The following is a 72,089-nucleotide window of genomic DNA, read 5'->3' as shown; positions in this document are numbered from 1 at the left end:
AGGGAAAAAACATATCTTGTGGGGATCTCAAGGGCTCAGTACTCCAAGGCTCCAGACCCCAAGGGGGCCTTTGGTAACTGGTCCAGATGGTTCAATCAAGTGTTATCATTATGGGGAACTGGGACACATGTGGTGAGAATGCCCCATGATGGGGTGTGATTATCTCAGGTGTTACTTCATCCAACAGGGTAAGACCTCAAACCCACTATAGAATGGAGCCATAAGACCCTTAATGATTCCCATCATGATAGGGAACCAGAAAGAAGGTCTAATTGATTCTGGCTGTGGCCAAATGCTCCTGAGCTGATACTTGCTCCCACCCAAGGCCCTTGAACCTGATCAAACAGTTCAGATTTCCTGCATACCTGGGGAAAGGCATACTTACCCAAATATCTTTTACAAGTAGCTGACCAGGTAGGGTGTCTCAGGGTAGGGGTAGTGGAGCATCTTCCTTGGCCTGTAATCCATGGTCAAGATTAGAAGCACCTCTTTGTGCTCCTGAATAGAAACTTGGTGCCTTTTACCCGAGATAGCTCGCAAGAACCAAATCAGTCTTGGGCCTGTGCTGACGGTGCCCTGACATAGTCTTAGTCTTGAGGAAGTCTGCCCCAAGAAGATGATCTCCCAAAGGACCCCCTCTCAACCTCCAACCATGAGATCCTACTTGCTCTGTACTATCATCCTCTAAATCAGTGGTTCTCAAAGCCGGTCCGCCGCTTGTTCCGAGAAAGTCCCTGGCGGTCCGGGCCGGTTTGTTTACCTGCTGCATTCGCAGGTTTGGCTGATCACAGCTCCCACTGGCCGCAGTCCACCACTCCAGGTCAATAGGCGCTGCAGGAAGCGGCGGCCAGCACATCCCTCAGCCCGTGCTGCTTCCCGCAGCCCCCATTGGCCTGGAGCAGCGAACTGCTGATCTAGATGACACCTTTGATTGCATCGCTGCCAGAATGAGGATCAGACCCTCTGAGAATGTTAAAGCTAGGTCACGGCAATCAATGGGAAGGCCACTCTGGGACTTGAGATTAGTCCCCTCCATCCCAATGGTCAGACATCTGAGTAATGCAAAGATGCTTGAAAGACTACTGGCTTGGTTCTTTTGGCCAGGTATATTTTGGGAAGTTGCAGATTTGACCAGAGCAGATCTACCATGTAATTCTGCTAATGCTAGAAGAAGAAGAAGAGGACTTAGGACCCCAGGTCCTGAAACTGACAGATATAGGAGTTAAGGGGTCCCATTTGAGGATGGGCTGTTCACTGGCTAGAGAAAGCAATTAGAGACCACGATGTACTTGTACCTAGATGTATTTTCACCATTTCCAGGACAAATCTCCCTTGTGACCCACCAGATTCATATGAAATCGGGTATCTGGCCTAATTGAAAGTTCTATCCCATCCTGGAGGGGTTGAAGTTCCAGTACATACAAGAGGTCCAGATGTTAAAAGTCGTTATGATTGAGGAGTCAAGAAGTCCCTAGTGTAGTCCAGCGGCCCTTGTCCCAAAATTGGATGGGACCATTCAATTCTGCAAAGACTCCCATCAAATCAAAGGAAACTCTGACTTTGATGCTACCCAAAGTCTGAAGTTAATGACCTGCTTGACCAGTTTGGCCACACCTGGTGCATCTCAAAGTTAGACTTAAGTGAGGGCTATTGGCAGATCCTACTCTCCCCAATTCCTGTGCCAAGACAGACTTTTCAACCCTCTGTCATAAACAGATAGTTAAGGGTTAATGTCTCTTTTACCTGTAAAGGGTTAAGAAGCTCAGTAAACCTAGCTGACACATGACCAGAGGACCAATAAGGGGACAAGATACTTTCAAATCTTGATGGGGAGAAGTCTTTTGTTTGTGCTCTTTGTTTTGGGGGTTGTTCGTTCTTGGGACTAAGAGGGACCAGAAGTCAATCCAGGCTCTCCAGATCTTTCTGAATCAGTCTCTCATGTTTCAAACTTGTAAGTAACAGCCAGGCAAGGCGTGTTAGTCTTATTTTTGTTTTCTCAACTTGTAAATGTTCCTCTTTGCTGAGAGGATTTTACCTCTGTTTGCTGTAACTTTGAACCTCAGGCTAGAGGGGGTTCCTCTGGGCTATATGAATCTGATTACCCTGTAAGGTATTTTCCATCCTGATTTTACAGAGATGAATTTTGCCTTTCTTTCTTTAATTAAAAGCTTTCTTTTTAAGAACCTGATTGATTTTTCCTTGTTTTAAGATCCAAAGGGATTGGATCCGGACTCACTAGGAATTGGTGGGGGAAAGGAGAGGGGGATGGTTAAATTCTCCTTGTGTTAAGATCCAAGAGGTTGGATTGGTGTTCACCAGGAACTTGGTGAAAAAGCCTCTCAAGGCTGCCCAGGGAAAGGAAGGTTTTGGGGGGACAGGAAGTGTTCCAGACAATGAAATTTCTGGATGGTGGCAATGTTACCAGATCTAAGCTAGTAATTAAGCTTAGAAGTGTCCATGCAGGTCCCCACATCTGTACCCTAAAGTTCAGAGTGGGGGAGGAACCTTGACACCTCCATAGGCCTTTTTCAGTTTATTAATATGCCCTGTGGTTTACACATCGCCCCAGCCACCTTACAAAACTAATGTACCAGGTGTTGTCAGGCCACACCAACCCTAAGCAGCAATCTACCTGGATGACATGATAATCTATAGTCAGGATTGGCCAAGCCACCTCAGGATATAGCCACAATCCTTCAGGCCCTATGGAATGTCAATTTAACCATAAACCCATTAGGGAAGCAGAAGCCCACCTATTTAGGGTATTTTAAAGTGGAGAATGGTAAAGTACAACATTTGATCAGCAAAGTGGAAGCCCTAGACAACACACCCATTCCAAGAACAAAAAAGGAAGTTTGGGCATTTCTTGGGCTAGCAGGGTATTTATAGCTGATTTGTGCCCCAGTCTGCCTCCCCAAGGGCTCCCCTTACTGATCTCATAAAAAATAAACCCACACACCACACCACACAGCCCCTCATCAGGTCACTTGGGATCCCCGCTGTGACTAGGCATTCCAAGAAATTAAACTGATTCTCTGTAACGAACCCATACTGTGCGCCCTGATTTTTCACAAGAATTAATTTTACACATGGACACCTCACAGGGAGTCCTGGGAGCAGTACTGTCCCACATGTTCCAAGGTTAGGAACATCCTATTCTATATATGAGAAGGAAACTCCTGCACCATGAAACCTGCTATTTGGTCCAAGGAGCATCTAGCAATACACTGGGCCAGGAAAGCCTTTGTGCTATTATTTGTTGTGGCCCCTGTAACAGAGTGCTGGGCAACAACACCAGAGCCAGCACTCTGGTCACCGAAGCACCAATTAAACACTGCTTAACAGACCTGGTGAAGAAAAGCAGTGCCTAACTGGTGGGTGGGGGAGAGCTGGAAGGCTAATAAAGCCATTAGGCAAAGGATACAAAAAGTCATAGGAAGGGAGTGAGGAGGAGCAGACAGAGAGAGATTGCTCTTCCCTGCTTGCATCAGGAGCTGTGGGCTCCTTACAACTGTAGAAGCACAGCTGTATAGTGTACAATCGTGGTTGAAACCAACATTGTAAATAAGCTGCAATCGGCTGTTTTACCAGCATAAAGGTCTCTGAGCTGTTTGTGGACTTGAGCAGAGGCAGGAATAAGTGGGCCTTGCCACAGACCTTCTTTCTTCTCATCAGTGATCATAGAGTACTCCAGTGGCTCCAGATAAAAGATTCAAATATCTGAGTTAGTCACTGGTACCTCACCTTATGGCCTTTTGTTTTTGTATAGAGCATCTTCCCAGCAAGAACTAGGGACTCTGTTAGGGACAGATGAAGGTGACAAGCCATGCAGTGACTGATGCGCCCATTCCAGGCAGGGGGTGGTATGTTAGATAGCAAAGGGAGTGAGGGAGCTGCCGGCAGAAGACTTGAAATGTGGAGCAGTCTTGCTAAATGAGCTAACCAGAGACACCTGACATGGGGAAGGAACTGCAAGCAGATGGTTCCTTAAAAGAGATCCAAAGCAGTTGTTTGGAGGAGCTGACTCTGGGAAGTCTACAGGGGAGTCAGCTCTGAGCAGGACAGTTGCAAGTCAAATCCAGCTGGGTCATCCCCTAAGAATTCATAAAACTGACTAGATGAAGGAACCCTTTCACTCACTCAGGCTCTGAGGAGAGCCATGCTTTTGGGACAGATTTTTGTGACTCAGAATTTTACTTTTCAGTTATTGTCTGAATAAACCCAGACCATATAAGGGTGATGACTGGACAAGCAAGTGTGTGGAATCTCTGCCAAAAATGGGCCTGGAAGAGGAAGAATAAAGGGCAGGACACAGCAGACACACCCTGGCCACAAGAGGGCATACAGGGCCACCTACTCTTCTACAAGACCTAATTTTCAGAAAATGGATGCTCAGCACTTTCTGAAGATCAGGTCCCTTTAGGTGATTTTTAGGGGGCCCACCTTGAGACACTAATTACTTTTGGAAATCTTGCCCATATGTTCTTGAATTTAAAGCACATAGTGGTTAATTTAGTTAAGCATTCTAGCTCCTCTGCTAAGGATTATCATATGTGATGCCAGTGCTTACTTTGTGCACGGACTTGTCAGGGCTGAGTCCTGGCACCTCTAGGCTTAGCAGTTCATAGCCCCAGCATCTAAGGGCTTGTTGCATCAGTCATTAATGTAAAAACATTGCTTGAGCCCCAGCACCTTTTTCATTACAAATTAAACATTGCATGGGGCACATGTCTACCACTAAATAAGAATAAGGCCTTGGGTTAAGCAGGTGCTCTATTCTGGTTACAAAGATTTTTTTTTAGACACATCTGACATAATTGAGATCAGAGTCTCACTTTTATTTCTCTAAATATTGGAGCTGGTCAAACCACTGAAGAATTCTTTTCATGAAAAAGATTCATTAAAGTTTTGAAAATTCTAAAGATTTCAACCATCAAACTTCTTTTAAAAAGCATATTGAAACACCCAACACGAGCAACTCTGGGTATAAAACAAATATGTTGACTCTCTTCTGTGGAAGAAGTGTGGCATTGTAAAACCTTGCTAGCATTTAATAAAATGTTTATTAAAATATAAATACAGAATTAAGACAGCATATCTCCAGGACCTGGCAATTGGATACAGTGAATCATCTGTTTGAGTAGAAGAAGGACGTTTACCAAAAGTTGTTCCATAGCTCTCTCATGCCCTTTGTGAAATGCGTTGATATTTCAACAAGAACTAGATGGAAACAAGTGCCCAAATCACAAAGCCACCATACGCAATCATGAAAGAGCACATTAATTGCGTTGCTTGTGGAAAGCAAATTATTGCTTTTCTAGAGTATAACTCTGAGCTTTTCCTGGGCTGGCTTCAAGCCCTTTCAGGGCAAGCGCAGGTAATCACCCCACTACAGTATTATATAACATAGCTGCTTCTCTAACCATCGTTGTCCTGTTTAACAATATACAGTGGGTGGGGTAGTCCCTATTCCAACAACTGACCCCATCCTGTCTCCACTTCAAGTTGCTGAGATAGTGTCACAGAATTGGAAAAAGTTAATCACATTGAATGACTTGTGCAGTCTAACTTGGCTGTTGAAGCATTAACCGTGTGTATCAGCAAACAAGCCCACACTCCATCAAAAAACTCCAGCGTCTAAACATTTAAATTCTAATCTCTAGTCTACTTTAGTGAAGAATGACGATTCATCAGCAGTGTCACTTATGGGTAGTGACAAGATAGGCCTGAAAATCAGGGTCATGTTTAGAGTATGCAGCCCTCCCCCATATGTGACTTTTTTTCCTGAGAGGGAGAGGGTAAAATATCTGCTTTAGATTTTATAAAAGAATTTGCCAAAATGCATTTGTCTTAAGGCTTCTGCCCTTAGGAAGCTATGCAGGAAGTAAGAGCAAATTCAAGATGAGTTCTGTTACAAAAAATGACTTTCACAACACACAGGATCCCGTTGTGTCCCGCAATCCATGTGTGGATTGAGCCTTCCTCTCCCTCTTAACACACAAAAGAGCAGTCCAGCTCCCTCTGGCACAATTCACCCTATCGCTAGGATCCCACAGAAGACTTTTCACAGAACTGGGATCGGCACAAAGGGAAGGACTAGAACTAGGCCAGTGAATGGGCAGCCCCAGATGGGGTGGAACTGGGGCCACCTACTGATCCTTCCCCTGAGCACTGTGGAGATTTCTGGAACAGTATTATCTGGTCCTCAGTGCCCCCTCAGCTGGTACCTTCCATGGGGAGACCAGAGTAATGCAGCTCATGGGAACTACACTGCCAGGGAACAAGAGGAATAGCTCCTCATTGGTGACATGAAGCCTGTGCAGAAGTATGGACCTCTGTGTGGATGGCCCTGCCTTCCTGTGAGTCTTCAATCATCATAGTTCCTCAGGTTCCTCCAGATTACCTGGAGGTAATGTCTGAAGCAAAGTGTAAGGAAAAATTACTATCATTCATTTTCTTCCCTGTGTTTTTCCAGGGTAAGTTGGTTGGGATTTGCAATAGGCCTTCCACTTCCTGCACCCCTTGGGATGCTCCACGGGTGTGGGATGTGCCTGTCCTGTGAAGTTCATTTCCATAGAAGGAGTTCAGGTCCAGCAGAACTTAGAATGGTGGTGGGCAACCTGAGGCCTGTCAAGGTAATCCTCTGGCAGGCAGCCACATAGTTTGTTTACATTTGCACAGCCACCCACAGCTCCCGGTGTCTGCGGTTCGACATTCCTGGCCAATGAGTGCTGCAGGAAACAGCGTGGGCCTCAGAGACATGCTGGCCACCATTTCCCACAGCTCCCATTGGCTGGGAACAGCGAACCGCAGCCACTGGGAGCTGCGGGTGGCCATGCAAATGTAAACAAACTGTCTCATGGCCCATCAGTGGATTACCCAGATGGGCCGCATGATTGACTTAGTAGCTGTATCGGGCTGTGGTTGAGAATGATGATATCTAAACAGGGCAAGCTGGATAAGAAGAGAGGACAGAATTGTAAGCAATCATGCTGGTGAGAGAAGTTAGACATATCAGGGAGGAAAGGAGTATTAAGAAGATTTTTCTTTTTGGGTACTTAGGCAAGGCAATATTTTAGAAGCCTCAGTAGGAGATTTATGGACACAGTGAAATACAGGCAGAGAAATGTTAAATGCAGTTGGAAAAGGTCACCAATTGTGCAATCATAGAATTATCACCTAAGGGTTTTAGCTCCCATCAACACAGTATCCAAGCGCTTCACAATTCAGTTACATTTTATGGTGAAGTGCCCAATAGACTTAATGGAGTCTTCTAGCTTACCTGGTAATAAGAGGTTTCTGTCCAGTTATGGTGAGCGAGCTTTCTCAAAGAGAGCGCTGTAGTATGTTTTAAAAGTAGAGTAAACTCTAGGTTGTCTACGTTCTCTGGAAGCTCATTCCATCCCCAGATCAAGAATGCTTTATTCCTACATCTTGTGAGCTTTGCTCTGGGTTTTGAGAGTTTCATTGTCCCAGAAGAGCATCTGTGTCTTGGTAGGTCATAGATGAACTTGCAGTTGCAGATATAAGTGAGTCCTTATCCATTAATGGCTTTGAAGATCACAACCAAGGCCTTGAAATGACATCAGAAGTAGACTAGGAGTTAGTGCAGAGAACAGAGGATTGGGTGATATGTTCACAGCACCCCATTGCATTGAAGTGGCAGATGGCTGCGTTTTGCTGAAATCTCTGCAGTGCTTACCCATTCAGTGCACTACAGTAATCCAGTCTGTCCAATCTGGGGTAGATAAAGATGTTGATTATTGTGGCCAAGATTTCATGGGAGAGATGACATTTGCATGCAATCTGAAGATGGAAGGATGCTCTTTCTGCCACTGGTGGTATCTAATCATTTAAAGTTAATGAAGAGTCCTCAAAACTTCATACCACCATGGTAAGCAGAGTGGGTTTGTGGGTAGATTCCTATTATGAAAGCAGTGTTCCAGTTAACTCCCTGAAGCATATTCCCCTTCCAAGCAACATCAGTTGGGTTGTGTTTGAGACACCTCTCCTTCATTCAGAAGTTGATCTCCTTCTAGCCAGTGTGACATTGTGGCACTTGTTGCTTCTGTGGAAGATGAAATATAGAGGTGGTTGGTGATGCTATGTTGGCAGCACAGCCCCTGTCATCTCACCATTTATCTAAGTCATCTCAGATAGGTATTAAAGAGAAGTGGGTACAGGATGGATCCCTGGGAGATTTCATGGGCGGCAGAGGGCTTGGTGGAAGAGAAGCCTATCCCCACTCTCTAGGTGAGGAAGATTGGAGCCATTGTGCAGCATAGTGCTGTGCTGTTTAACTCCTACTGTATCAATAAGTGGCTCAGTATTGGTTGATTGTTCCAAAAGCTATGGAGAGAGACAGTAGTATCCTCACAGAGATGTGGCCTCCATCCTTTGCCATGAGGCAGTCATCTTTTAGTGCTGCTAGGGCTGTGTCTGTGCTGTGACATGGTCTGAAGCATCTATAAGAGGGTTGTCAAACACATATTCAGTTATATGCTCCCCCAGGACCCTTTCCTGTGTCCCGCAGCTCCACAGCTGCTGCACTTCAAAGGAGCCAGCCTGAGTGGGAGGAGGGAGTTCATGCCTAATCAGTCACAAGGAGCTGAAGCATTTTTTCCTTCCCCACACTCCCACTGCTCCTGACCAGTAACTACTGCCACCAGAACTCCAGCAGCCCTGGTTTAAAGGACTCCTTCCTAATTTCTGTTTTTCCCCTTCCTGCTGCCACCTCCATGGGCCATTTAGCAAAAGCATCTGTAAGGCAAAGGCCAATGTTGGATTAAAACAATCATATGATTTCATAGTTGTACTTTAAAAAAATTCAGATCAGCTAATTGCTAAATTTAAAATACCATACAAGTAAGTGTTTTTGTAAGTAGAATTTTGATTTCTCATTTGTTATCTTGTCTATAATCCTGGAAGTCTTTTAGATCTCTTTCAGTGGATCTTTTAAATCCACTTTATTGAGAAAAGAAAGTTATATGCAGTTCTTGGCTAGTGCCTCAAATATTCTAAAATACCCTTCTAAGGGAGATAGAATATGAAAGGCAAAGGGGATTCTTTGACAATTAGACTGGGAAGTTGATGGGGGAAACCAAAGTAATACTTCTTTTTTTGACTTCATTACTTTAATCAATATATATATGATGGTCACAAGCTATATGATATTAATAGTAGTTGTACAGTAGCATTTATAAATCCCATTTGAGATCAGGGTCCCACTGTACATTTTCACTAAGAGATATTGCTGCCACAAAGAGATATCCCCAGCTATAGAACGAGACACAAATTAAGTGGCTTGCCCATGGTCACACAGGAAGTTTGTGGTAGAGCCAAGATCCTGGTTGTCCTGAGTTCCACTCCAGTTTCTTAACCACAAGACTACACTTCATTTCTTCTACAACTTCAAACACTGGAAAACTAAATACTTATTTAAGTCCATATTCTGATATTCTTGCACATTCTGAGTAGCACCTTACTGCTTGAGTGGTCCATTGATTTCAACAGGATTACCAGTGGAGTAAGGCACTATTCAATGAGAGTAAATGAATCAGAAACTGTCTTTTCAGTATTTAAAAGGACTCAAAATGGTATTAGTTATTGCCACAAACCAGAACACTAAAGAGAAGCCCACTTCAGCCTAGGGATAGTACAGATCTGACTACTTTCTGAACATGATGAGTTGGGGTCCAACTTCAGTTTGTTTAAACTTTGTCATATAAAATGATGCATTTCCATATAGCATAGATGAGCTCTACATTATAGCAGGCCTTCAGACTATCCTATCCTCCACTAAAAATCTATCTTTCTTTATTGTTTTCCATACAGTCCCTCAACTTGTAGCAACATTATTCCTGCTGGTTTTCTGGACACTTTGAACTCTGGCATCGGGTTTTTTACTAGCATCGAAGCTACAGAAAAGGGATTCTAGCAAATCAAAATAATATTTAATTCATATGTTAGTGAATTTCTTGAAAGCAGTAAAGGAGAAAAATCATAGCCACTAAAGATAACAAAAAGCAAAAACGTAGCACACATTCTGCTAGCGAGTAGAATTACTCCATGTGTGGGAATAGGAATGGTCAGTTCTCACCTCACATTATATTAAAGAAGATATTCGGAAACTACTGGAGCAGCTACCAGGATCTGGGCCATCATAATGGGAAATATTTTTAGTGTCCAAATCCAAAAGATTTTAAAAAATGTTTGGATGCAATGCAACAGGTTGAAAACTATGTCCAAAAGTAAATAAAAAATATTGTCTGAGTGTTTTTCAGTCATGCCAGCCCAGATCTAGCTAAGCTATAACAATAAACTAAGACCCTATGTTTTGGTGATAGATACTTGCTCCATTGCGGAACTGGGATTTTAACTCAGTTGCATTTATTTTTGAGACACTCCGTTTAAATTAAAAACTGTGAGACAGTTACAGCAGTGGCTTACCTCTCCATTGTCAGATGTGGCCACTGCCTCAGCTTCATTCGTCTTGGTAGGATAGTTTAATTTAGTCCTCCAGCTACACTAACAACTGCAATATCCACCCCTTTCAGAGTAAGGAAAGATTTTGTTTGATTTTTGAGTATACAAAGTATCAGGCCACAAGGAATTATTGTATGAAAGGCACGGGCATACTATTTTGGTACTATACAATATTTGTTTAGGTGGAGAAAATCTGTAGGCATCAGCTACACCTAAGTACTAAATTGATTAGGGCAAAATTCAGACAAAAGAAATTTTGCTGGTGATATTCTCAGCCCTAAAAAAAATGGCATTATAGCTGAAAATAAGCATTTCCCTTTACATAATCCCTGTATGTTCAGATCAACAGAACTATCAAAATCATCTGAAGTAGCGCCATCTGATGACATCCAGTAATGTCACAAATGGGAAGGACAGAGTAAGGAACCTTACAACCTAAACAATGGAGTCAATACCAAAGTTACACAATCCACTATTTTATTGTCTCACTCCAGTCTGGTTATAACCTTTCCCAGCTGGTGCTGCTAGGTCTCTCGGTGCAGGTTTGCTGAGGACTGGAGGAATTTTATCCATCTCAGTGAGTTGCCTCCTTTTTCCCACTGGATCCATGGGGTTTAATTCTAATAAGACAAATCCCTGAAGCCCAGTTCTGGCTAATAAAGTAATATAAAGAAGAGTAAGAAGCAGTTCCCAGCAATGTACTCCCTCTCCAGACAGTCATGTTACAGACTTCTTCAGATGTATGCGTGTGTGATGTGTTTCTCTCTCTCTCCCCTTCTTGCAATTTACCTCTTACTTGTTTAACGTGTTACCATCGCTACTAAGCAATCATTTGCATGTATTATTATTACTAGATTCAAAGGTGGAAGCCAAACAGTCTCTGTCCAAGCAAGGAAAGTACATGATGTTAAAAGAAAAATTCTCATGTCAGTTGGAGTTTTCTGTTTTCCCTTTTTTTAAAAAAAAACTCTTCTGAGAAAAAAAAAAGTCAGGGGATTTACTGAAAGCTAAGTTGGTTGGTTATGAGTCACCTTCATGACTTATAAAGGGTCTCAAGTTGTTTGGAGCAGGCTTTCTTTGCCCAACTTGTGCTGCAAGGATATCAAGGTGACCAGCCAGACCAACAGACCTGCCATGCAACTGCTGCTGCCTCAGTTGCTTCCCTCCCCCCGTTTGTTTCATTTTCTCTCTCTCTCTCTCTCTCTTTAGAAGAAGAAAAAAAACCAACAAGCCCAGTGCTCTTGGTTAACAAGTGAGACAGAACAAAGGAAGTCTGTGGCCTTCTCGCTGCATTGGTTTTACTTGCATCTTTCTGTAAAGAAATTGCCTCATAGCAGGTAGGTTTTGTTGGTTGTTGTTTTTTTTATAATGAAAATATCATGTGTTACAGGAGACGTGGAGCTGTCCAAGGGAGGGGACACATAGACAGGGTTCAACGGAGCTCAGGAGCTTAAATAATCAGTGCAGGCTCAGCTTCAGAAGTGTGTGCACACACACATCCACACACAGAGATGCACCTTCAGAAAGCCAATCTCACACGCAGATATGCACACTCACAGGAGCACAGACATCGTTCCATCACTGCCTTTGTATCCGATTCACTTCTATAGATTCATACACTTACATATGACTTAAGTCACATTGCACCTAGGGAAGACAAACACATGGTGGATTCTGTTGCTGCTTTTTAATTCCTTTCTGCCTCCCACACCTATTTTTTAACTTGTTTTGAGATGCAGGTTAGAAGATTATGTTATATAAAATGTCAGTTTTAAACCCCTATATTAAGAGGTTTATGACTCAAACATAAGTATTTCTTCTGGTCTTCAACTTGCCATAGAGACTGTCAGCTGGGAAAATAACCCAGTTTACAGATTTATTTTGGCTTTTTAAGTTTTAGGGATGCAAATTAAAATGGAGAGGTGGCCAGTTCTGGACCTCATTTTACCAATACAAAAATGAAAAATACCTCCTTTAAAAGATTCAGATGCACTTCTGTAATTTGGGTAAAGACTTTTTCATTATTTTTCTTAAAATGTTAATGTTTGGAAAAGCATACTCATACAAACTTTTTATAACTTCTTTGATATGCATATCCATATTAACAAAACTGCAGTGGTATGCTGAGCATTGATACCTTGCTTTGTAAAAATTCTGATGTTTACAACTCTGCACTAAAAATTGACTGTGGACTAAAATTTGGCATTCAGTCTCAAAGCCTCGCCATGCTTTTATTTTATTTTTAATGTGGCCATTTTTAAGTACAAAAGTACAAAACCACATTTTATAAAAATATATGCTAAAGGATTTTACAGATATTCATTCAATAATGTGAAGTAAATCTTTGGGGGGCAGTTTAATATTAAGTGAACAACCTTTGAAAAATTTGCTGTTTTAAAAAAAATGTTAAACACATCCTTCTTTGAAGTTCTTCCAGTGTCTTGAGTAAATATTGATTCTCTTATTGAAGAGAATGGGACAGAGCTGTCAGATTAAATACCTTTCAAATAATTTTAAAGAGTACTGTACTCTAACTCAAATTCCAGATGTCCATATAAATATAGACAGAGGACATATTCTATGCATACCTAAAAATGAGAATTCAGTGGAGTTACTGTACATGTCTTATGCCCACTTTTCAAAGTTTAATATCACTAGAATTTTTAAGTTCTTCTAAATATTTAGGACAATTAGAATATGATAATCAAATTATTTGATCCTATCTGAAACTCATACATTATGCACAACTGATGCCAAATAGGTTTTTTTGGAAATGCAGTGGAAAACATTCCCCAAAGAGACTTTTATACTATACCAAGTTTTAGCCTTTGTAAAGTGCATAAAATGTGGTACCTTGGTTTATTTTCTTTTATGGAAGACAGAGTCTACCAGCTTTACTGACACTGACTAGCATGGTACTATGCAGTGTAAGTAAGAATGGGAGAATTTTGCAGTGGATTTTTTTAAAAACTGTTAATGAAAGTGAATGATTGGCAGCACCTGTTAGAGTAAGATATGGGTCCTCTGCAAGTTTTTTCAGCCAGTCCATCTGCAAAAATACCTCAGTCCAGACTGCCAAACACACCTGGTTTTTCTCCCCCAAGTGTTGAGCCTCTGGTCACTGAGTAGGGAGTAGATTGAGATTGTGGATGTGATCTGTGTCTCATTTGAACTCAGGTATGCAGAGGCAAAAGGCCAGTATACTAAGAACCCGTGCCAAAGCCCCCTGAGGTCAATAGGAGTCTCTGCATCAACTTAATGGGCTTTGTTTTGTCAGGATTAAGCCCTGACACAGCCTGAGCATTCAAACATGTTTGTAACTAAAGCTAGTTGTGAGTATTTCCAGAATTTGAGCTTTGGTGAGCTGTTTCTTCTCTCTTGCATTCCTCCACAAGGAGGAGGATTTGTAATGGAAGTGTTGGCACAACCTTCCCTTCAACATCACAAAGCACAATGTTGTAATGATTTTTTGCAGCACACATTTCCTTTATCCTCCTTGAAATGATTCAGTGCTTTAGCAAGCTGGAAAATGAATTATGTGAGAAGTAAAATACAAATGTGTTTATAGTTTCTCCAAGAAGTCTTAATTATCATATATTAAAGGGGATTTTTTAATTATCAGCTTTCCCTCTTCTTCTGAATCTAGGGTGACGGATCTGATAAAATCATGCCCCCTTGAAGTCAATGGCAAAACTGTTGACTTGAGTCCAGAATTTCACCATGGTATTTAGGATTTCTTAATTTCAGCAGAAAGTGTGATCTAACCTAACTGGGATGACTGTATTAATATGTTTTTAGTTTGTTCTAAAGTACTGAAACATTTTGCACCAATCACAGCAGTGATCACAGCAGCATTCTAATAATCTCTGTTTTTACCTCATGCTACAGACGTGAGTCACAACCTGTAGCCAATGGGATTTTTACTATTTACTTCAATAGGGTTAGAATATCATCCTAAATTGGCAGATTAGGGTTTCTCCTCATATCATAAAAGAGCCTTGGGGAAAGAAATATTGAAAATTACATTTGCTTTCAAATGAACAAATTATTGTCTCTGTTTCAGTGTTTATTAGTAATCAGCTGCAACTCACAGTACTTGGTATCATCTAACCAACTTGAAACACAATAATTCGACAAAGCAAAGGGTAAGGCAGCCCTTATACAATGTAGAAAAGGAAATGTGGTATCTTTAAAAAGTGCTAAATGATACCAAAGACCAATTAATTGTTTGCCTTTAGGGCAAAACAGGACAGGCAAACTGTCTTTTCAGAAAACAACATGATATGGGACATGGTTAATATAGCTGCCAATATAAAATAATAGTGAAGAACAAAAATAGAGTTGATCTATGCTGCTTACAAAATGTTCAGGCTGGAAGCATTGTGCAGTTCTGCTCTTAAAGTGGGTTGAGGTAGTTAACTCCAAGTTTGTGGTCCTATTGATGTCTAAGGAGTTGACTAAATGCAATGGCATGCAGTCTGTAAAGGGATGCAAAGCTATGACCTGACTTGCAAAAATATCGCAGAAATCAGACTTAACGCTGAGGGCCAAATTCATTCCTGGCATTCATCCCTCCATTGACTTCACCGATGATCACAGACTTCAGTGAAGTTATGCTGGGGATGAATTTAGTTGCTTGCAATACATGCACAGTTAAAACAGACTAGTTTTAAATACTCAGGTTCATACATTTTAATAAAAAAAAGCAGGCATATGAGATTAGGAAATAAAATCAAAAGGAAGGAATTAAGTATTTCAAAAGTACATAAAATGCTTCATATTGTGCTAGTAGGAAAATGTAAATTGAATGGGGGAAACATCAGACTAGTCAGAGCAATACATTGTGTATGTACATGTATTGTACATTGTGTATGTACGTGTTATTGTACAATAACATGAACCCTAGAATTGGCTTTCCAAGTCAGTGACAGAAAAAAATACAGTATAGAGTAAGGACTAGATCAGAACTCACTTGCATTAGTTTCACTCCATTGAATTCAGTGCCATGAGTCATACTTTACAACCCTGCATGTGAGATCAGAATCAGTCCTAGGGCTTCCATGGGGTGCCGCTGTTAGATTTAGTTCAGCACAGAGAGCCCTCTCCTGCAGCATTTACTCAGGCAAAGCTCCCATTAAAGTTGAAGGGAATTTCAGTATGTATGACTAAGGTGTAAATAAAGAGCCTTTCATTCCAAATTGTCATAGAGATAATGTGAACCTCTCAGATTACACTACAATTAAAGAGTTAAAGGATCCAATCCTCTTCCCACTGAAGTCATTGGAAAAATTCCAGTTAAATTCAGAGGGACTAGGAGCTGGTCTAAAACTGACTGAAGCTATATTAGAAAAGTTAGTGTTGGGACAAGTCATTGGGACTTGTGCTCTTAAATCACTTTACGGGTTTCTGAAAATCCCACCCATTGTGTATATGGAAAGCGCTGGACAAAATATTTAGATTACGGAGCAGTAGATTCATGAAGGTTTAAAGCCACTAGATTAATCTTCCCTTTTGGAATACATATCAGTTTATCTGTATTCTCCCTTAATTCAGTTGGATTTGAGACAGATTCTGCCACCCTCACTAATTCTGAGTAGTGCCTTATTCCTTGAGAAATGCCCCCTAAATCAAAGTAGGTCGAAATCAGCACATTAAAGTGTACTGAACAATTTATTTTTATACCACCTTAAAGTGGCTAAGATAGTTGCACAGTCTGCAATGCACGTGTTCATGTTCTGAACAGCAGCAAACCTAAAAGGCAGGTTGTGCTGGTCGTAGTGCTTTATGCTACTTGGTCCGCAGAAACACGCAACCAATTCATAATTACATTACAATAGTGAGACATGTATTGGTATTGCATATTCCAAGGAGTTTAAAGATAAATGATTCTATCTTTATTATTATTAGCTTTCCACTAATAATTTGGGCTTAGAAAAGCAGGGCTTTTTACTGAAATATAGAGTAATAAGAAAGTTATGAATGTGATGAATTGTCATATTCTGGAAGAAGCCTTCAATGCAAAGTCAGTCATATGTATTATACTTGTATTATTATTAAATATATTTATCATAGTAGTTTTCCAGAGACCTCAATGAGGATCAGGAGCCTGTTGCATTAGGCACTGTACAGAAATAGAGGTGTACAGGACCCCTGCCCTGAAGAGTTTATATTGGAGACAAATTCTATATTTTTATACTTATATGAAAGGTGGGATGAGAAGGAAACAGTCTCATATGTAAGTTTGCTATCTTTTATAATTAAACATTAGTGTATCCTAGCCGCCTCTCACCCTAGTCAGCAGATTTCTTGTAGGTGTCATGATAGAAGTGGATCTGGAGGCAGGATTTGAAGTAAGAGAGGAAAGTCATTTTTCAGATCTGCTCAGGGAATGAGTTCCATGCATAAAGGATGGAGTAGGAGAAGGATGGAGAGGAAGATTGTGCAAGGAGTGGATAAGTACAGTAAGCGAGCAGTTGAGGCATACATCACTGGTGTGCAGGGATGACACAATATGAAACAATACCAGATAAGTCAGGAGGGCAGAGTTGTGACTGACAATAACAGTTACAGTAAAAATCTTGAAATTGATACCGTAAAAGCAGGGGCATCATTGAAGTGACTCAAAGGGAGGGGAGACCAGAGCAATGGACAAAGAAAATGATCTTAGCAGCTGCATATATGAGGGACTATGAAGATGTCAGGGAAACCAGAGAGCAGGAGGTTGATGTAATCAAGGCAGAAGATAATGAGGGCATGGATAAGGGAGAGCAGAGAGGGTTTTAGAAGCAAGATAAGAAGTTCCAGTCTGGTCAAATTAAGTCTACATTGATAGTGAGATATCCAGAAGGAGATATCAGAGAGGCAAACTGAGATTCAGAATTAGATGGAGGGCTACAAATCAGAAGGGGCGAGGTAGATCTGTGAATCATTAGCAGATAGATACAATGGTGATCGCCCCGAGAACAGATGTAAGATACACCCAGGATGGAGCCCTATAGACTCCCACAAAGAATGAGAGAGGGAAAGACCTGCTGAAAGAGACACCAAAGAAAGGATCAGTGAGGCAGGAGGAGAGAGTCACAGTAGCTAAAGGAAAACAAGATTTTAAGAAGGAGGGTGTGGCTGACAGGGTCAAAAGCATCAGATGGATCAAGGTGGCGGAGGAGTTAGCCTAAAAGAAATAGACAGACCTTGGTGGGAGCCATTTCAGTGGAAACCATATTGGAGGGGATCCAGGTTGGAGCTGGAGGTTAGGAAGTAAAGGCAAGGGTTGTAAACGGCATTTGAGTTGGAGAACGAGCAAGATACTTTGGTGTCACTAGTAGGAGGAGAAGAGGGTGCTGGAAAGAAAAGGAAGGAGGTCACACAAGATTTTGTCAATCTTTTCTATGAAAATGTGCCTGGGGAGGTAAGAGGGGATTTTATTTTATTAAGCATGGGTGGAAGGATAGAACATCATTTCCATTACCTAAAAAGCCAGTTTCTACAACCTGGCAAGAGGGCACCATCATATCCACAAACTTGCTCATGTAATGGAAAGCAGACAGCTGTGCAAAAAGCTGTTACAGAGGTTCAGCAAGAGGAAATGTCATTTCTCACCACTTCCTGACACAGTAAGACTCAGTTGTTGTTTTGGAACGTAGAAATAAAACATGTCACAGGATTGTGGAATTTACACAATGACTGAAGCATAATGGGATGCCCAATTCACCCACATACACAGGGCCCACACTACTACCTAAGCCCCACACTGATATTCCATGGGGCAGTGGGGACAGCAAAGCACCACAAACAGGGTCTTTGTGCTCACCAGAGCTGCCTCCCCTCCAGATTTTGGCTGGAGGAGCTGATTGCACTAATCTCAAGCTCCAACCTGCTGCTTCGAGCTTTTCTTGTAGCCAAACAATAATGTGGGAAGTGTGTGTATGAAGCTTTTCCTCTCAACCACCATTCTCTAATGGTGGCTGGTGGCTTTTCTGACTGCTGGAGGGAACCAGCTCAGCCATGCCCCTTTGTACTCCATCTGCCTCAGTCTTTCTGCAGGGAGAGTGTGCGCTAGGGAGTAGGTTGAAAAAGAAGAGTGCCTCCCACAACAAGTTGCTGATACATGCCAAAGACACAACATTGTTTTGGTTAGTAAAACCTATGGGAATCTGTGGGAAAACTCTAAATGGATTTAAATACATTGGGGATGTATGATGCAAATGCTGCTTACCTGGGATACATTTCAGATAATGCAGCCTGATGAAAATGAAGGGCACTGCTCATATATGCTGTTGGGATCTTCTGATGAAATCATTGGCAGTGTTCCATGTGATTTCAATGGGCTTTGGATCAGGCCCTTAAGTGAGATGTATGCCCATTGGACAATAGCAGGGAAATAAGCAACAGTGAATGTAAATGCATTAAAAATGGGAAACAAAAAAAAAATCCATTATTGGAATGTCTTCCCATCCAAAGTACAACTAAGTTGGATGGTTTGTCCTCAAAAAAGCAATGAAAGGTTAACCTGGTATCCCCATTCCACACTCACCTCACAGTGGTACTGAGGTAAGTATTGCAAAAGCTTCATAGACCTTTTACCTCATTGAAACATGCTGTATTATATTGGCATTTCTAGGTAACAGGTGAGTTCAATGGGAGTTTTGCCTGAACAAGTAATGCAGACTATGACCCTTAATCACTGTTTTAATCCTGGGTCTGGAAATTTCCAAACCACTGTTTTTTAGCTCACTAAAAACTCTATTCTCTGTGGAATTTTTGTTTGCCTCTTAGCTATTTCACTTGAATCATGCACACATGTTAGTAGTTTCATTTTGAGTGGAGTAATGCAGAAGGTAATTTCCCTAAAATCTCTAAATTAGACCACAGATTCATGACATTTTAACTTCCTCTTTGCACTTGTGTTGATAAATGTAAGAATGTTATACAAATACACAAAGGTCTCAGTCACTTATATACAAAGAAAGTGCCAAAAACAGGTTTTTACAGAACAAGTTTTACAAACATATTTATTGTGATTTGGGAATAAAATGGTCAATGGCTGGATTAAAAGCCAATATTTCCTTTTAAACAGTTGATAAATCATGCCATGATCAAAAGATGAGGCAGATTTGGCCGAAAAGTAACACTGAATGGTATATTAATTAGGCTGAAAAAAAACCAGTTCTCAGTGGCGGAATCAACCATTCTTCTCCCAAAATTGACTAACTTAAATCTGTCTAAAATTTGTATAATTTGTTAATGAAAGAAAATTCGGTCTGACTCCTCTTTCTTTAGCAGATTCATTTCCACGTGATCTTGTATTTAAAGCCTTATATATAGTGTCTTATCTTATCTTGATTATTCTTGCTTCCTTGTTGCAACATGATTACTCTAGCTTTCAGGACATGACTCACAGATGGGCAAGCTCAGAACACGTAAACCTTAATAATAAATACAATCCACTCAACATGAAGTTTTCTGTATTGATCTATGATATTTATCCCCTTCTTCTATTATTAAGTATTCTCCATTAAGGCATCAAGTGTCTTGCAAGTCTTAAGACGTGCCTATTAGATAGTGGGCTGTTTCATAAACAGGAAAAAAAACCTCAATTCTCTCTCTTCACCCTGTTGGAAATTAGTATATACTTCTGAAGTGTATTGGCTCCAGTCCTTCAGTTGGATCCATGGAAGGAGCTTTGCACCTACATGGTGCCCAATGATTTCAGAATCCCACTGGAGGATAAGGCCTTTTATTCAACCAGCAGTAAATGCATATTGATGAGGCTATAATTGCTTTAGTTGAATTTCCTATATTTTCTCAGAATACTTAGAGCCTGTAATAGACATATTTATACATTTTAAGACAATATAAAATTAAAAAGTGTGCTTATTATAACCAATTATTGATCACATGCTAATTTTCAGATGATTATTTAGAACATTTAAATATCTTGATTAACTATCTATTCCAAAGATTCAAAAATATCCAGGACACTGTAAGCAGCATAATAAATAAAACTTGTTCTCTCTCCCTACATCACTATCATTCTTCTTGTGCAATGCAATTTAGAAAAAAAAAGGAAGATGAAACTGAAGTGATAAGAGAAATTATTCAGTAAACCGAATGGGTTATTTATTCTTACTGCTATAAAAATAACATTAAAATTATTATGTTATTTTGAATTAATATAACTACAATCCTTTTTTTACACTCTGGTGGATGTTCTCACTTTGTAACAATTTATTGGATACATTTCTCTCTTTATATTACAGGTAAACCAATGGGAAAAACCAGTTCAGTTCTTTGTGGCTCATACTCAGTTCTCTGGAGTTCTTCTGTAGGCTGTATGTTGTTAATGCTAATCGTGATAGGGGTTTTTACCTATGACTGACTCCTACATGTTAGCATTAACACTGTATGATGCCTTTTACCAGAACTCATATGGAACAAACTGCCACTGTGGGAGGAAGACAGAAAGCATGAATGAGTCATTACAATGCTGGGAAAACCTCCATTCTGCATGTAAAAAGAAGGGCTGCTCTACATACAGGCATGTTTGTTAGAATGCATTGGTTTATGGTTTCTGGAAAAGGGGGGAAAAGCAGCTTCATCTCTCAATGCCTCTTTAGCAAGATTTATAAATTGATGCATTTTGAGCTCACCAACTTATTTTTTATTTTACCCTATTGCCTTTCAGATGTAACGAGTTTTCTTCCCACACAAGTCACTTCTTTGCTTCATTATTCCTTTATTCGGAGGGAGAGGAAATGATGAATTAAAACTATGGCATGCCTCGCTGTGCACTGTAGTCATTTATAAGAAATATTTTTATACATAGGAAATTTGACTCTCAGAAAATAGTTTATCGTGATTTTTAATGTTGAATATTTAGCAGTTTTTTAAAGTGTTGCTTTTCTTAGGAAATTATGATTGTGTATAGATCTTAGTCAAGGATTTCAAATGCTATGCAAACCATCTGAAGCCTCACAACATGCCTGTGAAACAAACAAGTATTACTATATCCATTTTGCAGGTGGAAAACCTGAGGCACAAAGCTGTGAAATGCTCATACTCACAGAGCAAGTGAGTGACGCAGCCAGCCTAACTCCCAATTTCTCATCCTCGATACCCCTACTTTATTAACTCAACAATTTAGTTATAACACTTGAGATTGACAAGAAAGAAACTCAGTGGCGACTGTGAGAATTCATATTTAGGCACCTACAAGAAGTATAAGTTTAAACTTTCACAGGTCCTAACCTTACGGTGTATGCCCAACTACTGTAATATACCATTTGTACAGAGTTAATTATATAGGGCACAGATCCTGCACACACTTGTGAATGTAACTTTACATGTGTGAATAGTCCCTGTAAAAGTGTTTTCAGGCTCAGGTTCTTAGTCTGATGCATCCTGGATGGGAATATACACAATGCTGACCAGTCACAGGAGCCCAGCTTCATCCCTCCACAACAGAACAGATTCTGAATTTGTATAAGTTAAGAATATTTCCATGTCTTTCATTGGATATTTTAGCTGTGCTGTTTGGGGAAGGGAAGGTTGCTGGGAATATCAAGATCTTTTATGTTTAGGTTTGGGGAAAATTATATAAAATAGCCTGATGTTAAAGGATTAAGAGAAATTTGTGACTAGGAAACAATAGACTATAAGCAGATCCTGGAGGATAGTGTTAAGGATACACAGCATTTCCATTCTAAGACCCTGATTTTCCAATAAGCACTACAGATCTCTGCAGCCCTAGGATCAGAATTTACAGGTTCCCTTTCAGTTGCTTATAGCTATAACTATTTTTCATCCTTAACTCAGACTTGAACTTTAATTTTTTTTTAAGTTAGAGTAACAATGTCTCAGCCACTTTTATAGGGGAAACTCTACTTTGCACATGAGAGACAAACTTGCATGTTGGCAGTTTCAGTGATCTGATAAAAAGTGACTTGTTTCTGGGCCCCTTTGGCAAGCCAAAAGGAGATTTCATACGCTCTCTCTCATGGATCACTCTTTGTGGCTTCTGTCATGCGGGGATCTGCTGGCTTGGGGAAGGTTGACAGAAAGCAGCCTCTGTGAGCTGACTGGGTCAGGGCCACAGTATTTCCGGGCTGCCGTAGGTGATGTTGTGGAGCAGACACAGTTGATACAGTGTCTACATTCCACACACAAAAAAGGCCACATTGTAAGGCTAAATTTGCCGTGAAACACTCAAAAGTCAGAAAATGACAGGAAGGCTGTCTCTACAACCTTAACTCTTCCCCGCAAGGTTATGGATTACAATACAGTTTTATGTGATCACATGTTATGATGTCAAAGATGGTGGTCATTACTGAAGGATTTTAATTCTTATTGATCTGGGTGTGGCCTGGTCTAGTTTACTGCACATGACCCAAAACTGCAGTGAGGAGTTATCTTTCTTTAAACTTTTTATCAACATCACATTTTAGCCTCTCCCAAACTTTGAACTATGTATTCTGACATCACCCGGGTGACCTATTCAGTATTTGGTAGGTTGATTAACAGGTATTGTGCCTGCCATTAAGGGCTCATTTAGCCAGGGAATTATTCCAAAATAGCTATTCCTGCTTAACTCCATGTGTGAATGCTCCTATTCCATAACAGAAGTATCTTATGTTGAATTAGCTTAATCTAAATGGATTAATTTTATACATGATTAGTCTTATTTAATCCAACTACATTAAGCTAACTGAGAATGAGGCACAGCTATTTTGGAATAAGAGCATGTACACAGGCAGTTAATCAATAAGGTACAGATAATCTGCTTTAAATTCACACTCTACCTTATTTTGGTTTAATGTTCATGTGTAGACAAGCTGTTAAATCTACCACTCCTGCTTTCACAACTGGTATTACCACATTAGTCATTTTATGTACCATTAAATTCATTACTTCTAACATTATGCCAATAGATATTTACTAACATGGGGGGAAATTGTCTTGCCATTTACTGTTCTGATTCTTAACTGAATTGTGTTCAGATTATACTTATATTTTTCCATGTTCTGTCCCTAAAATACACAGTAGGTCTGAACTGCATATATAGGAATTATCTATCAGATATAAATGAGCATCCCACCACTTACACATATCCCTTTCTCTACAAATCTGATTCCTCAGAAGAGGCATGTTAGGTTTTTGCCATCACATAGTGAGAATTTTTTAAATAGCTTTTCTTTTTACTCTGAAAAATGTTAATGCTGTCCATGACTGGGGTTTCAATCTTATGAAAGACCACAGCATGATAGCATTACCATTTTCAGATGGTTGGTATTCTTCAAGAAATGTTCATTGTCTGCTCTTCCAGTAAAATGCCTCTTAAAAGTTTGGTGAATTATGGACTTTCCTGTACCTGGATTTCTAATAATTCAATAAAGTAAAATATACCTACATCAGCAAGTTCCTTGACTTCAGGTGAAACCATATTGCATTTAGCAGAGTTGTGTGGCATTGGGACAATTACTGAATCTTAGTAAGGAATTGCTGCTTACCAGTGGTTAAAGTCGATCAGAATAGAATGGGAAGCTCACCTCTTCTAGTGGTTGTCATGACAGGACTTGAAGTCTAGTGATGATCCTGCATTTTCATCATTGTTTGCTAATGGGATGCACAATGATGAAGACAGCATTCACTTCCTCAGGGAAGAGTCTCACTTAGCTAGTAGGAATAACTCCCTCCACTGGATGAAATTCTATGGCCTGTGGTTGCACAGCAGGGTGGACTAGTTCCTTCTGACTTTAAAATTCATGAAAACACAGACAAGGAAAAGTTTCTGAAAGGAGTGCCTGTTCCCGAGGAGAGCCCCAGCCTGCCAGGAGGATACGCTTAAAGTAGGGCTGTAATTTAATCAGTTAACTCAGTGATTAACTCAAAACAAATTAATCATGATTTTTTTTTAATTGCAATTAATCACAATTTTGACCACGCTGTTAGTATTAATTTTTACCTGTTCTTGAATATTCCATTTTTTCGCAACATCCAAGAAACACTTTACACATGTTTCAGCATAATGGCTCTCTTCAGTATGTTATTGTTGAAGCAAATAACTTCAGTGTCCATGCAGCATCAATCAGTTGTGCTGTGACTCCAAGACAGCTGTGATTGCTCAAGAATGTCTAGTGATCACTAGTCAAAGCAACAGCTAATGCATTTTGCAGGAGCTTCAACTTTGTAGTCTTTTCATTGTGATATAGGTCATGTATTTGTGATGTAATAGTTCCTTGATAGGGAAAGGTATATGACTGATTGGAAGTAGAATTTGAATAACATCTCTTAGCCCTCTGTCGCTTGCAGTGTTGGGTGGTCTGCAGTCCATAGCTATCTACTTTGCAATAGTATTGGTTAAGCTGTTGTACTTCATTTGAATTATGGTCTTGTAAAGATCTTGAAACTCTGTAAGTATACTGTGTCACATATGGCAGGATTCATTTGCTGTCTATGGTTAGCTGTAGCACAGGAATTGGAGGCAAAAGCATGTTTAGCGTGTTGGTGGCACTGCAGACTTGAAGTACTTTGATAGTATTGGAACTTAGCCTTGCAATAGCTATATATAACCATATTTTTATCCAGTGTGATTAAAAGTGTGATTAATCATGATAATTTTTTTAAATCCCTTGACAGCCCTATGTAGGGTGACCGGATGTCCCAATTTTATAAGGACAGTCCTGATTTTTGAGTCTTTTTCTTATATAGGCTCCTATTACCCCCCATCCCATCCCAATTTTTCACATTTGCTGTCTGGTCACCCTAGCCCTACCAATCAAGCTCATTCTGGGAACAAATTAGGCTCTGTACACTACAGAGTTTTGTTGATAAAACTTTAATTAAACTGCTGTTGCACGTCCACACTGTGACAATTAGCAGCAACTCCCTAACAGTTAGTAGCCTTATAATAGCTGGAAACCATTAGGAGAAATTGGACACCTTATGGACACAGTAGTCTGAACTTTTGAACTGTCTTTCCTTATCAGTCCTGAGGCAGTTGGAGCTGGTCCTTAGCTGGTTTTTGCTGAGCAAATTGTGGAAGTGCAGGGTTTGCTTACCACCAATCAAATGCTAACACGAGCGAAGCCTGTGTGTGAATGTGCATAAAAGATTCTTGGTTTTTGTGTGGAATAGAGTTATTTGTATCATGGTACAGAACTCTCCTTTCTTCTGCAGAATAAAGCAACCTTTCCTTATCTCTGTCTGGCTGTCATTGGCTTTCAGCTAGGCGGACCCGAATTTCAGTAACAACACTATGCTTCTTGCGTCAGTAGAGCGCATCCACACTAGTGGCTCTTGCATCGACCCAGTGAGCAGTGCATTGTGAGTAGCTATCCCACTATGCAACTGACTGCAGGGTGCTTTGGGAAGGGTTTGCAATGCCTCATGGGGCAGGCACAATGTCACATGATGCAAGTTTCTTAATCCTATCATTCCATGGGCATCCTATTAGATTGCCAGCCCCTTTTTCAACTAAAGACGAGTGAGGGGGAAGAGGAGAGTGTTTGACAGCGAGTTGGGGGGAGACTAAGTATTGTTGGGGGAGTGTCTGAGAATGGGCTGGTGGGGAGAGGGAAGTGTGTATGTGAGAGTGCATGTGTCAGCATGCTGTCTCTAAATTCAGACAGTTGCTGAAAGCAATCTATCCTGAGGTGGGGTAAGGGTACACCCCGGACATCAGCCCCACTTCCCTCCCTGGCTCTGCACAGCAGTGTTTGTCTCACACACACACACCCCTGCCTGCCTCTGTGTAAAAGAGAGCAGCAGTCCACATTAAGTATTTGCTCTTTGCTGCCAGGGTTGAGCTGCACACTCAGCTGTCAGAACTTCCTGGAGCTTTGAAAGGAGAGGGGCAAATGTCTGTGTAGCAGGAATGCAGGGTAGTTGAGTTCAAAACAGTGAATAGAGCAGTCATGGCAGGCATTGTGGGATACTGAAAGGCCAGTTCTGGCAATAAATTGAATGGCAGCATCTATGCTGCTGCTTTGTAGCTTTAAGTTTGCCACAAAAAGCTTATCGCTCATCAAGGTGATTTTATTTTGTCACCAAAACAGGGCAGTTTTGTGACCAAAAGTGGCATTGCAGGGTGCACACCTCCACCATTTTGCCACCAAAAGTTGCCAGTTGCTGACAAAACTCTGTAGCATAGACATGGCCTTAGGTTTTTTGCCCCCACTCTTCCCTATGGAAGGCTGTTCCAGAACTTCACTTCTCTGATGGTTAGGTTTGAAGTTAGATGGAAGTTTCTAAACTTGTTGATGGTCAGTTTATATCCCTTTGTTCATGTTCTGTCGCTGGCCCTTAACTTAAACAGCACCTCTCTCTCCCTGATGTTTATGCTTGAGACCAGGGGCAGCGAGTTATATGGGTCTGTGGTGCCCATGCTTCAGCAATATTCAGGGCCCCAGGGGCCCAGCTTCTGGCCCCATGCGCCTCCCTTGGAATCCCTGCCTGCACGCTGGGCAGTGGGAGGCTGTCCTGCCACTCCATGCTGCACTCCCTCACCAGCCGGTGCTGGCTACAACAAAGGGACCAGTGCCGGAGGCAAACTGAGGTGGTGGTTGTGCCTGCAGAGAGAGGAGGGGAGGTGCCCCTGTGTTGGCAGGCCTGCCCCACCCCACCCCAGCACTCACCAGGAGATGACTCTGAGGGGGCTTCCTAGAGTCTGGACCTGAGCAGCTGGGGCTTGAGTTAGTGTCGGACTCAAGACACCCTGCCCCCACCCCACCTGCCGTTACCACTCCTGCCCCAGACTGGGTAAGGGGCAGCCCCATCCCCCACTGAACAATGATGAAAAGTGGTAGCTGCCTCCTGAAGATCATCACTAAAGAGGAAGCTACATATTGTTTTAATTTTAAGGTTATTGATCCAAGAGTGCTGAGTTGTTTGCATATTCATAAGAGTATTTATAAAGTTGATATTCTTAGTTAAATAAAATTTTCTTACGATAGCGATATTGTGCAATAAAGGGAAACTGTTAAATGCTTACTGTTTCCAGTCCATTTTCACATTATTTTAAAAAATATAGATCTGCTTACAAGGCAGGTGTGTGGGGGGGGAGGGGCAGGACTCGTTCTGGGTACCACCAAAAATTATACAAACCTGCCGCCCCTGCCTGAGACGTATATATAGAGTGCAATCATACCATCTCTCAGCCTTGTTAGGCTAAACAAGCCAAGATCCTTACCACCTCTTGTAAGGCAGTTTCTTCATTCTTCTGATCATCGTAGCAGCCCTTCTCTGAACCTGTTCCAGTTTGAAATCATCTTTGTTAAACATGGGACGTCAGAACTGCACCCAGTATTACAGATAAGGCCTCATCAGTGCCTTGTACAATGGTAATAACACTTCTCTATCTCTACTGGAAATACCTCACCTGACTCATCCTAGGAGTGTTAGCCTTTTTTAACAGCTGCATCCCATTGGCAGCTCAGTCATCAACCAATCCACCCAGGTAGGGTTGCCAACTTTGTATGGCAGAATTCCTGGAGGTTTCATGACATGACATCATTTTAATTAAAGATTAATCTTTATTTCCTGGAGACTCCAGGACAATCCTGAAGGGTTGGCAACCCCACACTTAGGTCTTACTCCTCCTCTATCACTTCCAACTGATAAGTCAATTAAGGATTAATTCACAGCACAATTAATACATTAATTTTTAATGCATTAATCACACTCCAGAAGCAGCAGGAGGCTGGAGCCCCTGCCCCAGAGGCTGCAGTTGGAGCTGAAACCTGGACCCTCAGAGGGGGCTGAAGGCCAGAACCCCATTCCCCGAGGGGGGCTGAAGGCCAGAGGCCTGCAGGGCTGAAGGTAGGGAGGATGACAATTTTTTTCTAATTGGAAGGTCACTTTTAAGTCCAAATGGGGTCACCAGCACAAAAAGTTTGAGAAACGCTGCTCTAAAGTTTTACATTGTTTTATTTTTGATGCAGTTGTTAAAAAAAAATTGTAAATAGCACTTTCATGATAAAGAGACTGCACTACAATACTTTGAGATGAACTGAAATACTTTTTGTTTGTTTTTAACAGTGCAAATATTTGTAATAAAAATAATAAAGTGAGCACTGTACACTTGGTATTCTATATTGTAATCATAATCAATATATTTGAAAATGAAGAAAACATCCAAAATATTTAAATGGTATTCTGTTATTAACAGAGCAATTAAAACTTAAATTAATCCTGATTAGTGTTTTTAATTTCTTAACAGCCCTAGTTTGAAGCTGGGTTTGATGGCAGTCACATCCCTGTTGCTCCCAGCCATCACTCCTATAAATGGCAGGATTTAGATTTGACCAGGATGAGAATCTGTACTGATATAAACACCACTAATAAAATGGAAGGTCTGGGGGCCCTTCCTACAGGAGAATGGTGAAATCCCTGATGCAATCTCCTACACTTTTGAAGAACTCAAAATAGTTCAGAATATTTCATGAAAACCAAACAAATCTAATATTTGACCAACTTGTCAGAGTTGGTCAAATGTTAGGTCCTATTAACATATTGACCAAAACCAGGAAGCCTGAATAATAAAAACAATGTGCTTTCTATCCATAAGAATACTCATGTTTTTATCTACCACCTAAAAATGAGGTCTCTCAAACATCAACATGATCCAAACATGGACCCTGACCTCTAGAGAAAACGTTAATGGGAGTCTTATTGCAATATTTTGGCACCACGCTTTTATACAAAACCAAAAATGATCTTACTGGGGTCAAGTGTTCAGCTCTTCCCTTCAGTCTCTCCACCTTTTCCCTTATTCTGCCACCCTTTTCCCACACACTATCACATCCCTTAGATTTTCAATCTCCTAGTTTAATTCCCCACCTGTCATTCACTTAAATACCCCTCCACCATTCTCTAAAATTTGCCTGTCACCCCCTTCCATTCCCATTCTTCCATCTCTCACTATTCTCATCTGACTCTGCATTCACTTCCCCAATCCCTCTGCTCACAATGGAGTGTGATGGAGGAGAGGGAGCTGACAAGGGCCAGTTGGTTGCTGCTAGGCTCTCTTCCCACTGGAGTCTAGAGGAGATGGTGAGGGGCAGGGGCTATAGGGAAATAAGGAAGTCTTCTCTTCGGTCCCTTCTTCCGCCTTTGCAGCTGACATAATGAGGTCTTCTTCCTCTCTCTCCCCTTGAGAGAAAGAAGAGCAGGTGACAGGACATGGTAATGAAACCGATTGAAACATGGTAATGAAACCCCATAGATGCTGCTAGTACTCCACCTAGTAGGTAGGAAATCTGAAAGCCCCAATAAACTTGTGAGCCAGTTCCCACTGCACATTCTCCTGCCTGAGAAGTGCTCACTCCATGAGACAGGCAGAATATGCAGAGAGGGAGCCCTGGATGAACAATGATCATCCAAGCCAGAAAAAAGTAAAGGAGATGAACTCCCTCTGCTTATAGCTGCATTCCCCCTATCTTTAATCTCAGATATTCACCGGACAGAGGGGATAAGACCAATGCATTAGTCGACTAGCGTACCCCCTCTAGGAACTTGGTTTCATTCGACAGTTGGTCCAAATTTCAGAGCCATGAAAACAACCTTTGCCAACGGTCACAAAGTTCATATTCACTTTCCCACATCTAAGCCTTCCTCTGCAGTTTTGGTTCCATGTTGAATTTAAATCCCAAATACATGTATTTTGAGGTTGTGATTCAGACGTAGTTGAAATCTCACAAGGACAGATTCTGGCGTGATTTTGGCTCAAGATGATGGAAATCACACAAGGACAACTGAGGTCACAAGCAGAACACCAAATAAATACAAGATTTTGCAGGAATTTTTCAACTTCTTTTTTTTAAATGCTGACCAAACTTTTTGAACATCAGTTCTAAAACTAGTAAAATTACGGCCGGGGGGGGGGTGGGTATTTTAGTCAAAAATGGAATTTGATTATAAATCTAATTGAAAACTCAAAATTCAGTCACAAGATCTCCATTCATAGTGGAAGTCAGAATATTTCAGTGCCATTGAATCCAAACCCACTCCTAATTCTAACACCCAAATCTGAATATTACCAATAGTCCAGAACCAAATCCAACCACTATCTTGTCAACCCATTTCTATTCAAATCAGGTTTCTTCAGGGATCAAATTATTTTAGTGATCTCCAAATAATGTTTAACCATTGTATTTAGAACACTCGGATTAAAAAAATAATCACACTTTCACAGGTATTGTGAAAATTAAGAACCAATTCTGACATATTAGGCTATTTAATACAGAAAGGAAAACCTAGTTACCCAGGCAAAGAAAATACAGCACCGTGGTTTACTTCAGGGGCCATGTTTATCAAAACAGATTTCTTCCAAGCCAGAACTTCACTAAACAAAAAAAAAATGGTGAAATGCAATTTAATTAGAGCACTATTTTGTCATCATACAAGCCTATGGAATGTAGAACATGCCCTATGCCTAACTCCATTCACACTGTCAGAAGTCTTATTTTATTTTTAAGATTTTGTACCTGGGCTTTTTTGCTTCCAGGTCATTTTCTTCTCAACCTGTTGACACTGACATGTTTGTGGCAGGAGATTTTAAAATATTAAAATTCAGCTCAAGTTTACAAATTCTACAAAAAGACAAAGATTTTCATCCTTCTTTTAGTGGCAGAAAGCAAGATTCAGAGGCATCGTTATAGAGTTTTGCTACCAACATACAACACAGATGATAAAAAAAGGAAGGATGGTCTTGTGGTTATGGCACTGGACTTTGGACCAAGTCACAGATACTGAACACTTCTGACAATTTGGCTGTGTTCCTGAATTTTTGCTGCTCAACTTGACACTTATCTGGGATTTTTTTCTAGTGGAGCTGAAGATGTGCAGCTTCCAAGCTCAAGCATATTCAATAAAACAAGATACAAAGTTGTGGCTTTAAAATTAAAAACGTACTTAAAATTTGGTAGACAAGAGTCTGATTCTAAAGTTATAAATAAATATAAATATACAAGGTCAAAGTCCCTTTAAGTGAACCAGGAATATTCCCACACTAGACTTATGCAGTACAATCTTGCTTAACCAAACCTTAATTACCTGAAACTTTTATCCAAAACAGGATTATAGAGAACCTTTGGGGTGGGAGAGTCCCAGAGCTCAGGCTCTGAGCCCGAAAGTCGATACAGCAATGAAACAGCCAGGCAGCAAGAGCCCCACAAGCCTGAGTTGGTTGGCATGTGCCAACTTCTTTGCTGTGTAGACATACAAACATGTCAGTATACTTAGCGTAATTATTGGTAATTGCTGGTGCCACTAATTAGAAGAGATATTTCTAGTTAATTATATTTTATTGAACGCTTGCTGTTCTTTTGCTAATCTGTGATATCAGTTTGTTAAGAAAGTAAGTGAAATTTCAAAAGTATACCTAATGGTAAAGGAATTAGTGGGATGCATTTGCTAAATAAAATGTTACAGTAAGTATGACTCAAATTCTTTTCTGGCCTAGAAAAAAACTTCTGAGCTGAAGGGAAATGAAATTCTGACATTCCTTTTTCAGAAAAATCTCTTGAGATTTGTATAAAGTCAACCACATATAAACAATCCAAAAAAAATAAAGACTCTTATTACATGGAGGGCTGGGAGTTTCAACATACCTCTGAAGGACATAAATCCACACTGTGTAGAAGCCAAGCATAGGAGTTTATTACACACAGTGCTGGCGGAGTGTCACGTTGCTTATTAGGCTCAGAGACACTGCCAATCAATTGATGACAATAGAATATATAGATTTTCCATGGGCGGGGAAAGTGACAGAGTAGGCAGTTCCACACCCCGGGATAGGTTTTGCAGTAAGACAAGATAGCACATTAGCCAATGGTTAAAAGGTTACATAATGTCTCCGCCCATGGTCTCAAGTTAGCAAGTTAACTTTTAATTAATACTTTGATAAAATGTTATTAGTATAAAATATATATGTTGAATTCTGATTTGGGGTCCACAGGAATGGAGCAACTCCTTTGATTGTCCAACAGGTACATTCCTAGGGCTTAAAGCAAAGAAACAGTGAAAGTATATGACAATAAAGATTGTCCCCTTCATATCTTAAGGCAGGCATTGGTCCCTGGGAAGGGAGGTGGAAGGATTCCATATCTTATACTGACATGTACCAACTTTTTATAAACTCAAGGTTGGATCTGTGGGAAGAACGTTTCCTACAGAAGAGACTGACAATAGGAACAGGGATCCTTTGTTCAATTTGCAACTCTGAATAAGACATAATTATTTAGTTCTTAGCTCCAACACCTGGCAATTTTCTGACCAGGCCTTTTTTAACAAAAGCAAGATTATCTGTTTACCCTCGCTTTCTCTCAGCTAATCACTATTTGCTAGGCCTCTGGTCTCCAGACCAAACTCTGGACTTTGGTTCTGAGAAAGAGCTGGCAGAATCCATATGCCAACCGAGTGGTTGTTATATAAAATGCACATGGATTTTAACCCTTCACCTCTATATAATAGTGTTTCAGGTTTATTACCTATTGCTATTAATGTATAAGACATCAGAGATCTGAAGCAGCAAAGATATTTGCGACACTTGTGTGCTTTTGTAAATCAAAGACAAAAATAATTTGCTTTGACTTGTTACTGTAGGAGATTTAGATGTTTGTGACATTCCACTGGGGAATAATTTTGGTAAGAAATTGAACTAGCATTTCAGTGGACACAAAGTTGGGGTTTTTTCCATGGCAGATGAAACAAATACTAAGCAAAAATTGTTTTACATGTTACTGAATGAAAAGAAAATACATCAAATTAGTACAGATGAACTAGCTCACTTATTGCCTGTGTTAATGGTTCACTTATTTTCTGTGTATAAAGATGGGATATTTATGGAATAGAATACATACAGAATAAAGGTTTATCAGAATCTGGGATTATGAAAATACCATGCATGAGTTGAGTGTTACCACACACGAAACATTCATTTCTCACTCTTTTCAAACTTTAGTTCAGATGTAATTACAGTTTTAACTGATGTGGAAAATCAAATAAGTCAATTGAGATATTAGCCTTAAATTTATCCCTGATTTAACTTTAACTCAGTTGACTTCAACAATCAGAACTGAACTTGGCATTTTATCTTTATACATAAACACAAAAGACATGTCCAAAACATTTTTATTTTATTAATTTACACATGAAAATTAAGAATTATGTTGATACAGTTTTTGCTTCCAGACTGCCATCTTTTGCTTCCAGAGTGCCATCTTCAATAATCTGCAGAACATCAATGTTGGGGGGAGGGAGGGTTAAGCATAGTTTCATTCTCTCACCATTCCCTGTACATTCTCCCCTTCTGCTGTACTATACTTGAGCAAGAACAGTATACAGCAAGAAGTCCTGTTGCCTTTAAAATTAAATATGAATTAAAAACATTTTCAAACTGGTTTATAAGAACCAGCAGAACCCTCTGGTCTGCTGATCTAACTGGGACCAGGGCCAGGCCAGATAATCAAAAATCCAGATAAACCAGAGAATGAGAAAGTGCAATGTTGTAGCGGCATCTAGCGGCCACAGGAGAGTGTGCACTGGTTGTCCAGTTTATATGGATAATGGAGGGTCAGAAAAATGGGTTCTCTATTGTACTATATTTTAGCCTTGAGCATGCTTCTTAATTAATGGACCGTGGAACAGATGTGATATGCTTTTTCTCTGCTGCGATTCAAACAGCAAGCAGAATATTGGCTTTGGAGTTTTAAAAGTCTGATCATTTTACTATTTAATCTTTACCAAACTTCCCCAAGTTTAGTTATGTGTAGATGTTACAGTAGGGTTCTACTTCCTTTATTCCATTAACATTTTTTTTGTATTTATTCAGTCACTGTAGATGCTTCCTTTGATTGGCTTCACTATTACTTTCTAGTCCTCTTCCAGATAAAATGTTAGCAGGAAACTTCCTTTCCTTACACCAGGCACATTTTACTTTTTAGAACTCTTTCCAGTTACCTTCCCATTTAATGTAATGCAATCATGTTCCCATTTGGCTTCCATTAGCTTCTGTACAGGCTCACCCCTAGTATCAGCTTTCTTTGACTTGACTCATTTGTCTTGTTATATGTAAGGCACAAAGCTCCTGTATTGGTTTTTAACTCAGATGTCTGTGTACAGCTAGAACATTACACTGCTGTTTTTCACTTTTACTTGTATTTCAAGTTCATGCTAAATCTTCGTTTCAGATTCCAAATTCCACATTTAACCTTAAACATGTAGAAAAAAATAAAAATACAAAAGGTGCTAACATTCTATGTTCCTCATCTTTTAGAAATTTTGAAAAATGTCAACTCTTTAAAGTTACTTAATGAGAGCTTACAAAGTGACTATTAATGTGTACCAAAAAAATCCATATTGACAGAATTTGCAATTTTACTACGGAGGAAATCAATCACATACACCATCCAAGTTCCATGATTTGTAGTATTCCAGAGAAATATTTTAAATGGAGCTCAGGCTTCCATAAAGTTTCAATGTTTTCCTTTTTAGGGCTGATCTACACTACGAGTTTATTTCGAATTAAGCAGCATTAAATCTCATTAACCCTGCACCCGTCCACACAACGAAGCCCTTTATATCGATATAAAGGGCTTTTAATATCGACATCTGTACTTTTCCCCGACAAGGGGAGTAGCGCTGAAATCGACATTGCCATTTCAATTAGGGTTAGTGTGGCCGCAATTCGATGGTATTGGCCTCCGGGACCTATCCCGGAGTGCACCATTGTGACTGCTCTGGACAGCAATCTGAACTCAGATGCACTGGCCAGGTAGATAGGAAAAGCCCCACGAACTTTTGAATTTCATTTCCTGTTTGCCCAGCATGGCGGGCCGATCAGCACAGGTGACCATGCAGTCCCAGAATCAAAAAAAGAGCCCCAGCATGGACCTTATGGGAGATACTGAATCTGATCTCTATATGGGGAGATGAATCTGTTCTATCAGAACTCCGTTCCAAAAGATGAAATGCTAAAGCATTTGAAAAAATCTCCAAGGCTATGATAGACAGAGGCCACAATAGGGACTCAACACAGTGCTGCGTGAAACTTAAGGAGTTGAGACAAGCGTAACGGAAAGCCAAAGAATCAAATGGATGCTCAGGAAGGGAGGGAGGAGGGACTGAGGACTCCAGCTATCCCACAGTCCCCGCAGTCTCCAAAAACCATTTGCATTCTTGGCTGAGCTCCCAAAGCCTAAAGGCTCAAAATCATTGTTGCAGGTGTTGCAGGGTATATGTTGTCAGTCCCCCCGTGAAAGAAAAGGGGAAAAAATAGTTTCTCGCCTTTTTTCAATGTCACTGTATGTCTACTGGATGCTGCTGGCAGACGCGGTGCTGCAGTGCTACACAGTAGCATTCCCTTCCCTTCCCGATGGCAGACGGTACAACATGACTGGTATCCGTCATTATCCTGTGAGTGCTCCTGGCTGGACTCGGTGAGGTCGGCCGGGGGTGCCCGGGCAAAAATGAGAATGACTCCCGGTCATTCCCTTCTTTAAGCTTTGTCTAATGGAGATTCAGTCCTGCCTGGAATATCATAGCAGCTGGATTCTGCCTCCCCCCTCACACCCCATCTCTACTTGCAGAGACAATAAAGTCAGTGCTGATTCTTATTCATGCATTCTTTATTACTTCATCACCCAAATGGGGGGATAACTGCCACAGTAGCACAGGAGGGGTGGGGTTGTTGCAGGGGCACCCCCTAGAATGGCACGCAGCTCATCATTTCTGCGGGATGTCTGGGGCTCTGACCCGGAGCGGCCGTTTGCCTCTCTGGTTCTTTAGTAGGCTTGCCTGATATTCTAGGCAGGACTGACTCTCCATTAGACAAAACTTAAAGAAGGGAATGACCTGGAGAGTCATTTCCATTTTGTCCATGCGCTCCCGGCCAACCTCACCGAGGGCAGCCAGGAGCACCCAAGACAGCAGCAGATGGTACAATATGATTGGTAACCATCTTTGGTAACTTGCAAAGGCAAGGGGATGCTGCTCTGTAGCACTGCAGTACCATGTCTGTCAGCAGCATCCAGTAGACATACAGTGACAGTGGAAAAAAGACTAAACACGCTCCATGGTTGCCGTACTATGGCGTCTGCCAGGGCAATCCAGGGAAAAGGGCACGAAATGATTGTCCGCCGTTGCTTCCATGGAGGGAGGATTGACTGATGACATTTACCCAGAACCACCCACGAGAATGATTTTTGCCCCATCATGCACTGTGATCTCAACCCAGAATTCCAATGGGCGAGGGAGACTTAGGGAACTATGGGATAGCTACCCACAGTGCAACGCTCTTGAAATCGATGCTAGCCTCAGTACATGGACGCACACTGCCGAATTAATGTGCTTAGTGTGGCTGCGTGCACTCGACTTTATACAATCTGTTTCCAAAAACCAGTTTCTGTAAAATCGGAATAATCCTATAGTGCAGACATACCCTTACAAAAACAATTAGATTATTTATTTATATTCTAATGCAGCATTAAATTTTTCTTAAGATTTGGCCTGGATTTCTTCCTTTAAATAAATATGTTCTTGTATGCATCCTCCAATTATGATTATCTAACTTCAACAGTTTGACAATTCTATCTTTTACTTTAAGAAAAACAAGTCATTAAAGCTGTGTATTTAGCTGCTACTTCAACTTACCAGTCTCTGAGACCTTTCCCGCAATCTTCGCCATACTGTGTGATGAGCCTGGAAAAAAGTGATTGAGTACAGTGAATTACTTATTATTTTAAACTGAAATCAGGTCCTGTGGCAAATTTGCAAAAACAGAGACAAGGTCTGTGAGGTAATATCTTGTATTCAGTTTGTGAGAGAGACAAGCTTCTTCAGGTCCAGGAAAGGTACAACTACACCACCACTGTAAACAAAACTAAAAATACAGGCAGTTTGATTGCTCATGTTGAAATTAGTTAATTTTTATTACATTTCCAACTAGACAGGTATCTCTCTCTTGCACACTTGGATATTATCATGCTCTCACACATATGAATAGTCCCACTGAAGTTAACGGACCCATTCACATGAATAAAATTAAGCAAATATAGAAACATTGACAGGATTGGGGCTGCCTTTATATCTTTTCTGGTGTAAAATGTATAAATGTCAAATGTATCTTGAATATATTCTTAACAGCCATAAGCTCTCTTCCTGTCCTTTTAAGCATAAAACTATTTCCTTAGCAAGAATACGAAACAAGGTTACAAATTGCACATCTTTATTTGCTCAGAATAAAAGACCAACAATCCTCATTTTACAGAAACATTGTCAAAAAAATCTTTACTACATCAGGAATAGGCAATGCAACATTTAAACAAAATCTGCAAACTATTGTCAGTCATTATGCAAAAACAGATGGAATCTCTCTCTCTCTCTCTATAATGAACCTACCAAAGGCAGACAAACAAGACTAGCATCCTGATTGCCTATGCACATGACCCACTGCATTCTGGAAATTAATCAAGTTTTAGAGAGGAATGAAAGAAAAACTATTTACCAAACAACTGAAATATGTGAATAGTTCCGTGCCCCCAAAAATGCATTTCTCAATTAATTTACTATTCATCAATATGATGTTGCCTCACTAATTATACACCATCACCATCTACTGGACACCAACTGAAGTAGCAGAGAAATTAAAAACTGAAAGCTGAGAGCAACTTTTGGCCAGTGTCCAATAAAAAACAAAAAAAGACTGCCCTCCCTCCAGCAAACCCTGAAACAGGATATATAAATTGAGATCACAATATGGGACCCTAGAGCTAACTGAATCCATGTGGGCTAAATCTTTTCTCCTCTAGGGTTACAGCACTAAGAAGAAGAGTTGATCAAACCAACAGAGATTCTGAAGAATCCAGTAGATCCCCAGAGTAGCCATGTGAAAGAGACTCCTCCCACCATCCCAGGATTAACAGGACTAAGCAGCAGTGAGATTTCATTTCAGAGATTGTATTTCTCTTCCTGTTCTTTAACATTAACAACAATGTTATCTGACTGAGGCCATGTCTACATCTAAAATTTTGCAGCGCTGGTAGTTACAGCTGTATTAGTACAGCTGTATAGGGCCAGCGCTGCAGAGTGGCCACACTTACAGCAACCAGCGCTGCAAGTGGTGTTAGATGTGGCCACACTGCAGCGCTGTTGGGCGGCTTCAAGGGGGGGTTTGGGGAACGGGAGAGCAAACCGGGAAAGGAGACCAGCTTCGCCGCGGTTTGCTCTCGCGTTCCCCGAACCCCCCTGCAAACCGCAGGGAAGGAGACCAGCTTGCTCGGGGTTCAGGGAACGAGAGAGCAAACCGGGAAAGGAGACCCGCTTCGCCGCGGTTTGCTCTCGCGTTCCCGAACCCCCTGCAAACCGCAGGGAAGGAGACCTGCTTGCTCGGGGAACGGGAGAGCAAACCGCGGCGAAGCTGGTCTCCTTTCCCGGTTTGCTCTCGCGTTCCCGGAGCCACCCAGCAAACCGCAGGGAAGGAGACCTGCTTGCTCGGGGCTCCAGGAACTAGAGAGCAAACCGGGAAAGGAGACCCGCTTCGCCGCGGTTTGCTCTCGCGTTCCCGGAGCCACCCTGCAAACCGCAGGGAAGGAGACCTGCTTGCTCGGGGTTCCGGGAACGAGAGAGCAAACCGCGGCGAAGCTGGTCTCCTTTCCCGGTTTGCTCTCTCGTTCCCCGAACCGCCGAGCAAGCGGTTCTCCTTCCCTGCGGTTTGCAGGGTGGCTCCGGGAACGAGAGAGCAAACCGCGGCAAAGCTGGTCTCCTTTCCCGGTTTGCTCTCTCGTTCCCGGAACCCCGAGCAAGCAGGTAAGGAGAACCGCTTGCTCGGCGGTTCGGGGAACGAGAGAGCAAACCGGGAAAGGAGACCAGCTTCGCCGCGGTTTGCTCTCTCGTTCCCGGAACCCCGAGCAAGCAGGTCTCCTTCCCTGCGGTTTGCAGGGTGGCTCCGGGAACGCGAGAGCAAACCGCGGCGAAGCGGGTCTCCTTTCCCGGTTTGCTCTCTAGTTCCCGGAGCCCCGAGCAAGCAGGTCTCCTTCCCTGCGGTTTGCAGGGTGGCTCCGGGAACGCGAGAGCAAACCGCGGCAAAGCTGGTCTCCTTTCCCGGTTTGCTCTCTCGTTCCCCGAACCGCCGAGCAAGCGGTTCTCCTTACCTGCTTGCTCGGGGTTCCGGGAACGAGAGAGCAAACCGGGAAAGGAGATCAGCTTGATTACCAGAGGCTTCCTCCTTCCACGGAGGTCAAGAAAAGCGCTGGTAAGTGTTTACATTGGATTACCAGCGCTGGATCACCAGCGCTGGATCCTCTACACCCGAGACAAAACGGGAGTAGGGCCAGCGCTGCAAACAGGGAGTTGCAGCGCTGGTGATGCCCTGCAGATGTGTACACCTTCAAAGTTGCAGCGCTGTAACTCCCTCACCAGCGCTGCAACTTTCTGATGTAGACAAGCCCTGAGTCTACACTCTTTCAAGTGAGATCTCAAGCAACCATATTTTTGATTTAAACTAACGGCTTCTCTACGTTTACAGAACTGTAGCTGCATTGCTTTAGCACTTAGTGAAGACACTACCTACGCCAATGGGAGAAGCTCTCCTGTCAGCATAGGTACTCAATCTCCCCAAGAAGCGATAGCTATGTCAATAGTAGAAGCCCCCCCATTAACATAGTGCTGTCTACACCGGGGGGGAGGGGTGGTTAAATCAGTTGGCTGTGTAGACCAAACCTAAGTAATGCGATATACGTTCTCTTTTGTAAGCAAACTGGACTAACAGAGGAAAACAATAACTTGAAGCAGTTACTTTTGACATTTTAAACATCTCCCTTTCATACTGTGACAGTACCTCTCATAAGGCTTTATGGGAATATGACAAAACTAGAATATGTTTTGTGCTGCCTGCAGCATGTAACATCTCTGTAAAGGTTATGGTCTATTATATCTATTCATCCTATTTGTACACATATATCATTTTGTACTTGAGGTTAAGAATATTGGCTGTATACTTGCTTGATTTCAAAGTAAGCTTTGAGAGACATTTGGTCAGCTTCTTTAGGAAGGAATTTGCAAGGTTAAGTACCCGATCAGGACGCACTTGAGGAACAATGCATCTTGGAATGCTCCACTCCACATAAGAAGTCTTCCTGGAGGCATACAAGATACCATGGGGACAATGGCTTCTGCCTGTAAAGACTGATTCATACGTGGACATGTGACCTGCCCAGGTGACTCCAGAATTCCATCTTGGAGCTGGAGTTTGCATAGGAGTGAAGAGGGGGTCTCCATGCACAAGAGAAAGTCTATTTAAACCCCTGGGAGACCCCTCCATTTTGTCTTCAGCTGGCTAAAGAAAGAGCCTCTCCACGCCCCAGGATACCTGAAAGAAACTAGAACAAAGGAAAGCAACTACAGGGGGTGTGAGTGATTGTTGGATCCAGACTAGAAGGAGAGTAGTCTCTAAAAGGGAGCATTCTGGAACTGGTGAGGATCTTATCTGTATTCAGTTTGATTAGACATAGATTTGCACATTTTATTTTATTTTGCTTGATGACTTACTTTGTTCTGTCTATTACTACTTAGAACCACTTAAATCCTACTTTCTGTATTTAATAAAATCACTTTTTACTTATTAATTAACTCAGAGTATGTATTAATATCTGGGGGAGCAAACAACTGTGCATCTCTCTTTCTGTGTTATAGAGGGCGGACAATTCGTGAGTTTACCCTGCATAAGCTTTATACAGGGTAAAACCAATTTATTTGGGTTTAGACCCCATGGGGAGTTGGGCGTCTGAGTGTTAAAGACAGGAACACTTCTGTTAGCTGCTTTCAGGTAAATCTGCAGCTTTGGGGCAAGTAATTCAGACCCTGGGTCTGTGTTGGAGCAGATGGGTGTGTCTGGCTCAGCAAGGCAGGGTGATGGGGTCCTGAGCTGGCAGGGAAAGCAGGGACAGAAGTAGTCTTGGCACATCAGGTGGCAGCTCCCATCACAGTGGCGTAGTCGGCAGGATCTGTGCACAGCTGAATGCTTTGAGATACTGGCAGTGATTTTAAGCGAGTTTTAAGTATGGTGGTGGTTGGAGAACAGACAAAGTGGTTACTAGTTTGTTATTTTCTGTTTGCTTATTTCGGGTAAGGCAGTAGGGACAGAAAAGGAAGCAAAATAAGTAAGAATGAAGATCAGAAGAAGGTAGAACTGCACAGGGTGCAAATTGCCCAGAACAGTTGAACACTGGGCGCTGTGAAAGTCTCAGTTAACTAAGGATCCCCTGAGCTGAGTGCATCCCAGTTTCAGTGAACTGCAGAGGGGGTGTGGCCCAGCAGAAGAAAGCAGTAAAATGACTACCAGTGAAGCAGCTAACAAACTAGAGCTGGCCAGATTGGAAGCAAAAGAGAAAGAAAATGAACGTAAAAGACTGATGGAGAGAGAGGAGGATGCCCACAAGAGAGCTATGGAGGCAGAAACAGCCAGGGAAGAAGCTGCCCATGAGAGCACTATGGAGGCCCAGAAGCATGAACTGGCTTTAATGGAGTTGAAGAAACAAAACCCCTTCACCTGCTGGCTCCACTTCCCCAAAAGTCCATAAATGCGAGCAATTGCGTCCACAGTATGAGGAATCCAGCGATATTGCCACATTGATAGCAAAATTACCATCCCTGAAGATCAAAAGATGCCCATATTGATAGCAAAATTGACTGGCAGAGCTCTGGACATATTCAATAAGATGCCTATTGATGATGCTTCAAACTATAGTAAATTTAAGGATCTGGTTTTGAAACAGCTTCAGGTAGCACCTGAAACCTACAGGATTAAATTCAGGAATCTTAAGAGGGGATCTGGATTGGGAATGTGGCTTATGCCAATGAAATGAGAGATTTGGTAGATAAGTGGGTGCGGGGGAAAGGCATTACAAGCTTCAAAGGGACGTGTGATCTGGTTAGTCAGGAACACTTCCTGAATACATGCAGTGATGACATAAAAGAGTATTTGTGGAACAAAAAGGAAAATGCAGTGGGTGAATTAGCTGGGTATGCACTCTCTTACGAGCAAGCACAAGCTGCAATCCAACAAACCACTGGCAGAGGGATACAGGGTTGGGGGAAAAGCAGAATCATCGTTTTATCCCTGGGTCTGGGAAAGAGGTAATCTGGGCACATCAGGTGGCAGCTCCCAGGGGGTTTCTGTGATCCAACCCATCACAGTTTAACAATTCAAACAGTAGGGACCACATTCACAAAAATGCCTTAAGACAAGTGCATCCTTACTCCTTGGTGAATTATTTGAAGTGTGACAAATGTATTAGAAGCACTAAAGAACTGAAAATTATGAAATACATGTAATAAGAAATCTTGATAATTTGTTTTGTTCTCTAATATAAGTGCTTGACATCAACAATAGTCTTTATTAATTGCTTAGAAGACCGTGTTTCTTGTGTTTAGCACACGCCTGGAACATTTGCTGTATCTAAACTGGATTGATGAACTGTTGACTATACAGTGAGATTCTGGGTGAATTAATACACCGTGGATTGGTTAAGATTAAGTGTGCTGATCTGAGAAACGCTCCAAGGTAAAACTTGACCTGAAAAGAACCTAGCACTCGTTAGGAAGCTAGCATTCCCTAGACTCAATAAAAAGTGGTTACCCTAATTAAATTCTATGTCAATATTGGCCTTCACACTTCTCAAACTGGCAAACCTAGTCTGTTCAATTTCACCTCTGCAAATTCATAAAATTGACCTCCCATTCACACTTACACAGGCAGTGTCAGCAAAGGGAAGTAGTGGTGAATTACAGACGAGACAGAGAAAAAACCTTCTCAACAATTGTCAGCCAGCATTATACACATTAATAGACCCGGGGGGGGGGGGGGGAAGGAGGGGAGGAAGAATCACATTGCCCATTAACCACACCACACATTCTGTGACTGAAAGGCTTGAGGTATGCCCTGCTGTTAAATATTTTAATAATTTAAAAAACCCTTTCAAGCAAGACATTTCCTAAGTTATAGCTTCTGTAATACACAGCAAAATAAAGAAGGCCATGAAGCCACTAGGTTGAGACCCTCTGATGATCTTGAATACATTAAAGGATTAGCCCGTGGAAAGCTGATCTGGCTCTCAGTGAGGGCAAAAGTTCCTACCCTGCTCTGCTGGCAACTGAGGCAGAGGAATTTGGGCTAATATAAGATTAACGGTAGCCTCAAAATCATAAACAATTTAGAAAGAGGAAGAGAGTGAGAAAAGAAGAGACAGGTGCTAAAACTGAAACTTGGCACTCCACATTTAGATAGGGCCATGATGCAGAGCATAAGCCAGAAGCTAACTGATGGAGATTAGAAAGAACTTTACTCTATGGGCAAGACATTCCATGACTGTCACTACAGAGTTTTTTTGCACCTGTTTCTGAATCATCTGATAGATGTTTATAGACAGAACACTGAACTAGATGAACCAGTGGTCTGATTCTGAATGGCAATTCTTATTTTACACATTGGAATGATGTGCAGTGAAATAATTTTACTCATTTAAAAGAGTTAATAGACAGTTTGTTTCCTCCATGGGAAATGGCATTCTCAGTAACCACACAAACAAGAAAAATGTGATGGATAATTATAGAACCTCCTCAGAAGTGACATGACTAAAATAACTGTACTGGAAGACAAGTATATTTAAAAAAAACCAAACTAATGCTTAAATAATGCCACAGAGCCTGGTTTGTAGTAAAGAGTTTTGACTAAATATCTAAAATAGTGCCCAGGAAACCAGAGCCTTCACACTCCTAAAGTAAAGCACACTCTGGGGCTTCCACTCACATACTTCTTACCTAGGGTGACCAGATAGCAAGTGTAAAAAAAAAAAAAGGAAAAAAATCGGGACAGAGGTGGGGGATAATAGGCACCTATATAAGAAAAAGCCCCCAAAATCAGGACTGTCCCTATAAATCGGAACATCTGCTCTCCCTATTCTCATAACTATGACAAGATATTGGCACTGCATATGCTAAGGATTTGAAGACATGTAAAAAGACTTCTTCCACTCCTTCCTGTCCTAAGCAAAGAATATTTGTACTGAATGCATTACTTACCTTTAAGTGAATTGGCAGAGACACACCCTGAAACCTTCGTATAGACTCAGACTGGCTGGTTTGGAGACTATGGGCTGCTGTCACTTCATACTGGAAGCAAAAACTTGTCCTTGGAATGTGAGGGCCTTCACTAATATCTACGAAGTCACCAAACCTAAATGGAGCACAATAAAACTCAGTGAATGTACGTTTATAGCAACATTTCTTTTCATTATCAATTAGGCATTTTCTCTTGTCTATCTACAGAAAATTATAGTGAACTTCTTTCTAAACCAAAAGAGAAAACCCACACAAATTCCAAACCAAACATCCCACTACAGCTCAGCATTCTTGGAATCTGGGGAAGAAGTGCCCTTGTGTCATAACACAGACGGGGCCTCAGTGGACGGCTCCAGAACAGGAATGGGTCTGGAAGCTTGCCTGGTTTGGCTATGTGTAACCATTCCCACTCTCTTGGCCCGCTTCACCTGGTTGGCCAAATCTTCCCCCAGTTGCATGGGGATGGAATAATTGTCACAGACTGCAAAAGTCCACATTCCTGACCAGCCTTTGTACTGGACAGGCAGTTCAGCTGTAGGCAAGTCTACAGCTTGTGACGTGAAGGGGTAAATTGTCACTTGGGCCTTTGGGTTGATGAATTTAGGGTCGACAAAGGATTGGTGGATAGATGACACTTGTGCCCCTGTGTCTCTCCACGCAGTAACCTTCTTTCCGCCCACTCTCAAACTTTCCCTTCGCTCCAAGGGTATCTGAGAGGCATCTGGGCCTGGGGATCTTTGGTGTGATGGTGGTGTAATGAACTGCACTCGGTTGGGGTCCTTGGGCTGTTGGCCTTTATGTGTCCCAGTTCATTACACTTAAAGCATCTTCCAGCTGACTCGTCACTGGGTCGAGGTGGGTTACTGGAGACTGGTGAGGTGGAAGAATAGGGCGTCTGTGCTTTCCTTGGGTTGTAGGTGGGGTCTTCGGCTGCCCTCGGTTGTAGGGTTTATTGTCGGTGTGCCCTCTGGGGTATTCGTTCCCCTTGACAGTAGGTTTTTTCTTTTCTGTCACTTCCATCCATTTGGCTCCAATCTCCTCCGCCTCCATTACCGTTTTGGGTTTCCCATCTAGGATGTACCTCTCTATTTCCTTAGGAATACCATCTAAGAACTGCTCCATTTGGATCAGGAGATGCAGCTCGTCCAAATTGTTAACCTTTGTTCCTGATATCCAGGCTTCATAATTCTTTGCAATGTGGTAGGTGCGTCGGGGGAATGACACATCTGGTTTCCATTTTTGGTTTCTGAACCGCTGACGGGCATGTTCAGGTGTTATCCCCGTTCTGTATCTGGCCTTGGTTTGAAAAAAGTTTATAATCGTTCATTTTCTCCTTAGGCATTTCAGCCGCCAGCTCTGCTAAGGGTCCACTGAGAAATGACCTCAATTCTACCATGTACTGGTCTTCAGAGATGCTGTACCCAAGGCAGGCTCTTTCAAAATTTTCTAAGAAGGCCTCAGTGTCATCACCTGCCTTGAAGGTGGGGAATTTCTTGGAACGTGGAACAACAACTGGAGAAGTGTTGTTAGGATTGGCTGTGTTCTGTTGCTTAGCCTGTTCTAATTCCAGGGCCTGCCGGTGGGTCTCCCTCTGGAGTTCCAGCTCCCTCCTGTGGGCAGCCTCTATGGCTGCTTGCTCTCTTTTGAAGGCTTCCTCTTTGGCTGCTTGCTCTCTTTTGTAGGTTTCCTCTTTGATTTTTTCTTCTCTTTTTCTCAGCTCCATCTCTTTATGTTTTATTTCTAGTTCTTGTAGTTTCTTTTCCATGTCTCGCTTGTGGTCTGCGTTTCTGATTTGTTCCTCTGCCTCCAGTCTTGCCAGTTCCTGTTTCAGGTCCCTTGGTAGTCATGGTTCCTGTTTTCTTGTGCTGAGGCGCCCTCTGTGTTTACTGCCTGAAATGCAGGTTCTCTGTTGGCTTCCTGGGGTTGCTTAGCAACAGAGTCCTTTTAACTTCCTAGCCTCTCCCGAAAGAGTTAAAAAGCAAAAGAAACTCTTTCATTTACAAATGTGTTCTGGCTGGAGTGTGTTGCTGACCACTTAAGGCTGCTTTGTTTACCAAACGACTGTCGTTAAACCTTAATAGCCCTTCCTATGCACAGCTAGACGGAGCAAGAAAAAAAAATTCTCTAGCTGCAGTTTAAAAAAATAAACCCTTTCCCTCTGCTTATAACCAGCTAGCAGAGAAGCAAATTAATAATCTTACTGGCTTTTGGATTCTTATTTTTCCCACACGCTGCACACCATGTCATAGCATTCTTTCTCAAATCTGAACCTTAGAGTCCAGGAATGAGATACTAGCATGAATTTCCCTAAGCTTAATTACCAGCTTAGATCTGATAGGCTGCCACCACCCAAAAATATAGTGTTTTGGGGCACTCTGACCTCCCCAACCTTCCCTGGGGACCCCAAGAACCCAGATCCCTTGGGTTCTTAAAACAAGGAGAAATAAACCATTCCCCCACTTTCCCCCTCCCAGAACTTCCCTCCCTGGGCTATCCTGAGATACTGATCTAACCTCTTAAATCACAATACAGAGAAGCATCTCCCTTCCCTTCCACAAAGAGGCAAACAGATTCAAGGAAAACAGAGAGAGATTCTCTTTCCCCCTCCTCCCGTCTCCCCCACCAGTCCTGGTGAGTTATCCCAATCCCCTGGGATAAAACAAGGGAAACAGAGAAAAAACAATCAATCAGGTTCTCTAAAAAGAAATCTTTTAATAAAAGAAAGGAAAAAGTAAAGAATTATCTCTGTAACTTTAAGATGTAAATATTACAGGGTCTTATAGCTTACAGACACCAGAAAGAGACTTTCCCACCAGTACCAATACAAATCAAAATATTTCCAGCAACAACACATATAAAAGTTAACCAGCCAGATCCACAATTGCAAATAGAGTGAAACAATAAAAAAAAAAAAACCTAAACCGCCTGTTTTTTACTTACTTCTTGAAAAGAGACTTAGAGAGCCTGTAGTAATGTCTGGTCTCTCTCAGACCCTCGGAGAGAAGAACAAAGAACAAAGAACTCACACCCAAAACTCCCTCCACTCGAATTTAAAAGTATCTTGTCTTCTGATTGGTCTTCTGGTCAGGTGTCCAGTTTCCTGCTTGTAACTCTTTACAGGGATAAGAGACATTAACCCTTAACACTCTGTTCATGACACCTTGAAAATTTCAGGTTCAGCATGTTTTCCTAACCTGAACAAGTAATTTAAAACTGCCAGAAGACAGTTCTTCAGCTGTCATAGCTACAATGATTTAATGGAATTATGACAATATACAGGATCTGCTCCCAAAAGCACAAACTTTTGACATGATTCTATTTATTGTTTCAAGAAGGATTTTCCCTATAATATATCTGAAAACTCCAATGCTTGCATAAATGAAGGAAGGAAGGAAGAAAGAAAAATATACAAAATGCAGGAGAATTTAAAAACAAAACAAAACCCTTCACATCACACTCTTCCTTCAGAGATCTTCCCTTCTAACCTCAGTCCCCACTCTGTGCTCTGCAGACTTCCCTGAGCGAACATACTTTTCCCAGGAATAACATTATTCCAAAACTAGCCATCTCTGCAAAGCCAATTTTTCTGTAGGGAGCTTCCAGACCACAACCGCCACTCATGGTAACACACAAACATCAAGTGGTCTGAACAGCATGCATGAGGTTAAACCAAAAATGGAACCTTTTAAAACTCATGGACTATGATAAACATTTCTTCCCCTCTCAAGCAATTTTTCTCTTCACCCATCAGATTCCTACAACTTTCTTCTGCTTTTCTTTCCTTTAACACCTGAAGCCAGTTCCATTCTGACCCCAGTGTAAATGTAAGTGTAAATGTAAATGTAAGTAACGCAATGCTAACAGTGCTAGGGTTTGCCAAAACTGGAAAAGGAATGAGATTTTGGCATAAAAAGGATTACCAGGAAAATTTTAGGTTTTGTTTTAAAGTATTTTTCTTCTAATACATTAAAGTTGTTAAGACTAATTTTTAATTTAGAACCTTCATACAAAGCTTTTAAAGTGACAGGTTTTTTTCAGTGTTTACCATCAAGAGATAGGAGGCAGGGGAAGGAAGCCCACTGTCTTAAAAGCTTTCTGAAAAATTTAATGAGTCCCATCAAGAGTTAAATACAATAATAATGGTGCTGTGGAAGAACCTATATAGATCAGAATGCAGCTAACCCAGAAAGCAAAGTTTAATTAAAATACATCAAAAGTCATTTATCTTTCTTTCAGATGCATATAATTTTGCAAAGTAACTGGACCATTGTGAATCATTACAGAATAAAATTCAAGTTTTACTCACCTATGTAACTTCACTATGCCTTCAGGATTTTGCAATGCTTTCTGTTCTATTGAATCCATTTTGTACCTTGAAAGAAAAAAAAACAGCACACTTAAATTTGTCAGATATATAGTTACATATATGAAGAAGCAAAAACAATCAAGTTGCTGCATATTATTTTTATAATCTATAAGGGTCTGAGGAAGAAGCCCACTGAAGTCATTGGAAACCTAATCCTTAATTCCACTATTAAGTTAATATGGGAAAAATAATGAGAAAAATTTTGAGCTAAGCATCAAAGAAGCTTTTTTAATAATTGTACTCAATATTCATAAGATTAGAAACCATTTTAAACCCTTACCTTTCATATTTCAAGGACTTTTTGACATATCTCACAAAAAGTACACCCCACCTCGATATAACGCGACCCAATATAACACGAGTAAGCAGTGCTCGCGGGGGGGAGGGGGGACGCTGCGCACTCCAGTGGATCAAAGCAAGTTCGATATAATGCAGTTTCACCAACAACGCGGTAAGATTTTTTGGCTCCTGAGGACTGCGTTATATCGAGGTAGAGGTGTATGTATGTCATGAATGAACCAATCCACCTCAAAGCAGTTACATTCATTTTATTTTGTGGAAAGAACTTTTCAATAAAAATAAGCTTTTCTAGACACAAAAGGTCCCTAAATGCCAGAAGGGACCATCTGGTTTGACCTCCTGTGCAACAAAGGCCACAGAATTATACCCAGTTACCTTGTAATAAGCCCATTAACTTGTTTTTATCTAAAGCATAATTTCCAAAAAGGCATCTAGCCTTGATTTGAAGACATCAAGAGAGAAAGAATCCACCACTTCCTTCAGTAGTTTGTTCCAATGATTAAACACCCTAACTGTAAAAATGTGTGTCTGGTTTCTAATTTGAATTTGTCCAGCTTTAACTTCCAGCCACCAGCTGTTATGCCTTTCTTCACTTGATTAAAAAGTCTCTTAGTATCCACTATTTTTGCCCCAGAACTAAGGGGAGGAGATAGAAAGGTGCAGAGAGGTAAAGCAACTTGCCTGAGATCACAAAGCAGATCATGGCCAAGCCAGGGATAAATCCCAGGCCCTGGTCAGCACCCTATTTATAGGACACCTCGGTTTTGGTTTTTATTTTATTTTATTTTTCACAGGAATTGATCAGTATTTATCACAACAACAGAAACAGGTGAAAATCAGTGAAAAAAACTAATATTTTTTCTGGGTAAATATCAGCATTTATTTTGGAGGACAGCAAGACAGGGAAAAAAGTATTCAGTAGATTAATGCTTTGATTAATGAAATTCAATGTGGTTTGCTACAGAACTAAAACAGAACTCAAAACACAAGGCCACCTCTGAATATAAAAAAAAATCTCTCTCTAATCCCCAAATAAAACTTTTCATTTGAATAAACAGTTTACTATCAAGTATCAGGCCATGTCTACATCTAAAATTTTGCAGCGCTGGTTGTTACAGCTGTATTAGTACAGCTGTATAGGGCCAGCGCTGCAGAGTGTCCACACTTACAGCAACCAGCGCTGCAAGTGGTGTTAGATGTGGCCACACTGCAGCGCTGTTGGGCGGCTTCAAGGGGGGTTCCGGGACGAGAGAGCAAACCGGGAAAGGAAACCAGCTTCCCCGCGGTTTGCTCTCTCGGTCCCGGAGCCAGCCAGCAAACCGCAGGGAAGGAGACCTGCTTGCTCGGGGTTCCGGGACCGAGAGAGCAAACCGGGAACGCCGCGGTTTGCTCTCTCGGTCCCGGAGCCACCCAGCAAACCGCAGGGAAGGAGACCTGCTTGCTCGGGGTTCCGGGACCGAGAGAGCAAACCGGGAACGCCGCGGTTTGCTCTCTCGGTCCCGGAGCCAGCCAGCAAACCGCAGGGAAGGAGACCTGCTTGCTCGGGGTTCCGGGACCGAGAGAGCAAACCGGGAACGCCCGGTTTGCTCTCTCGGTCCTGGAGCCACCCAGCAAACCGCAGGGAAGGAGACCTGCTTGCTCAGGGTTCCGGGACCGAGAGAGCAAACCGCGGCGTTCCCGGTTTGCTCTCTCGGTCCCGGAACCCCGAGCAAGCAGGTCTCCTTCCCTGCGGTTTGCTGGCTGGCTCCGGGAACGCGAGAGCAAACCGCGGCAAAGCTGGTCTCCTTTCCCGGTTTGCTCTCTCGGTCCCGGAACCCCGAGCAAGCAGGTCTCCTTCCCTGCGGTTTGCTGGCTGGCTCCGGGACCGAGAGAGCAAACCGGGAAAGGAAACCAGCTTGATTACCAGAGGCTTCCTCCTTCCACGGAGGTCAAGAAAAGCGCTGGTAACTGTCTACATTGGATTACCAGCGCTGGATCACCAGCGCTGGATCCTCTACACCCGAGACAAAACGGGAGTACGGCCAGCGCTGCAAACAGGGAGTTGCAGCGCTGGTGGTGCCCTGCAGATGTGTACACCTTCAAAGTTGCAGCGCTGTAACTCCCTCACCAGCGCTGCAACTTTCTGATGTAGACAAGCCCTCAGAGCGGTAGTTAGTCTGGATCTGTAAAAAGCAACAATGAGTCCTGTGGCACCTTAAAGACTAACAAATGTATTGGAGCATAAGCTTGACACAGTGGGTATTCACCCACGAAAGCTTATGCTTCAATACATCTGTTAGTCTTTAAGGTGCCACAGGACTCATTGTTGCTTTTTACTGTTGTAGACTTAGAACTATTAGCCTATAAATATTTACATTTAATAATTTAGCCACACCATTTGAGAGCATACCCTCAACTTCATCCTTTTCTCCTTTAAAAAAACTTTAATATATCCTTGTGTTTTAAAATGTATTCTGACCCATATATTTTTGTTCTCATATTTTCATGTGTCAGATCTTTAAACAGCATCTGCTAACAGCTTGAAATGTGTACATGGTAGATGTGAGATTCATCAGTACGTTCAGATGTGCACGCACTTTGGTGCTTGTGTGCATGCCTGTTTATTGTGTGCATTTTCTAGCCTAGTACATAGCCTTACTTCAACAGGCAGCTTTACATATACACATAGACTAATATATTATCATAATACATATATCTCATGCAGTATATTGTATTTTCCTAAGAAAACAAGTTATTTTTATACATTTGAATGATACAATAGTAGGGTGAAAGTCAGAAAAAACAAATAACCCTTTTTGTAAAATCTGCAATTTTTTTTTTTTTTTAATAAAAATCAGTTTAAACTGAAAATGAAGGGGCTTACCCATCTATTAGATATTTCTGCCTCCTAGATAGATAGTTGGGTGGAGTGCCAAGCTTAGCCAGTCACCTGTTAACCAACGCTGATAGTAAAATATAATGGTATTTAGAAGATAACTTCCTGGATTCACTTGTTGCATTTGAATATCTCAATATAGAGATTGACTGTATAGAACAAAACTTAAACGAATAAACATGTGAGGAATCTAACCACTAATAATATGGTGAAAGCACTTCAAGAACTTTAAGATTTCACTAGTTTGATACTAAATACAAAATCTCGTAACTGTTCCAATTTCTCAAACACCTCTCAGTTATACACTGTAGTGCCACCGAGTGAATTCATTTAACAGGAAAACTCAAGTGTATATTAGTTTAGCTCTACTGAAGTCAGTGGAGCGACACTAATTTACACTGAGGATCTAGCCCTTCATATTTTAATTGTCACATTTTTAAAGGTTATATTTCCTTTAGCAATTCAATCTTTACTATTTTTGTTTAAATCAGAAATAAACACTGACCTGTTATGCTGAAACATTTCTAATGCCACTTTTGCTTCAACGTGCAATGTTTCAAATGGCAGATCTTTGTGAATTAGATTATATGCTTCTTTTGTAAGAGAACGGAAGTTGTCCTTAAAACAAAAAAGTAGAATGTTACCACTGTTCTTCAGCTGCTCTTCAATATACATTGTATGTATAAAACGTATTGTAACAAGCAGTAAAAATGGTGAACAACAAGCTTTTAAGGATACTCCTAGTAGATCTATAAATTCTTACAAATATATCTATCAGCAATAGACTTGCTAATGATTACTGCTGGTAGAACATTACAGTTACTCTAACTAGGAGTGGCCCCCGCCACTGAAATCAGTGGGTGTGTTTTCACTGACTTCCATCGGTATTGCATCAGACCCAAAGAAAATGGGAATTCCTTATTACCCATGCTCTCCCATTTCCAAATTTTTGAGAGATTTCTAATTCATTGAAAGAGCTTCAACAAGCTCCTCCAAACATACTATATGCATAAACATGATCCTGTGGACATGATTGATACATCAATAAATACAAAACGGATTGCCCACGCCAAAAAATCAAACTTCAGTACTCAGAAGATGTTAGCAACAATCAAAATGTTTACTGGATTGAGAAACTGAAGATGACTCACAACTACCTTAGAAAGTTTTTCAAAGTGAGCAAGTTACACTACAGCTTGCACTAAAGTGAAATTCTGTATTTTGTTAACATTGCCCCTTTAGCCATACATCTTTTTTTCCTCTCTTCTGGTGAACACGCATTATAAGAAGAAACGCCTGCCCAGTGAAATATATTTGTTTTCACTTAACCCCACTGGAAGTCATGAGGCTTGATTAAAGGTCTAAACAGCTTTGGGCCCTCTGCTTAGACATAACACGTAAGTGCAAACTATTAAGAAAATTACAATTTAATACACTCATAATATTTCTAAGTAAGCATATATCACCTTCTCCATACTGGGAGAAAAACTCTGCTAGCTACAGCTATCTTTAATTTAATGGGGCTCCACATGGGGACAGAGGTATGCCTGGGGTAATCAGGTAAGAGGGGTCTCTAAACTGTTGCCACAGTAAAGCAAGACTGTTCCCATTTTAAAAAAAAGGTCACCCAAATAAAGGAGGCGTAAATGACAATAATTACTTTTCAGAAGACAAACTGTACTTACTTCTGTTGGTTTCCAGCCATCAAGCCTACTGTCCAAAACAACATCATAACAGAAAGCTCCAGAGATCACTGCAGAGCCAGAGAAAATGCTGTTATTTGTAACAAAGTATATATTTTATTTCATGGCCTCAACCGTCTTACAAAAGCATTATTAGTGTGAATAAATAAGGGCCAAATAAGGCTGTTTCTGTTATAGAAATATAGCAAGGATCACAAGTTGAAATCTGTGGATTACAATCACAGCGGGACAGTTTGGGTTTTATAAAGTCAAATGACAGATTGTTTGTCTCTTAAATATTCACCCCAAAAATACGTTCAGAGTATTTACAATTTTTATAAGAGTATGGCAGTCTGTACCCACTCAAAGAGTTTTTTTCTGGATAAGTATGATAGACCCTCCTCCTCTCTGGAGTATTTCTGCACTTTTCATTTGTACAGAGGATTGTATTTTGTTCAGAGGTGCCAGACACACAGAATATAAGACTTAAGTCATTTATTTATCTGAAGAGGAGGTAACACAGGCAGCAGCAACATAATTTCAAACTCTGACAACATACCGAGGTAGGAGACAGCATGGTCTCCATGCACATTCATTCAGTCCTTGGCCTCTCTAACTAAAAGCCATTTGGAGTCATGGGATGGTATGTCAAACCTGATGGTCAGCCTACCAGCTTCACATATATCAAACACCTAGGGCTTGTCCACATGAAGACTTCGTGCATAACAAGCCAAAGTGCAACTGTACTGCGCACTAATCTGCCACACACGAAGTCACTGTGTGGACCCTGCTATGGCACTCTAAAATTTCCAGAGTGCACTTTGACATACTGCCAGATAGCCAGCCAGTTTCAGGCTTCGCTTAAGTAGCCCAAGGATGAAATGCTCTCTTTATATTTATTGTTAAAAAATATATTCAGACGGCAGGGAAAACCTTTTGCTTCTGTCAATTTAAAATCCTAAAAAAATTCAGGTCGGCAACCTCTGGCACACGGCTCGCCAGAGTAAGCACCCTGGCAGGCTAGGTCTATTTGTTTACCTGCTGCGTCTGCAGGTTCAGCTGACTGCGGCTCCCACTAGCAGCGGTTTGCCATCCCAGGCCAATGGGGGCAGAAGGAAGCGGCGCGGGACAGGGATGTGCTGGCTGCGGCTTCCCACCTCCCCCATTGGCCTGGGATGGCAAACTGTGGCCATTGGGAGCCACGATTGGTCAAACCTGCCGACACAGCAGGTAAACAAACCGGCCCAACCCGCTAGAGGCTTTCCCTGGCGAGCCGCGTGCCAGAGGTTGCTGAGCCCTGGACTAGAGATTAGCAGAAATAGTCAATGCTCTTTGCTATCATGCTTAACTATTGCAATAGATCCCCAGTATAACTTGCTAGTTTTCTAGCAAGCCCTCTGGCCATTAACATGAGTAAACAATATTAAAAGAAATTTCAAACAAACTTCAGTGCATTATATCCGACACTTTAGCTTACCATACAAGGTATAATTTAAGATCCTGTTCCTCATCTTAAAAGCCCTAAAGGGGCTTGGCCCCAGTTACATCAGAGATCACCTCTATTTCTGCACTGTGACAAAGCAGCTGTGATCAGCAAAGACACTTCAACTGAAAGAGGCAAGACTACACCTCATACTGATCTGGGTCACTGTATCCTTAATGGAGGGTCCAAGATTGTAAAATTTGCTGCCAGCAGAAGTTAGGCTGCATCAGTCTTGCGACCTTCAGGACATGGTGCAAGACCACTTCTTCATGCAGGCATTCTGGGTGGGATTTCAAGTGTTCAGATGAGCAATTCTGAAATCCCAATTATTACAAACACATTAGTGAAGTCACTCCAACATCACTTGATGTCTGACCACTGAAATGATGATCGAGAGGGGAAGAGAGAAGGTACAACTGGGCTGTACTCCCTGTGTACATATTCCTTGGACATAAAATGAATGTCTAAAGCACCCAGACATTACAGTGACACATTTTAGAAATGGAAGAATAATAAACCCTCATCAGTAGGAAAGAGAGCCCCTAAATGTGCTGTAATACTAATTCTGAGACATGCACCTGAACTGGGTCTATGCAAGCTTATCAACAATAAAACATTTATATTACCTGGCACTTCTGGAGCCCTAATCAGGCTGACTGAGTATTCATCTTTGAAAGCCTGCTTTAACACACAGGCCATGATCATGGCACAGGAACGCCAATAGGCCTGTAATAAAGAGCATTTCAAACAAATTTACTATACTGAAGTTGCCAATTCATGCCAGACCATTTCAGCTATTGATTCAAACAGTGAATCTTCCTTTAAAACGGAATTCCTCATAAATTTGTTAGTTTCCATTGTGCATTAGTATTTTAATAAAATGGGCATATTTTATCAATTATTTATATAGTGCTACAAACATAAGATTTATAAAACTGATCACCAGGTGCACCCTTCCTGGAGAAGCTTTGAATCAACAGTCCACCCATGTAGATTTAACTGCAGGAGCGGGTTCTAAGAGACAGGTCAACTGATCAGGTAGAGAAAGGTGCAGGAAAATTATAGGTGAGAAAACAAGGTATAAAAGATTTCCTGAAAAAAGGTATTTCAAGGGAGGGATCTGAAAGAGGATGAAGAGAGTATTCTTGCAGACTGCTGAAGTTGCAGGAGGCAGCATGAAAGAGAATGAAGAGAGCATGAGAAGGAGATAAAGGAAGAGGCAAGGAGGGAGGGATGCAAGCAGTATATCAAGTGAGAGAAGAATTAACAGCAAATGAAAAGAGAGGTGTAGCAAGGTGAGATTATAGAGGACCTTGAAGGTGAGGATAGGAAGTACTAGATACTGCGTATCTATATCTTCAAGCCTAGTGTAAATTCTAAAGTTTACAATATTTCAAGGAAGGGGTCGAACTGGAACAGTACATAGTGATTCCGCAAGCTAGTCCTTTGCCCCAATGACTGCATTTTGTGGTCCAGAATCTAAATTTTCATTGAGAAATAATTAAGATAATAACCCCTTATGGATGTGAAGATAAACTTCAAAATGTGAACCAGATGTAAACTAATGTAACATCTACTAATCAAGTGTCAACTTGAGTCTTCAGACAACCTGAAACAATAGCTCTGATGCCTGAACTGATAGTTTAAGCATCAATATTATTACCTATATTATTCATGCCCACAGACTTCAAGGCAGCAGATGGAGTGGAACTTGAGTTGTGAGGTGGAGTTTAGGAGACTACCACTTATTTTTTCTAATGCAACCCTGTTTTAAAGCAGAGGGAACGCTAACCCTACTTATGCACTCTTCAGCCAAAATGATTTTTTACTGAAGTTAACATCATTGATTAAAAATGTAAAGTATTATTATTTTTAGTGTGTAATATAAGTAATATTCCTCACATCATCTTTGAAAGGTATGTAGTAAGTACCATTACATATGAGTTAACGGAAAGACAGAGTTTAAGTGACTTGGAAAAGACCACACAGTCAGGAACAGAGCTCGGCAGTTCCGACTCCCAATCCTACAATATTCTTCTGTTTCCACATGTGGTCTCATGTTCTACACTTAGATTATAAGCAATTTGGGGCAGACTCTTTTTATTCTGTGTTTGTACAGTGGAGTTCTGTTCAACGACTGGACTCCTAGGCGCTACTACAATAATATGTATCAAAAAACATTCCTACATTACAAACTAGGATTTTAGAACTGATGGATCAATTTTATAAACAAATATATTTGGTGAAAACAATAGATACTTACATGTAGTGACAAATCAACTCTACTATATTGGAGCCAGTGTTAAGGGACTAAAGACATACTACAAATACAGCTACTTCTACTTCTCCTCTATCTGTCTGGAACTGGTTGTAGACCCTTTTTTCCTCCATATAATGAACAATCTTTAGTGTAGGGTTATTAGCAGACTAAACTTACAATGTTTAGGCTATACATTTTTAGTTGTTACAGAAATTTAGACTAAAAACTTATTTTATGCATCCTACCATACTTTCAGTAAAGCTTCTCAACAGGGTTATTACCAGCTACTGCAGTGTCTATCTTGTTCATATGGAGCTTGAAGGAAAAGGTTTCTTATCTTAATTATTTTCCTGCATTAATACAACTCTTGATTTCTCTAAAGTGCACACTAAGATTTTGCTTTCATATATATGTGCAAAAATTGGTGGAGATACTAGACTGTCCAAACAGCAATAGAGATGAAGCCAACAAGAAATGTGTGATTTTAACAACTTGCATTTTCTCATGTAACCAATAGAGCTAGAATTTCATTCAAACTACTACCTAAGGCCCTACCCTACTCATTGAAGCCAATAGAAAAAGCTTCCATGGGAGTTGAATCAGGCCATAAGAGAGGAAAAATTGCATAAAGAAATAAGACGCTGATCTACCTTGTTCACTTCCTCTGGATTTTCGTCTTTGAAGGTAAGAAACTGAATTTCACATGATTTGGTCAAAGGCCGATACATGTCCCAAAGCTCTCCATCCACAAGTGCCAATACTGATTTCTTACAATGCCATTCACTTAAGTCTAAAAAAGAAGTGAAAGAATTCAAGGCAGTTATCAACATCCCTCTAAGATAGCTAAATTTACAATTCTACACTTATTATACCAAAATGGAAGTATCATTGCTTGAAAAACCTGTGTGTGGGAATGCTATCAGAATCCACAGAAATTAACTTTTAAATCCCACTATCTGTATTTTATACATGCCAAACTGAAATGCTATGTTTGTATTATTACCTGGACCACTATGTTTGTCTTTGTAATGACCATGATAGTAGTATGTGCCAGTTTGGACGGTAAATACATTTATCAGCAAAGTGATTTTGATACACAATGGAACAAACAGTTTGTGATTCCATTTACTTACGCATGGCACAATTGTATGGAGTAGACAAGGCTTTGTTCATAACAAATGAAGTGCCAGGATGAGATTTGCCAACATATTTTACTTCAATCTTCTCAATTCGTGGATACAAAGACAACTGTCTCTCTTTCTCCTTAGTGAAGAGTTCATTGCGCATCTGAACAATCTCAGCTGTTGACAGTCGAGAAGCAGGAGCTGTTGAAATAAACCCTGGAAAAAGAAGTGATCTAACTAAGTAACATACAGCTTCTCAAGATATTTCACAAACAGATATAAATAGACTAACTAGCATCTCCAATGAGCAGAAAAAAAGAACCATTAACTCAACCTTTAATTATAATATAACTGTATCCATATTGCAATGGCACTAACTTCCAGTTCACACTTAACATTTGTAATAATCACTCCTTATGCAAAAACCAGACCCTAAATATTCAAAAGTTAAATAATACGTTAACTTTAAATAGAAAGGCTCAGCACAAACCTAATATCTTAGCTGTAATCTCTCAGACTCAGCATTTGACTTTATTACAAGCCATGATAGCATCTGTATCCCTCTACTTTCTCCTCATGAATACATAAGAGGAATTGTGGGATAATTCTCTCTCATAAGAACTTGCGTTCTGATCCTGTATGGAAAATCCTTGCTGCATCATGTCCCGTACACTGCCCCCAGCTACAGAAGAATAACCTGATGCTTTAAAAGAAACACAAAAATTCAGGCATAATTAGTTTAACTATGCAATGGTATCCAAGAGGAAACATTCCCTTCTGACTCCTACAACAGTCTTACATCCTGAAGTCTGAGATTTGATTACCCATACCTTAGCATGAATAACTACAAAAATTGTCCATATTTATCCAGAGCCATTTTTAACTCAATGATTATAAATGATAAGCACCTCAGAACAAATACACTAGCTAAGTCCAAATAGAATAAGTTATAAAAAATTTACCAACTGACATCTCAGCCTTTACCATAATATTTTTCTTGTCTATTTAAAAAAGTTTATTTTTCCCACATAACTGAATTTTGCAAACCTCTCATTTTATTTTAAAATGTAAATTTTATTATTTATACAAGTGAGTCTGCAGACCATGAGCACGTGCACACACACACGCACACACACACCCCATGTGGTTTCCAAAGTGTTTCACATTCTGTAGCCCACGAGGAAAAGATCCATGGATCGCTGGTGATGCACAACCAAACAAAACATTTCGAAAATTAGGTGTGTGGAGGGGGAGAGAATATTAAAAAAGAAACCTGCACAATACAAGAGCTGCTTCCAAAGTCATAAATTGTGCCTAGACAGATAAACCACTGACTTATAACTGAGGCCTGGTCCACACTAGGAATATACGTTGGTATTCCTACATCTCTCGGGGGTGTGAAAAAGCCACACCGGTGAGAGATGTAATTACACTGACCTAACCCCCAGTGCAGACTGTGCTAGGTCAGCACAAGAATTCTTTGGTCAAACTAGCTACTGCTTCTTGGGTGGGGGGGGGGGTGGATTAACTACAGCAACAAGGGCAGGGGGTGGCGGGGGACCGAGCTCCCGGCAGGGAGATTTGTGCCTCGTGTGTGGTCAGCTACTCCATTCCCGATGGCAAGCGGGGAGCCAAGAAACCCAGTGCGGCTGCTCCAATCCCAGCAGCGAGCCGAGAAGCCTGGCTGGAGAGCCAGGATCTGGCTTTCTGGTCAATTTCACAGCTCCAGCATAGGTAGCCTCTATGGTCACTACATTACAGACCTATATTGCTTTAACTACACCGCTCAGGGATGTGAAAAATCTATATGCCTGAGCAATGTAGTCATACCAACCTAACACACACACACACTTAGGCCACATCTACACTACAGCATAAAATCGAAATTATGAAAACCAGTTTTATAAAACTGGTTTTATAAAATCGATTTTACGCGTCCACACTAGGGCACATTAATTCGGTGGTGTGTGTCCATGGTCCTAGGCTACCATCGATTTCCGGAGCGGTGCACTCTGGGTAGCTCAGTAAAAGAATGAGACCAATAACTTCGATTTCCGTCCACACTAACCCTAAATCGATAGAGTAATATCGATTTTAGGGTTACTCCTCTCGTTGGGGAGAAGTACAGAAATCAATTTTAAGAGCCCTTAAAATCGATTTAAAGTGCCTTGTAGTGTGGACGGTTACAGGGTTAAATCGATTTAACGCTGTTTAAATCGACTTAACGCTGTAGTGTGGACCAGGCCTTAGAGAGCTCAGGTAGGTGGATTAACTATGCCAGGGAAGAGCTCTCTCCTGCTGGTGTAGAGCAAGGGCGGGCAAACTTCATGGCCTGAGGGCAGCATCAGATTTTGGAAATTGTATGGAGGACCAGTTAGAGGAGGCTGCGCCTCCCCAAGCAGCCAAGTGTGGTCTGGCCCTGGATCTCCCGCAACCCGCTCCTTGCCCTGACACTCCCCCTCCAGGACCCCTGCCCCATCCACCACCCCCAGCTCCCTGTCCACCCCAGGAAGCCCCACCCCTGACTGCCTCCCCCCCCCCCCCGCCGCCACCCCATCCAACCCCTCCTCTCATTCCTGATGGTCCCGGGACCCCTGCCCCCATCCAACCACCCCTTCTCCCTGACCTCCCCGACCCCTATTCACACTCCCGCCCCCTGACCTCTATCCAGCCCCCGCCCCCCCCCCCGAGCCAGGCACGTCACCGTGCAGCAGAGCACCGGGTCGAGCTGCGGCCCTGCAGCTGCGCTGGCGGCGGGGCGAGCCGAGGCCGCGGGGGAGGGGGAACAGCAGGGAAGGGCCGGGGGGACACCTCCCGGGCCAGGGGCTCGGGCAGCAGGGTCCCGTGGGCCGCAGTTTGCCCCCCTCTGGTGCAGAGCATCTTCATTCAAGTGCTGCATGGTTGTAGCTGCAGATTTGCCCTCCGCTGAAGTGCTACGGGCACACGGCTACAGCACTGCAGGTGTGGACAAAGCCTGGGTCTGGACTGAGGTCAGCAGCCAGAAGGAAGTTGGTGTTCACACCGACCACGCTGCTGTATGCAAACAACACACAACTGCGCCCAACCCCCCAGTCAGTGACGGGCCGGGCCCTGCCCCTCCTCCCCCCACCCCAGCGCAGGGTCGGGGTCACTCACGGGCGTGTTGGCTCCGCAGCTTGCGGGTCACCCAGCGCGCGGCCATGGCCCAGAGGCGGCTGCTGCCTGCGACCTCCCCACGCGCGCGCCGACGCAGGCTCCCCTGGAAACACGGGCCGCGGCGCAAGGATCCGCCTGCCTCAGCCGCTAGGGGCGGGGCCCGAATGAGTTTTCGCAAATCCGCCTCCACCGCGTGCGGCCCTGAGCCGTATCCTTCCGCGCGGAGCGGGCCCCGTGCGAGTGCGTCTGCATCCTGGGAAATGTCCCAGAACCTGGGAATCTGTGAGTAAAGTGTTTCAGCTTGGGAAATTTCATTCAAAACATTTTACTCACAAATTGGAAATCCCCCAGGATATAGAAGCACTGTAAAAAACCTTATCTGGGAAATTTTCACCAGATTTGGGAAATTTTTAGCGCTAGATTGGGAAGAGTTGGCATCACACAATATAGAAGCACTGGCCCCGTCTGCACGGAGACGCACGGACTCTGAGCTCAGCGCTCAGCCAGAAGCACATTCAGGGCCAGAGTGACGCTCATGGGGTAACGGGGCTCCCACATGAAATCCCATTTAATAAGCAGGTAGCTGTATTCTGCACTGGCTGCAATTTTTAAATGGTTTTAAGCTGTGCCATGGCGTAGATTAATTGCAGTGTCCCGTTTCAAGTCGGATAAAATATAACTACGCAGGTTCCAGCCAACAGGGATCCCCTCTTTACTATATCCCGGCTTTACAGTACATAGACTGAGAAGACCTTGGAATTAAAAATGTTCCACCACAAACTGCCCAATAATTTTCCTCCCACAAAAGATGATTTGAGTCAGGCTCAGGCCGATACTTACACCCTGTCAACATAAGAAGATGATTTCGTGGACAAAGTAAACTTCGTAAATTACTTAGAACAAGTTTGTTACAATTTTCTTGTGTGGACTCATGGCTGTGATTCAGCCAGGTCACAACAGGGCAAAGATATGACAGACACTGAGCATGTATCTGACATCATTGTTTTGACAATTGTTTTGTCATCATTAACTCCTCTGGAAGTTAAAACATTTAAGAAATGAAAAAATTGTTATACCTAAATTCACAATTTTAAAATGAATTTAGAAAACACTGACAGGGTTGCAATGAATCTGCATTCAGTTAAAGAGTTTTCCATCTTCAGAAGAAATATGAACCAGGATGTTAACATATAGGATTGGGAACCAGGACTTCTGGGGTGTATACTTGGCTCTGTCATTGATTAAGGCCTGAGCTACACTACAGCATTAGATTAACAGCTTACTTCAACCTAATTACGTCAGTGTCCACACTACAGCTTTGTCTGGTCAATGTAAGTGCCCCATTACACTGACATAATTCCAATTCTACTAGAGGCATAGCACTTATGTTGATGTAGTTAAAGTGAGCCAGTGTTTGTGTAGACACTGCCTTACTCGTATCTGCTGTTGGCTGTCTTCTCAATTTCAGGGCTCCATGCTCAGTACCAGGTTTACATGGAACTGGGCCCCTATTCAGAATGAGCCCTGGCCTGCTCTGCTTGCACTGTGCCCTGAGATCCCACCAGGCTGCTGGCTCCCCACTTCCCCCGACCCACAACTTGCTCCTCTTGGCCTGTCCATCCTCTGGCCTTACCTGCCTTCTTCTCTCTGCCTCCTGGCTGGACCCCAGTGCATCTCTGCTTCCCACAATCTGTGGGGCCCCACCTGTATTCCTGGAGCTGAGTCCCCTGGAACTGGTGCAGAAGACTGGCTGGTCTCAGACTGTGGAGGGTGGGACTTAGCTGAGCCCCTCCAGGCAAGTGGGTTCTGAGGAAGCCTTGCTGGGGCAGACCCTGGTCTGGCTTGTTGTGCCACTTCCGAGGAGCCAGAGCGATTCCCCACCCTGGGGCCAGCCCTGGCTGCACGGGTGGCTCAGCCTGGCAGACACAGTCACCTCCCTGTGAGTGCGGCCAGGAGGCAAGGCATGGGGGTGTGGGTCTCTGGAGGGCCTGAGGTGAGGAGGTGCTTGGCTGTGAGGGGGCAGGGAAGATCTCTGTATGTTGGGGGTTCTGTGTGGGGTGCTGGGCAGTTGTGGTAGGGCTGTGGTCAGAGGGGCGCAGACCATGCATGGTGTTGTGCCTGGCGCTGTGCATTTGTGGCAGGGCACTGAGCATAGCAGGTCTGAGGGAGCTCTAGCCATAGGGAATTGGCGGGGGGTGTTCCGGTGTTGGGCGGGGAGGTCCGGGTGACGTGTCATGGGCACACCCCCGAGGGGAAGGGGCCTGCTGGCAGCGCAGAGCCGGGCGGGCCATTTTGCATTTGGCAACTGTCAGTTTGTAAATAGTGCCCTCACACTGGGCTGGGCAGAGCAAGGCCATCCCCGCCATGCCATGCCCCTGGCCAGCCCCTCACTCCAGGGACCGACTCCCCTGCACCATGCTCCATTGCCCCCATGGTGGCCCACAAATACATTTGGCACCAGGCCCACAAAAGATTAATCCAGCCCTGTCCATGCTGGAGCTGTGAAATTGACAAGAAAGCCAGCAGCTAGAGCCTGGCTTCCCCTGGTTCCCCGCTCCCAGCTGGGCTGAACCCACCTGACTCCCCACTCCCTGCTCAGGGAGCGGAGAAACCCGGACTGCTGCCCCCTCTCCCCCCCCGGATCCTGGGTCTCAGCTTCCCACGAGAAGCACAGCAGCCAATTAGACTCTGGGCGCAGATTTCCCCACAAGGAGCCCGGCTGTCCCCCCAGGTGCTCCACGCCATGCTCTCTGCCAGGAACGGGCAGCTGCACTGGGCTTCTCACCTCCTCCTTCCCCTCTGACAACAGGACAGTCAACCAGACAACAGATACGAATCTCCCTGCCCGGAGCCGGGCTTCCCCCTAACCCCAGCTCTTGGTTCCCCTGCTCCCCACTGGGAGCATGGCTGCACCTGACAGGGAGCTCCGCGCCCAGAGTCCAGTCAGCTGCCCCATATTCCCAGCAGGAAGGGGACAGCTGAGAAGCCCAATGCAGCTGCACCATTCCCGGCCTGGAGCAAGAAGCTGAGGGAAGATCCAGCCAAGCTACCAGTGGAGATCTGTGTCTGAAGGCACCCACATACACTGCACCTTTTAAGTCAGTGGAAGCACCTCTGGTGAGGATGCACAGGGCCAGTCTTAGGGCAAACTTGTATTTTGGGCATCTCTGGCCCCCATGGATGTGGCGTCCCATCCCCATTGCCCCTGACCCCAAAGTGCTCCCCATCCTCTGTTCGTCCCTAACCCCTGCACTGTGCCCCCTTTTCCCCAACCCCTACTCCTCCCTCCTGTGGCCCAACCCCATGCCCCTCCAGCACCTCTAAGTCTTGCACTGTGCCCCCTTTACCCCAAACCCCAGCACCCCATTCCTGTGCCCCTAAACCCAGCACCCACCCTGCTGCACCCACATGGGGAAACTGATCTGAATGCACAGAGCAGCTGGCATTGCTGCTTGTTCCCCCTAACCCCCCCCCAAGAACACTGCTCCACCTCACCCCTCTAGGGGACTGTGGGAGGGGAATGATGTTAGGGTTCCCTACATCCAGGTCCACTTTCCGCACCTGGCCTGCATAAGGGGTGGGCAGGAGAGCAGCAGCTCCTGATGCCTTACAGCACAGCACAGCCCAGGTGGGGAAAGTGATCTGGACACAGGAAGCCGTGGCATTCCTTGCTCTCCTCCTTACAGCCCCTTAGGGGGACACAGAGGAATGTTGAGGGGGAGCAGCATCTATTCATCACCACTGTCTCCCCCCATCATGTTGCTCTGCTAAGAGGAAGCAGGGACCCAACAGCTAGGAGCAGTGTCTGACTCTACACCGGCAGTGTGCACCTCTGTGCTTTCACACGGCGGCCCCTTGATCCTGGCGCCCCTGAGCAGCCACCTGGGTGGCTCACCCTTAAGGTTGTCCAGGCACCACCAACAGCTGAAGGGCAGTGTGGACATGAACAACCGCAGTAATTACTGCAGTGGCTGTAAGTTGACCTAACATAGGTCAACATACATTTATAGAGTAGACATGCCCTTACGATGTTTACTTGAGCCCTGATACCAGGGCTTTGGAGCAGAGCCTGGAGCTGGAGCATGGAGCAGCTCTGGAGCAGTGCAGGTTTTTGCCTGGAGCTGGAGTGGAGCCAGAGTACAGCTCCAAAGCCCTGCCTGATACAGCAAAGCACTTAAGCATGTGAGCAATCCCACTGACTTAAATGGGACTATTTATACTTAAAGTTAAGCACATGCTTAAGGGTGCTTTGCTACACTGGGGCTTTGGGCAAGTCCTTTATCCTTCCTGTGCCTCAATTTCTCTATTTGTAAAACTGAGTTGTTAATACCATTATGAGCTGTGTGAAAACTTGTTATGGATTGAGTTAAAACCTTGTTCAAACATATGTGTGAACATGTCTGTGACAGGTTAGGTCACACCCCACCCCCAATCCAGGATGCCACCTGATCTGCTGGGGTCCCACTCAGCCCCCTGGCCCTGCCAGACTGGGGTTCTCTTGCACTGGGTTTCTGTGCTAGGCTCTCAAGCTCCTTTCCAGCACACAGCACGGTAAGACCACACCCAGCTGCAGACACAGACTGCAGTCAGAGCTGTGTGAGAAGATTCACCCAGCACTCATGTGGACACCCACTATGGAAAGGTAAACCCCAGATAATACTGTCTTGTGCTGCATAGAAAGATCTGTACTGTGCAAGCTCATAACAATTTGCCCTCTCCCTCAATGTGGAGAGAGATATGCACAACTTCTTGCGTCCTTGTCCCCCGTTAGAAGTTGCACAAACTGGGTTTAATAATAAAAACAAGTTTATTAACTATAGAAGGCAGATTTTAAGTGATTATAAGGGATAGCAAACAGAATAAGGCAGATTATTAGGCACATAAAACAAAATATGCAAACTAAGCTTAAGATCTTAAAGAGACTGGTTTCAAGAAGTAATTTCTCACCCTAAATGCTGTTTCAGGCAAGTGCAGAGTTTCTGTAGCTTAGAGTTCCAGTTATTTCTCTTTACAGAGTAGATTCCTCTGTCTCAGTCTTGACTCAGCCCTTGCCTTTCTCTCAGCTTTGTTCCTTTGGGCTTGTCTACATTGATAAGTTTTGTCAATGAAACTAATGTCAACACAAAAAAATCTACAGAAGCAAGGTCGCCAAAGAAAGTCTACATTTGCTCCCTCTGTCAACAGATTGTGTCCACATTTGGGGCACCATTGTCAACGGTGTGAGCAATGCACTGTGGGTATTTATCCCACAGTACCTGGCAACACCATCAGTCACTAGGTGTTGTGGGAAGGCGGAAACAGAACACGGCACATCCTCGGACATTCAAAATGTCTCATTATGCACCGTTTTGCGTCCCAGCCCTCCAATGGTTTCTGGCTTCTTTTCATGACATTCTAGCTTTCCTTTCATGCCGTTTTTCCAACTGTCAGTCTTTGAAGTGCGCACCAGCATCTGCAGTGGAAGAGGATGGATCCCACACGTCTCTCCTATGTGCTGTTAACAGTCATGAGGGCATTGCGCATGGCAGTAGAGTTATTCTCAAAGTTACTGACAGAGGATGAATAGCAGGCACCCAAGTGTGATATGAACAGCAGCAATGTATCAGTGCTTTTGGCATTTACAGAGCAGCTGCATATGCTAGACCATCACTTTTGGGTTAGGGAAACAAGCAGTGATTGATGGGATCACACTGTCATATAGGTGTGGGATAACAACCAGTGGGTACAGAACTTTAGGATGCATAAAGCAACCTTCATGGAGTTATGTGCTTAGCTGGACCCCGACCTGCGGCATAAGGACACCAGAATGAGAGCTGTCCTTTCGGTAGAGAAGCGTGTTGCAATCGCTGAGTGGAAGCTGGCGAATCCAGACTGCTACCGGTCAGTTGCAAATCAATTTGGAGTGGAGAAGTCTACTGTTGGGGCCTTTTTACTCCAAGTGTGCAGGGCAATATATCGCAGCCTTCTGCAGAGGACCGAGACTCTGGGAAATGAGCATGAAATAGTGGATGGCTTTGCAGAGATGGGTTTCCCTAATTGTGGTGGGGTGATTGATGGTACAGACATTCCAATTTTAGCGCCAGACCACCTTGCCTCAGAATACATCAATAGGAAGGGATACTTCTCCATGGTGTTGCAGGCACTTGTGGATCACCGGGCATGTTTCACGAACATCAATGCAGGCTGGTCTGGAAAGGTGCATGACGCACACATCTTCAGGAACATTGGCTGTTCAGAAAGCTGCAGGCAGGGACTTTCTTTCCAGACCACAAGATCACAGTGGGGGTGTAGAAATGTTCACAGTAATCCTGGGAGACCTGGCTTACCCCTTAGAGCCCTGGATCATGAAACCTTACACAGGGCACCTGGACAGCAGCAAGGAGCATTTTAACAACAGCGTGAGCAGGTGCCGCATGGTAGTTCAATGTGCTTTTGGCTGTTTAAAAGTTCGCTGGAGGTGTCTCAATGGCAGGCTAGACCTTAGCGAGGATAATATTCCCATGGTCATAGCCGTGTGCTGTACTTTGCATAATCTGTGTGAATCTAAGGGTGAAATGTTTGCTCAGGTATGGAGCACTGAGGCAGAGCGCGTGGCTGCACAGTTTGAACAGCCAGATGCTAGGGCTGTCAGAGGAGCCCAGAGGGCTGCTATTACCATTAGAGAGGCTTTGAGGAACCACTTTGACAATGAGAGGCACCTAACAAATGTCTGCTTTGGAGTTGCTTCCCTGGTGCATCTGTGTACAATTTTGAGGCCCAAGATCCATGCAACAAAATGATTTAGAAGCCTGTTCCCGAGAATGAATTGATTGCTATATGCTTTTATAGAACACAGAATAAAAACATTGTACCGTTAAATGCCTGAGCCTTTATTTATTGTTAAAAAGGGTAAAACCTCACAACTGTGTGTAGCTCCAGCTATTATTGTCCAAGCTGTGAGAGGGGGTGGAGTGATGGGGAAACTCAGGAATGCTGTGAAATGAAAAGGAATGTGTGAGCATAGAGTGGGGTGGGGTTGGCAAAGAATTGTATATGTGCATGTGCTGCAGTGGAGGTCGACCACAGATCTGCTCAGTCTGCAGCTCTATCAAAGACTTGAGCATCTCTGTGTGATCCCCCATAACTTTCAACACCTTCTCTATCACTTGCCTAGCAAATGCTGCATTGGCTTCTCAGCACTCTTTGCGTTCCCTGATCTGTCTCTCATTGCGCTGTAACACCTCCATGAACATGTTTTCTTTATTACGTCTTGGCTTCTTCCTTATCTGCCGAAGCCAGTCGGCAGTGGTGCATAGTGTTTTCCTCAAGGTCTCGGCTGCTGTGGGAAATGCACAGAAAAGGGATTGTTACATTCCAGCAAACGATTGAAACATTTCAGTAACAAGGGCCTTTTGCAACTAGTAACAATAACTTTCTCATTGATTCTAGACAGGCACACAGCTCTGTGAGCACCCCAATCATGGTGAGTGTCAGGAGTGAGGGAAAGGCAGTTTTATCTACAGACCAAACGGTCCTGGCTTGCAGGGCAGCTTTGCAGGGAACTCATTCTAAAATTATCACACACTTTTTCAGAGGCAGCCAACCTGCTTCCTGACATCTCACTGCTGCAGGTGAGGAGGGAGACCAGCACACAACTACTGCATGCTTGCGGCTTTCACCCCAGTCTATATGCAGCTCAACTATGTGCCGCATTGGTCCCAGCTCCATTGATTGCTAAATGGCATGGTACAGTTTCCTACAGTGGGGGAACTAACAAGGCTGCAATCCCTTGGAATCTGCGGCAGAGGATAGCAAATATCTCTCAGAAACTTTCCAGAGCCTTTCTCTGGAGGATTCCCTGCAGGTCTTGATGTCCATCGACACCCTGCTTGGCCATGCAGATTAACTACACAGGGCAATGTCCAGCTCACATAAAACACTACCTGCCTCCCACTTTTCTCTCATCTACGTCCTGCTACCCATAGAGCACTTCTGGAGTGGAGTAAAGTTCCTGGCTGCCTGCCTCACTGGGCAACCCCACTGGGAGCTCCACATCCTCTTCTAACTCCACTTCTTCATCCAGAATTTCAGCCTCCGGGTTACCCTCTCTTTTTGCTGCCTCCGAAGTATCCACGGGGCTATCGGTGATGGAAGTGGAGTCACCACCAAGGATAGCATTCAGCTCCTTATAGAAGTGGCAGGGCTTAGGTGCACTACCAGAGCGATGGTTTGCCTCCCGTGCCTTATGGTATGCCTGCCTCAGCTCCTTTATCTTCTCTCTGCACTGCTGCGTGTCCCAATCATAGCTCTTTTCGCACAAGCCTTGAGAAATTTGCCCATATGTGTCCCGATTCCTATGGGTCAATCGCAGCTGCGACTGAACAGACTTCTCTCCCCATATACAGATCAGATCCAACAGCTCAACAGCGATCCAAGCATGAGCATGTTTGGTGCGATAGCCAGCCATGCTTACCTGGGAAGCTCACATAGGAAGCCAGCAAGCAGGAAATGAGATTTAAAATTCCCGGGGCTGTCGGGGCTGTAAGGGGAAGGGGCGGGTTGACTGCAGGGCAGCAGAGTTCAAACCACTGACCAGAGAGGCAGCATGGGAATTGTGGGACACTTTCTGGAGGCCAATAAAATTGCGGGGGAAAAGGTGTGGTGTTTACACTGGCTGTTTGTCGAAAATAAAGGGAGGGGAAAAACAAAAGTCTCTCACGGGAGTGGAAGTTTTTTGTTGCGAAAACGAGGCATTTTTTTCCACAACTAATGAGAAAACAGGATCGAGAGTGAGGTCAGAGGGCTAAATGAAGGGAACCTGATGGGGACATCGAGCAGAGAACCCCAGACAACGCCCACTGCTCCTCGAAGGCGTCAAGAGAGCCAGCAGACACTGCCCAGAGGAACTCTGCCCGGATGCGTGAATGGACGGAGGAGCAGAAATAGGCCCCACAGTCGCAGGAAATCCCATCAGCCAACCTCCTCTCCCTGGTTTTCTAGGTGGCTAATTTGGCCAGGGCCAAGAGGAAGTTGACAAGAAGATCCCGCGACTTTGTGGGACCACGGATGGGGAGTGCGTAGATAAACAAGTGAAGGGAAAAGTGCAACCAAAAATGCAAGAAAAGGGTCAAGAGGAGCCGGAACAGGGGCTGCAATCTAGTGCACTTTAATATACATGTGCCAGAGTCTCTTTCATGCCACAAAAAGGGCAGGTGTTGGGAACGGGTAAACCACACCAAGTACACGCCTGTGCTCATGGCCCCGTGAAGGAGCCACCAACTAACATCCTCAGCAGGCCTCAGGACCAGGGCAGAGTATAAGCTGGCCCACCGGGGCTTCTCACCCTCGAGAGGTGGCAGGAGGTCCCGCCATTTGGTATCGGGGCGGGATGCGAGGGTGAGGTAGTGAAGAGTGTGGAGCATGAAAGTGTACAGATGTTTCCTTGGTGCGGTCTGGAACAGAACCGGCTGCAGACCGTGCAGCCAGCTCGCAGTGAAAGGGCGGGGGAGCCGATTGGGTCCATGGGGCAGGGGCCCGATAAAAATGTCCATGGGGCCAGGGGTGGAGTTTGGGCGGGGCATGCCCTCTTGCAGGACCCAGTTGAGGTAGGACTGAGCAGCGGGCTGTAAAGTGGCCTTCACCTCCTGAAGTATGCGCCGGGGAGTACGAAGGCTGGAGAGCCCCATGTGCTGAGCGAGCATCAGGGGATCCAGCCAGTCTCCCCGGTCGTAGTCAAGGAGGTCTCCGACCCTGGTGACTTCCACCAAAACCAACCTCTGGCGCACTATGGGGGACTCCACCACCTGCACACGAAGTTGGGGATTGGGTAGCAGGGGGTCCGCGAGGAGATCCACCCCCATGGTGGCTTCCACGGACCTGGTCATTGAAAAGAGCTTCCAGTACCGTAGGAGGTATTGGTAGAAGACCGGAAGCCCGGAGAGGTCTCGCAGACGACCTCTCGGATGGAGGCAAAAAAGCTTCCAGTCGTATTGGAGCCCTCAGAAGTGGCAGAGGAAGGCGCACACCAATACGCTCCACGCTGGACTACCTGCACCATACAGGAGCCTCTGCAGGGTCTGGAGGTGGAAGACATGGACCTGAGTGCGTAGGCACTTCAGGCCCTGCCTCCCCTCCTCCAAGGACAGGTGGAGGACTCCTGCAGAGACCCAGTGCATTCCTGGCCAAAAGAACTCCAGAATCACCGTCCGGAGGTTGGCCAGGAAATCCGGGCCTGGGACCGGGGTGTTGAGCTGGTACTAGAGCATAGACAGGACCAGTTAATTAAGCACC

At 43.0% G+C, this 72,089-nt stretch overlaps 1 protein-coding gene across 2 annotated transcripts; it reads right to left on the bottom strand.

Annotated features, from left to right (window-relative positions):
- Window positions 1-33,595: 33,595 nt before the first annotated feature.
- On the bottom strand, window positions 33,596-61,936 carry MRPL39 (mitochondrial ribosomal protein L39). Of its 2 annotated transcripts, XM_030579725.1 has the most exons (11): window positions 61,821-61,900; window positions 59,176-59,388; window positions 58,695-58,901; window positions 58,212-58,351; window positions 55,928-56,027; window positions 53,822-53,889; window positions 52,642-52,754; window positions 48,902-48,967; window positions 44,557-44,710; window positions 37,132-37,179; window positions 33,596-33,711 (listed from the first exon to the last, which is right to left on the bottom strand). In XM_030579725.1, the coding sequence occupies exons 3-11, from the start codon at window positions 58,846-58,848 to the stop codon at window positions 33,646-33,648; spliced, it is 909 nt and encodes a 302-aa protein (XP_030435585.1). In that variant the 5' UTR covers window positions 58,849-58,901; window positions 59,176-59,388; window positions 61,821-61,900; the 3' UTR covers window positions 33,596-33,645. The 2 variants fall into 2 exon arrangements, with proteins under 2 accessions (XP_030435585.1, XP_030435575.1); XM_030579715.1 differs by lacking the exon at window positions 59,176-59,388 and having other exon boundaries at window positions 61,821-61,936.
- Window positions 61,937-72,089: the final 10,153 nt, after the last annotated feature.

This window comes from Gopherus evgoodei, chromosome 1 (assembly GCF_007399415.2).
Source record: "Gopherus evgoodei ecotype Sinaloan lineage chromosome 1, rGopEvg1_v1.p, whole genome shotgun sequence".
Lineage (NCBI taxonomy): Eukaryota > Metazoa > Chordata > Testudines > Testudinidae > Gopherus > Gopherus evgoodei.
Note: the sequence above shows the minus strand (reverse complement) of the source record. Positions and strands in the feature narration are given on the sequence as shown.

What these genes read in the sequence shown, in the direction of transcription:
- MRPL39 (XM_030579715.1), bottom strand. Translation starts at nt 61,866, where the DNA reads ATGGCCGCGCGCTGGGTGACCCGCAAGCTGCGGAGCCAACACGCCC. An exon ending in CTCTGCCAATTCACTTAAAG is followed by an intron (nt 37,180 to 44,556) that starts GTAAGTAATGCA and finishes ACTTTTTTCCAG; the next exon opens with GCTCATCACACAGTATGGCG. An exon ending in GGGAAAGGTCTCAGAGACTG is followed by an intron (nt 33,712 to 37,131) that starts GTAAGTTGAAGT and finishes GATGTTCTGCAG; the next exon opens with ATTATTGAAGATGGCACTCT.